The sequence below is a fragment of the Petaurus breviceps genome, unplaced genomic scaffold (genome assembly GCF_028583685.1).
Source record: "Petaurus breviceps papuanus isolate PSGF00001 unplaced genomic scaffold, PetGlider_PUasm1.0 90895, whole genome shotgun sequence".
In the NCBI taxonomy this organism is placed as follows: Eukaryota; Metazoa; Chordata; class Mammalia; order Diprotodontia; family Petauridae; genus Petaurus; species Petaurus breviceps.
This window is the reverse complement of record NW_027187372.1, coordinates 20,173,452-20,245,540: the sequence shown is the minus strand read 5'-3', so window position 1 is coordinate 20,245,540 and position 72,089 is coordinate 20,173,452. Positions and strand designations below refer to the sequence as shown.

At 35.9% G+C, this 72,089-nt stretch overlaps 1 protein-coding gene across 1 annotated transcript; it reads right to left on the bottom strand.

The window, feature by feature from the left end:
* Positions 1 to 26,580: 26,580 nt before the first annotated feature.
* On the bottom strand, positions 26,581 to 55,567 carry LOC138151033 (beta-1,3-galactosyltransferase 1-like). Its single transcript, XM_069074468.1, has 2 exons — positions 55,460 to 55,567; positions 26,581 to 30,568 (listed from the first exon to the last, which is right to left on the bottom strand). The coding sequence occupies exon 2, from the start codon at positions 30,443 to 30,445 to the stop codon at positions 29,240 to 29,242; it is 1,206 nt and encodes a 401-aa protein (XP_068930569.1). The 5' UTR covers positions 30,446 to 30,568; positions 55,460 to 55,567; the 3' UTR covers positions 26,581 to 29,239.
* Positions 55,568 to 72,089: the final 16,522 nt, after the last annotated feature.

Below are 72,089 nucleotides of genomic sequence, written 5' to 3'. Positions count from 1 at the left end.
TCGTTATGTGATGAGCTTGGAAACCAAAATTAAGAGCTAAGAAGAGAATAGGAAGAAAAGAAATAAAGGCATTATTATAATTAGCCTCTTCAAAGAGTTTAGTCACAAACAAGTGTAGAGAGATATAAGACAAGACCAACTGAGGATTTTTTTTAAGGATGAGGGAAACATGAGCCTGTTTGTAGGCACCAGGTAAACAACCAGTATGTAGGGAGAAATTGAAGATTCAGAATGTGGATGATAAATCAGACTAAAGAAAGACATTTAGAGATAAACAATGACAAAGAAGAAACAAAACATCCCCATTTATGGAAGGAATTATGGTTACTTAGAAAATGCCAGAGAATCAGGAAAGAAATTAATTGACACAACTTAGTGTGGCATTATACAAAATAAAGCCACATTTGGGGTATGGGTGAGGCAGTTGAGGTTGTGACTTGCCCAGGGTCACATAGTTAGTTAAGTATCAAGTGTCCGGTCTAAGACTGGATTTGATCTCAGGTCTTCCTGACTCTAGGCCTGGTGCTCTGTCCACAGCATCACCTAGCTGCCCCCACAGAAATTTTTGAAAAGTATTTATACATAATAACAATGAAATCCAGGAGAAAATAATACAAGTAACAATCTACTTTCAAATAACTACCAAAATCACAAAATATCTACAAATTAACCTACCAAGAGATGCTTAAGATTTGTAGAGATAGAATTAAAAATGCTCCCCAAAGAAACAAAAAATGACTTACATAACTGTAGTATAATAAAGACAGAACTACAACCTCAATTTATTTGCACATTTAGGGATATACCAATACATTTTTGAAGAGGGTATTTTATAGAGCTATACAAAATTATCACAGAATTCATTGTAAAGAACAAAATGTCTAGAAATTCAAAGCTGAATAGAGTAAGAATAAAGGAAGAATAACATTTCCAGACCTCTCATTGTAATAAAAAGGAGTAATTACCAAAATATTTTCTACTGATTTAAATAATACAAAAATTTAAATAATACAAAAATCTACAAAAGTAGATTTGTGGAATAGATTAGAAAAGGGAAATTGTACTCAATGTTCCAGGGATTAAAGAAAGGGACATAATATTGCTTGAGAAAAACTCTTAGAAACAAAAATTTCTAAGAAAACTGAAAAAGCAGATTGGCAGTAATTGAGTTTACAACATTACATACTATATATCAAAACAATATTAAAAGAGACACACAAACAGAATACTAAAGATCACAGTATAAGAAAAAAATGAAAAGAGATAAACTACTTTTCAAGCAATAGCTGGGGCAAATTATCAAGCAAGAAATAGAGATAATCAAAAAAACTAAAATAAATAATTTCAATTTATGAAAGTTAAAACCTTTTGAACAAAGTCCTTGCAAATGGTATAAAAGGGAAGCTATTTACAGTGAAAAATTGCATCAATTATATCTAAGAAGTATCTGATACCCAAGATATAGGTAACTAACAATAATGTATGAGTTCGATAGTCATCCCCTAATGGATAGTTGAAAAAAAGCATATGAAGACACAGTTCTGAAAAATATTGCAAACTATTTTCAACCATAAATTAATCAAAATTGCTTCTAGTAAGAAAAATAAGCATTACAAGTCTGAAATTTTACCTTTTATCCAATAGATTGACAAAGGTCACAAAAAATAGTAAGTGAATATTTTAAAGTGTTTATAAATACAAACAGAGTAACACTGTGGATAGAGCTGTGTAGCAGACCTACCATTCTGAAAACCAAATTGTAATTATGCGTCAAAAAGTTATTTTAAGTCCATACTTTTGACCTAAAGTTCTAACTGCTAAAGAAAATTTTTCTCACTACAAGGAAGTCAAGGAGGTTCCATATGCAATATCTTTTTTTTTAGTAGATAAGAACTGGAATACACAGTAAATGTCCATTTATGAAAGAATGACTAAAGAAATTGTGGTTTATAGATGTAATGAAATATTATAGCTCTCCTAGGGCAAAGTTTCTCCTGAGACCTGATTGGATTCAACTTCCTAGAAACAGCATCCTTCCTTATCCTGTCAGCCAACATATAGGGTAGGCCCAATACAAAGCAGCCCCTTGAACATGAATGATCCTAGCTTCCTTAATATTATCTCACTAGAGGTCTTCAAGACAAGGCTAGATTAAAACAGGCCACCACAAAGACAGCTTCAACCATGTTATAGGAGACAATTTTAATTGTCACTCATGAAAAAAAACAGAGGAGAGATAAAGCATAATACCAGGGGGGGAATGGCAGGGTCAACTGAAGGAGTTTTATTTGTTTGTTTTTCATAAAGGATAGAAAAAAATCGGAAACGTTTATAGTCAATATGCACAAAATCAATATTTAGGGAGAAATTAGAATTTAAAAAAGAGGAATTGAGGATGAGTGATTGTTTGAGGAACTATATGAGGGCATGATATAGGTTGGGATTGTGGGACAAAAGTACAGGCTTTGGCCTTGGCAAAGAAAAGAGCTGTCACTTTCCCTGAAACTAACAAGAAGAGAATAAGTATAGATGAAGGAGGCTGTTCAGAAGTGGTGTACAAAAGATGTGCTATCTCATTATTGATTAAAGTAAAAATACATCATTGAGGAAGGGGAGGGGAGGGAAAGGTCTTGTAGTAGATTTGAGAAAAAGAAAAGATTTGAAATTTCTGAGAGAAGTTTTATCAAGTACCAAGCAAGGAAAAAATAAATGGTGAATTTATAGCACTGAAGTTGCAGCTAAGATGTATTACAGAGTAGTTCCTTAGTATCTGTATTTTAAATGCAAATTCAGTATGTTTTTAGTCTATATTGGAGAAAAGATGAGTATGAAAGAAGATATGAGGGCTACTTAAGGTTTGTAGATGATGAGACTGGACCATGAAAAGAAGATAAAGAGAATTGAAGAATCACCTCAGATGCCACTTAATCCAAAGTTTATCTGAATAAGAATCCTAGTACAATATCCCAACACATGTTTATATGACCTTTTTCTTGATGATCTCTAGTGAGGGAGAATCCAGTACTTACAGAGACAGCCTATTCCACTTATAGACTGCTCTAATGAGGGAGTTTTTCCTTATATTGAGCTAACACTTTTCTCTAACACGAATGTGTAGGGAATATAGAATGGTTGTTCAATAGTGTTCTGTAATATATGAAACAAAGCAGAGGAATGATGTGAAAGATGATTCAGGATTGGCAAGCGCATAAGGGTTTCAAAAATGGAAGGCAGTATATGGTATTGCTTTTCCATTTTACTTTTTTGTGAACTTAAAGAACAAATAAAATTAGCATTTCCATATAATCATAGAGCATGAAATAATATACAAAAACATATTATATATATTTATATATGTATATAATATATATATTATATACAAAAAATATATTTTCTATTTCACAGAGCTTGATTTTTCTTTTAAAAAAAGAATTTAAAAATCTTTAAGAAAAGACTGGGGTACTCTAGTAGGAATCATTTAAGTATATAATAAATTCAACATGTAACTTTGAAATTTTTCTACTTTCTTGGTTTTCATCTGCTCCCTTCCTTTCATTCTCTTCTATGCATTTCTTTTTGACAACCTTATTGATATTCTCTCCTCTTTTTCACACTTCTTCCCCTTAAAATTTTTAAATGAAGGAAAACAAAACTCTTGTAACAAATATACCTACATAAGTAAAACAAATGCACACGTTGGCCACATCCCAGAATGCGTTTTATTCTCTACCATGAATCCATCACTTTTCATGTAGTAGATAATATGTTTTATCATCAATTCATTGGAATTGCCATAAATCATTGCATTGATCAGAGTAGGTTTTTCAAAATTTATTCTCTTTATGATGTTATTGTATAATTTTTTCTCCTGGTACTATTCACTGTAGAAACATCAATTCACATAAGCTTTCCTAGCTTCATTAAAATGACCTTTTTTCATATCTTATTATATAATAACATTCCATTGTATTCATAGAGCACAATTTTGTTCATTCATTCCACAACTTATCAGCACCCCCCCCTTAATTGTCAGTACTTTGTCACTACAAAAAGAATTATTATAAAGATTTGTCCATATTGATCCCTCTCCTCTTTCTTTCATTTTTAAGGGGGTGTAGGTCAAATAATGTGCAAAATTTAGCAAGTTTTGTGGTATAATTCCAAATTGCTTTCCAGAGCAATTCATAGCTCAATCAACAATTAATGTGCTTGTTTTCCTGTAGTCCCTCCAACAATTTTCATTTTACTCATTTGTTGTCTTTGCTTCTCTGATGATTTTGAGATAGAATGTTATAATTGTATCAATTTGCCTTTAATCATTAGTTATTTCAAACATTTATTTTATATATTTGTTGATAGCTTATGTCTCCTTTGACAACTGCTGGCTCATGTCCTTTCACCATTTAATTATTAAGAAATTTTAGTCCTTTCCCATTTCATATTTATAGTGTTGGATTGAAAGAAAGGGGAGCAAAATATTAAGGGTCATATACTTCTTAAATTATTCGTAAAAGTAAGATTTATTACTTTTATCAATGGCTCAAAAAACACTGAATTGCCATGCTGCTAGAAAAACTGCCATATCTGTTTTATTCACTGGAAGTTCATGAGTTCATAATTTCAGTGAAATTACTGGTATCTGGTTTAATAAATTTAGTTTAAAAACAACATTTATTACAAAAACTTAGAATATTTTTAAACCTAATGTGTAATTCCATTGATATTGTGAGGTCTCGGTGAAGAAACTTCCTCTACTAATGCAAGTTGGCACCTGGTCTTCAACTTTAGCCTTAGAGAGTTCTCTGGGTCACTAAGCAATTAGCGAATTGTTGCAGAATCCTAAACTAGTATGTATAAAAAAAAGGGGGGGGCTTAAACACAGTCATCCTGATCTATGGCTGTCTCTCCACACCAGTAATCTAATTTTCTCCAAATGAATGTAACCTTACTATAAGAGATAATATAATTTTAAAACAAAATTGGAGAGGAGAGGAAAATGAATGAAGTTATTTTTTTGCAACTATGGCTAAGGGGATAATTTTTAACCAATCTAGAGTAGAATTGATCACAAAAGATAAAATTTCTTTAATAACAAATTGAAAAGCTTTTATGTGAACAAAATCAATAAAATGAATTCAGGTAGGGAACCTGTCACCTGAGGGGGTAATGTATGTTTTTAAATCCTTCTGATATTTATCTGATATCTAAGATATGTAAAGAAATAACAAAACATAAAATGAACACCATTCCTCAATGGATATGTTCTCAAAAGGTATAAGCAAACAGTTTAAAAAAAATAAAACAAAGTATTAACAACTACAAGATTGTTCCAAACCACTAACACTATAAGACAAATGCAAATCATGTCTCTAAAATTTTTCCTCATACTCATCAAATGTGCAAAAATGAGAAAAGTTCAAAATTTTCAGTGCTGGAAAATAGACATGTGGGTACACCTTTGTTAAACTTCTGAATTATCCTAAAGCATGAAAAAAATGACTAAACTGTTCTTCTGTACAGATGCTAGTATTAGTCACAATTTGCATGTAGGCAAAGCTAGGAGAAGGAAAAAAAGATTCTGATATATTTGTACTTACACTTTTGGTGGTAACAAAGAATTGGAAACAAAAGTGTGTGACCATCTATCAGGGAATAACTCAATAAAGTGCTGTACATTTAATGTAATGGAATTTTATTCTATCATAAGAAACAACAAATGTTGAATTCGAGGAAACATGAAACATGGAACATATATGAACTGATTCAGAATAAACTAAGTAGAACTAAGACAACAACAAACACAAATGATGCAAGAGTAGAAATATAAAGAACAATAAAATGAGAAAGAATGTTGTATAATTATGACCAAGTTTGAGGCAGAATAGTAGGCAAAAAAAAAATGTAGTTCCTTATAGTAGAGAAAGATGTGGTACTCATTGAATGTACTATACAAAGTACTTGCTGACAAAAAAAAAAAGGCTGACAAAGTCACAATGTGGTATAGGTTTACTGAATCAAATGATCAAATGAGGTCACATATAAAATGCTTTGAAAACATTGACATGCTATAATGTTGGTATTATTATTATTTTATTAAAGTATTTTTTAATTATACCAACTGAATAGATTTGAGGGAATGGAGTAAAGAGTACGTATGAAATTGTTATTGTTGTTGTTTATTCATTTCAATCATGTGCAAATTTTTGTCACCCTATTTGGGGTATTCTGGGCAAAAATACTGGAGCGGTTTGTCATTTCCTTCTCCAGATCATTTTAAAGGTAAGGAAACTGAGGCAAATGGTTGAGTGACTCTCCCAGTGTCGCACAGCTAGCAAATGTCTGAGTCTAGGTTTGAACTCAGGAAGACTCATCTTCCTGACTCCACAGCCAGTGGAGTCCACTGTGAAATCCACTGTGATACACCTAGGTGCCCCATATATGGAATATATGTGATGTAAAAACAAAAGGCATAAGTGAAACATTAAAAATGTGTGCATGTATTCATGTATGTGTGTGCATATGTAATATACACACATATGTGTGTGTGACAGTTCTTCCAGCATTGGGGCAAATCTTTGAACCATTAAGAGTAAAGAATAATACTTACTTTTTGTGGATTGTTTAAATATTGTGTGATTTGTAGCACTCTTTCTTCCAATCCAACAAAGAATTTTTCAGGAGAATGGTATGAAGAATACCATCAAAGAAATGCAGGGATAGAAAAAGATAAAAAATAACATTCAAAGAAAAGTTAATAAATAATAGATGGCCTACATGCTATACCCATCAAAACCATATATGTATTTCTTATGTAAAATGTCAATAGAATACCAGGAAGGTCCCTGGCATGTCACAATTATGCCATCCCTGGCAAAATTATGAGAGGACACAAGCAGATGTCATGTAGGCTTGGTTGATAAGAATGAAGTTTCACCTACATATTAAAAGGAAATGCCAATATTAAGGAGATCACAGATCCATTGTTATATTAAACATGGAACTAATTCCTATAATTACTAGTATTACATGAAACTTAACTAGTATATTCAACCAATAAACTTTTATCCCTTTATTTAAAAATTCATTAGAAATTGAACCCTGGGTGCTCATTTTTAAAATGCTGTTTCCCTCCTTCCTTTAAAAGGAGATAATGATAGATACTTCCCACAACAAAATAAATCTGACTAACAACTAAATTTGTCATAAAATGGCCCATTTATTCTTTATCAGGTGATGAAAATATTCTATTATAGTTTTTTATATTTTTTTAAATTTTTATATTTTTTTGTATTTATGACAATATAAAGTACTTAGGAATGTGTCTGCCTAATCAAACCCAGCAACTATATGAACACATTAAAAAAAAACACTTTTCATAAAAATGAAGACAGATCTAGACAATTTGAGAAATATTAATTGTTCATGGGTAGGCCAAGACAATATAATTTTTAAAATGACAATTCTACCTAAGTTGATTTTACCAGTGTCATACCAAATAAACTACCAACAAGTAATTTTATAGAGCTTGACAAAAATAACAAAATTAATTTGGAAGAACAAAATGTCAAGAATATCAAGGGAATCACTGAAAAAAAATGTGAAGGAAGGTGACATAGCAGTACCAGATTTCAAATGTTAATATGGGGTTGTAGTCATGAAAACAATCTGGTACTAGTGATGAAATAGAGTGATGGTTCTGTGGAATAGATTAGATACACAATATGCTGTAGTAAATGGCCATAGTGATCTAGTGTTTGATAAATCCAAAGATCTAAGCTTTTGGCACAAGAAATCACTATTTGACAAAAATTACTGGGAAAACTAGAAAGCAGTTTGGTAAAAAAAAAAATAGGCATATACCAAAATATCACACTGTAAACCAAGATAAGGTCAAAATGGGTACCTGATTCAGACATATAGAGTCATCTCATAAGCAAATTAAGGGAGCATGGAAATTTTTACCTGTCAGATCTATGAATATAGGAAGAATTTATGGCCAAAGAAGGGAAGGAATAATGGGAAGTAAAATAGATATTTTTTTCTTAATTAAAGTTTTTACATAAATAAAAGCAATACAGCTAAGGTTAGACAGTAAGAAACTAGAAAAAAACATCACAGCAAATTTATCTTATAAGGCCTCATTTCTCAAATATATAGAGAACTGAGTCAAATTATATAAAAAAAAAGTCATTCCTTAAGTGATTAATGATCAAAGGATATGAATAGGCAGTTTTTAGAAGAATAAGTCAAAGTTATCTGTAGTCACATGAAAAAATACTTAAAATTACTATGGATTAGAGAAATGAAAATTAAAACAACTCTATGGTGCCACCTTTCACCTATCAGAGTTGGCAATATGACAGAAAAGGTAAATGAAAAATACTGGAGAAGATGTGGAAAAATCAGGACACTAATGTATTGTCGGTAGAGTTGTGAACTGGTCCAACTATTCTAGAGAAATATTTGGAATTATGCCCAAAGTGCTAGAAAACTACACAAATTTTGACCCAACAATACCTCTGTCAAGTCTATATCCTAAAGAGATGAAAGAAAAAGTAAAAGGACCTATATGTACCAAAATATTTATGCTAACTTGTTGTGGTGACAAAGATTTGTAAATTGAGGGAATACCAAACAATTGTAGAATTACTGAATTAGTTGTGGTATATGGTTCTGATGGAACACTATTGTGCTATAAGAAATCATAAGCAGGTTGCTTTCAGAAAAATTTGGGAAGACAAATTGATGCAAAGTGAAGTGAGCAGAACCAGGTGAACATTGTACACAATTATAGGAATATTGTGCAATGACAAACTGCAAATGACTTAGCTATTCTCAGTTAAGATAACTGATGAACTTACTATGAAAAATGCTATATATTTCAAGAGAAAGAACTGATGGAGTCTGAGTGCATATTTAAGCATAGTTTTTCACTTTTTATATTTTCTTATTTTTTTTCAACATGGCTAATATGCAAATATTTTGCATAATTTAATATCCATAGTTGATGTCATATTTCTTACCTTCTTAATGGATAGGGGAGGTTTGGCAGGGAGGAAAATTCAATATCTAAACGATGAATGATAAAAATAAATAAAAACTAATTTTTAAAATGCATATATGGACTGAGCTCTGTTAATGTGTTACCACAGATATCAATGTTTTCTTGCAGCCTTGTATATTTTTCATTTGTACAACATCAAATGTTGTGCTGGCTAATCCAGTTTGCAGACCTTCACTTACCACCTGTATGATAACAAAATGATATGTCCCTGCACATCCTGACATGACTTAAATTTTTCAGAGTTATCCAGAAGCAAAAGCATGAAAATTCTCCAAATGTTTTTTTTTAATAATTATAGAACTATCGACCTTTTCTCTTACACAAATTTTTCTGATTTACAATTCTGACCTCTTCTGTGTATTTAGTGACATCTTTATAGGAGAGAAAAAATGTTTAATATTGAAAGTGTCAACTAAAATACTGACTAATTACTATGGACAATTTAAATTGCTCTGCAAATGTTTACAAAATGATCTTTTAGAAGATGAATGAATATTAATATAACTTCCAAGGAAAGATCATATTTTGGCAATTAGATACCATTGGTAAATTTTACACTTTTTATAAATGAATCCATTAAGGCCATAAACTTTTCAGGATCCACTGTTAGTTGTTTTTGTTGTTAAAGTGGTAATAGTTTATATAGTAAAAGTGATACAATAATTTATTGAGAGCATTAAGATCAAATGGTGGATTTGTGACCTCCATGGAGTGATAAGTAAAGGGCAGAGGCAAGTTTCAAATGCTTCACTGGAAACAGAAAAATTGAACAACTTTCTAATGTAGTTATATACCCTTTGTCTGCCATTGAAACTATGATTTTATGTAGCTCTCTCAAACCGGATTTTCTCCAGGAGACTGAGTTACTTGGCCTAAGGCACTTAGAATTCTAGGATTTAATAAGTGAAAGATGCTAAAAAATCTAGTCTTCCTTTCTCATTTTTAGGGGTGAAAATAGAACCTAGAGAAACAAAGTATCTTATGAAACATCATTCTCTTTTGTGGTAGAACCAGGACTAGAACCTAGATCTTTTGGCTTACTATCCAGTATACCTTCCCATCTTCCATACTTCCTCTTGGTCCTTTTATCATTGTATTTTCCTTACTGGTATTTTATAGCCTTGAGAGTGTGGTAAAAATGCTACTAAAATGGTAAATTCAAGGAAATGGCATGTAAATATATATGCACAAATACAATTTCACAATGCATAAAGTCACCCAAAGTGTTATTAATAAAAATGCTTGAGAGATGTTGAATATCTTTTAGTAACATTTAATAACTTTTGCCAAAATCACAATGTATGATAGCATGTTCAGGTGCCAACAAGAAATTTTAAAGTAATTTACATTTTAGATGCTTTTGTTCCAACTATTAATCCATAAATGACTTGTTTTGGAAGAAAGGAAATCTTTTGATCACTTTTTAATGAAGACTAATTGATTTTTAATGTTTTTTAATGAAAATTGTATTCTGAAATGACTCTGACATTTCCACTGGCAAAGAAGCTGTTGAAAATGATTTGTAGCTAGGCTTGACTTATTATTTCCAGCTGACAGATATTTATAAGGAAGGATCCAAAGTTTTCCATGCTAGCATTATCATCATTATCATCAACTACCATTTTAGGGAATAATTGAGATTTACCTGGGTCTGGGAAACAAATTGCTATAGAAAAAAAAAGCCTTAAATTAACTGATGAGAAGATGCTCCCTCCCTGATTACATTCCTGTGATATAAATTCTTCAGGGCAAAAAGGAAAGGAAAAAAAAAGAAAATCAGATGGTAACCCTGAAGAAAATCATGTTCTGATGCTATTTTTTTCATATTAAAAGGAGAAAAATCACATAATAAAATGTTATTTCATTTTTCCAACTTTTTCCCATGACCATGTATTTCCATGCCTCTTATTCAATACTGTACACAAATTGGTAAGAAATACTGTATACAAATTGGTACACAAAGGGAATTTATTCATTAATCTATTCTTCTTTTTTTCATGTACACTAGGTACTACAACATTGTACTACCTAGATCTTTGATAGATGTTATGTGTCAGGCAGTTTTGCTTCCCTGACTCTTGTGATGGAATTTGTTATAAGACTGAATGGTGGGTGGTTTGTGGGAGGTGGTGGTAGAAAGTGGGGTGTGTGATGTCAATCTAGAAAATGCTTCTAGTATGTGTCTGAGCAATTTATGTTAAACAATTAGTACTAGAATTATAATGACATGAATTGCCTGCCTTACCTCATAATTATTTTATCATTTTAAATAGTATTGACTTCCCTAAGGCATTTCCATCAACATCTTTCCAACTCTTTTTGTTTACTTTTTGATATGAAATTGCCACCAAAGCAATTATTGAAATCATATAACCTTGAAGTAGCTCAGTGAGACTAATATGGATTCTTTTTGTAGTATTAAGATAGAAGACAATTTTCATCTAAGGCTGAAATCAATTGTGTCTCTCTAACTCTTCCAATATCATCACAGTACAAACTACCAGGAAAAGATGGGGATCAAGGAAGGCAACTTAATCTAGTATAAAAGAAAGAACTCTTCTGCTGTTTTGTCTGAGTTGCAAATCTCACAGTTCATATCCTGATGCTGTATACCCCACTTGTCATCAGCAATGTAGTATTTTGGATAAAAGGCCTTACAAAATGAGAGATTCTATAATCTACTGAGTGGTTCTCTAAGTGTAACAAAGCAAAAAACTGGAAAGAAATGAATGAATTTATATTAACTACACAGAGTATATATATGGAATGAGATGTTGTTGCATTTAAAGGTATGAAGAATATGAAGAATTCAAAGGCCACATGGGAATAATTAAATAAACTGATATAGAAAAAAGTCAGTAAAATTGGTAAAACAAAATGTACAAAAACTACAACAGCATAAAAAAGAATTATAAAGAAAACTTGATGATCTATCATCATAATTAACTAAGGTTGATCTTCCCAACAAGGAAATACACCCCCTGCCCTTTTTGAAAGAGTCTGAAATTGTGGATGTGAAATGTGAAATAAGGAATGAAATCAACAGGTATTAAATATCTACTGTCCCAGGCAGTGTGCAAAGTGTTTTACAAATATCATTTCATTTTATCCTGACAACAACCCTTGGGAAGTGCTATTATTTCCCTTAGTTTACAGTTGAAGAAATAGAGCAGGGTAGTGCTTAAGTTTTGTCCAGGGTCACACAGCAAGTTAATATCAGGCCAGATTTGAATTCAGGACTTCTTGACTTTGAGTCCAGCGCTCTATCCTCTGTACTACTTAACTGGTTGACAGATGTTGCTATGTCAAGGTAGCTTTGCTTAACTGGTTCTTGTGATGGTAGCCAGTGTCCTTGAGACTTAGCATATGACAAAAACAATGGAAGTCCTGTCCTGATGATCAGATGAGTTTTGATAAGATTCCTACATTAAGACTAAGAAGATTTTCTGCTGTTAACTATTCAATGACCTGTGGATGCCTATATCAACCCAACATCACATCCAAAACAAGGTGCTGGAATAAGGCACATTTCTATAGGGAATATATCTAGAAATGTCTGTGATGTAAAAATGAAAAGGCATTGGTAAAGCCTAAAGGGGAACAAAGAAAGCAAAAAAACCCTCTTTTTTCTAAACTATGGTATTCTAAGGTTCATATGTAGGGCTCTTAACTATACATTTCACAGCCAGACTGGATGGAAAATTCAGCAACAGGACAAATTTAGACACTTGAAGTTCTAGTAGTAGTGGGAAGGTTTGTAAAACTATTTCAGGGATGGTCATATATTATTAGATTAATGAACACTCAGGGATAGTTGACAATGCCTTAACTGTTTAAAAATGTGCAAAAGGAATTCTCTGTAGGTTTTCATGCTTTAGAATCATAGAATAATAGAGATGGAGGAGCCCTTTGAGGTCATTGAGTCATATTCTTGAGTTTTTACACAGTCATCTATCCACCATACATGTACTTAAGAGAACTCAGAGGAACATGATTTAATGGAACAGATTCTTCACTGTAAATTAGGACAACTGGGTTCTATACCCCAATCCACCATTAATTGATATGCTATGTGACTTTGGTCCAATCCCTTCATATTTCTAACCTTCAGCTCATCAGTTTATAGATGAGTTCTATCATATCTTCTACCTCTCATTTTCTATGAAAAAGTGAAGAGTATACTCTTGTTTTCCTACTTTTGGGCTGTTTTTCATGTACTTCTGTGGTTCAGTAGATTTTTAATGCTATTTACTTGAATTAGGGTAGAAGTGGGGGGCATGGCAGAGGGAATGATAAGATGCAGATATCCTAATTATTTATTCTTCCAAAAGAGTGTTGGGTGAAAGAACTGAGTGTTTGAATTCTAAATCTGGTTGTACTGCTTACTATTTGTATTATGGGAAAATAATTTCACTTCTCTGGGCTGTTTCCTACCCTGTAAAATGTACAGGTTGGGATTGTTGTTGTTGAGTCATCTCAGTCAAGCCTGACTCTTTGTGACCCTCTTTGGAGTTTCCTTGGCAGAGATCCTGGAGTGGTTTACCATTTCCTTTTCCAGCTCATTTTACATATGAGGAAATTGAGGCTAACATGGTTAAGTGACTTGCCCAGGGTCATACAGCTAACAAGTATCTGAAGGTAGATTTGAACTTAGGTCTTCCTGATTCCAATCCTGGTGCTCTATCCACTGTGCTACCTAGCTGATGACCTTTAAGGCCTTTCCTGCATGAAATCTATAATCCATTAGTACATTGTTTAATTTTCTCACCTTAGATTCAACTAACAAGCATTTATGAAGTTAGGATTCAATATATATATATATAATTTTTTTTCTCCCCTGTCCTCTCACTGAAGCAATCTTTTTTTTTAAAGGGTATGGTAGAAACCTAGTGTGACAGCTTCAATCAAAACAACTAAAAAAAGCTTGTTCTTTGCTAGATACATTGACAGCTATGAGGTTTTTTGTCTAGAACACCTTTTGCAAGAGCAAGGAAAAAGCTACCTATTCATTTATTTCTTATTTTAAATTATATTATTATCATTATCTGTGTTTCTTTATTTTTCTCTATTTTTATTTTTTAGTTTACATCATTCATTTCCACAAGATTTTGAGTTACAAATTTTCTCCCCATTTCCCCCCTATCCACCACCCCAAAACAGCAATCCCACTGAATATCCCCTCCCCCAATATGCTCTCTCCCATATCTTCCCCCAACCCCCTCCGACTTTCCACTAGGGCACGGTGGATCTCTATGCCCCAGTGCTGTACATCTTATTTCCCAGTTACATGTAAAATAATAATAATAATAATAATAACATATTTTTAAACATTTGATTTTAAAACTTAAATTATATTATCAATTTGAAAAAAATCAACCTCTCACCTTCCTCTCTAATTCATTACTGAAGTTGAGAATAAAAAAAGACTTGTCACAAACATGTCAAATTAAAAAAAAACAAATTTCCACATTAATTGTGTCCAATATTAATACACACACATGTGTGTGTATTTATATGTCTCACTGTGCACTCTGAGTGCTTGATCTCTTCATCAGGATGTGGATAGTTTGTTTCATAATTAGTCCTTTGTAATCATGTTTGGTCATTCATTACACTGATCAGAATTCCTGATATTTTCAAAGTTGTTTGTCTTTATGGTATTGTTGTCATTGCATTGTTCTCCTGGTTCTATTCACTTCATTCTGCATCAGATCATAAAAGTCTTCCGAGTTTCTCTGAAACCATCCTTTCATCATTTCTTTTTTTTAATGTTTAGAAAATACTAAAACTTAAATACATAAGAAAAGAAAAAGATAAAGTAAAATACAAAATAGAAAGTCATGAGCACAGAACATAGGAGAGGATTCAGAATATATAGCAAAAGTTTATTACTTCAAAAAAGTTCATATATTAAATACTGTGCATTATTTTGAAAGCTGTCCTCCTTTTCTTTGCTTCCTTGTAGGTTTTCTTTTGTTCTCTGCTGTCCTCTTTTTACTTTGTTCTTTTTCCTCCCTTCCTTTCCCCTACCTGCCACCCCAAGGCTACAACTGAGCATAGATATATTTATATATAGTTATTGGTATTTACATACATGTATACATATATACAGAAACATATATAAATATATATATACATACATATATAAACATATACTCTCCCTAAGAGATTCTACTCCTAATTTTGTTTTTGTTTGTGTTTATTTCTTTTTTCCTATCTCTCCTAACTCCTTGACTTTACTTCTACCTGCTTCTACCTTGACCTCTTATTACTTAACCTGCCCCCACTCCAGCAATCCCTCCCTTATCCTCCCATTCCCCTAAATCTAAACACAATTGTATATACACCTTTGACCTATTCTGTCTCCTCCCTTCTAAAGATCCTTCCCTTATTCTCCCATTCCCCTAAATCTAAAGACCCTTCTCTATCTCCCTTGTAGCCTATTCTCTCACCCTCGCCTCTAAAGATTCCTCCCTATCCCCCTCACAATCCCCTTAGAATTTTATTTCTTTCTAAATTTAGAAGACTTTCATACTCTTATATATGTATATGTGTTTTCCTCTCTTAAAACGATTCCTGATGAAAGTAGGTTTCCAGAACTAAGAGCCTCCCTCCCCTATCTAATTCCTCTGTATTGGTTCTTCCTCTTGCACCTTATTTGTATAAGATAAATACACTTTTAGCTGTTTTTGAATGTTTTTGCTTTTTGAAGTCATGTCATATTCATGTCTACCACAATCTTTCTTATAAGCTACCTAATTACTAGTAATAATCTTAGACATAGGTTTTACATTTTTCATATATAGAAGATAAACATTCTATCCTTATTTAGTCCCTTGTAATAGGTCATTGGTGTGTACCTTATATTTATCTTGGTTCTTGTATCTCAAGTCCTCTATGGAGTTCAGGGTTTCTTTTTAAATAGAGTCCTGAATGTCTTTTTTTTTTCCTTTGAAGCGGGGAGGCAAGGCAATCAGGGTTAAAAGAGTTGCCCAAGGTCACATAGGTAGTGTCAAATGGCTGAGGCTGGATTTGAACTGAGGTCCTCCTAACTCCAGGGCCACTGCTTTATTTACTGTGCTACATAGCTGGCCCACCTTCATCATTTCTTACAGTACAATAGTATTTCATCACCTTTGTATACCTTGTTATATGACTTGTTCAAAAATTCTCCGTTGATGGTTACCCTCCCAGATTCCCATTGCACAGGAAATGGCTAACAGAAAATCTGCCTAGAAAAAAAGCATGTGAAAATTGCATATTTTTTTTTAAAGTTTAGAAATATAGATAGCCACCATATTGTAGAAATCTTTCATTCCAGTTTGAAGATTATACATATTATCCTAGATATGAAGAGTCATCAAAGGTTTTTGAACAGGGGAGTAATACAATAGCATCTTTGTTTTAGAAAAGATACTTTGGTCACTCTTTGGAGGAATGGGGGGGGGGAAACACTGGTAACAAGGGGAAAAAATAGGAAAAGAATTTTTTCAGGCAAGGCCATTGAGGGCCTAAAATATAATAAAGGCTGTGAGAATTAAGAGAATGAGACAAATGTGAGAAATATTACGGAAGAAAACTTGTTGCCTTCACAACTGATTATACATGGGGGTGAGGGAGAAGAAAGAATTAAGGATAATTTCGGGGTTGCAAACATGAGTTACTGGAAAGATAATAGTGCCCTCAACTGAAGTAGAGAATATTAGCAAACTGATAGGTGTTGGGGAAAACATTCTGAGTTTTGGAGGGAACTTTTTGCTGAGTTTGAAATATCGACTTCTAGGTAGAAATATACTCAGTAGTCAGCCGGTAATACAGGATTAGAATTTAGTAGAGGAATTAGGATTGGATGCATAGATTTAGGAGTTATTTATATTACAATGATAATGAAGGCTATGATAGCTCATATGATCTCCAAGGGAGAGCATAGAAAGAAAATGAAAGTTGGTTGTTTGTATCATGAAAAGAGGGGAGAGGTAGAATGGGGAAAATTTTCTCACATAAAAGAGGTATGCAAAGAAGAGCTTTTATAGTGAAGGGGGAAATGGCATGGGGAAGGCAATGCTTGAACTTCAATCTCATCAGAATTGGATCAAAGAGGGAAGAATGTGTGGTTTGTGTGTGTGTGTATGTGTACACATATACACTCATTTTTATATAGACATAGAAATCTGTCTAGAAATGAAAGTGGAAGGAAATAAGAAAAATGGAGGGATAAAAGGGAAAAAATGAAAGGAGCCAGTGGTGTCAAATTTTCTATTCAGCTCTTGCATTTTCATCAGGAATGCTTGAAAATTCTCTATTTCTTTAAATATCCATTTTTTTCCCCTTCAGTTTTTCTGGGTTGGTTATCCTTAGTTGTAATCCTAGTGTTGTGGTTTAAATACAGGGACACCAAAAATATTTTGTGGTTTAAATACAGGTATGCCAAAAAGCTGTTGAGGTCAGGGCTCTGCCCACCCCAAAACTGTTGTGGTTTCATGATATGTTGTGGTGAAACCATCTCAAAGAATTCAGTCAGACAACCTCTAATACAAGTATAGGCATTTATTGAGATTGATGCCTGTCATGAAGCAGGATAAGTTCCAAGAGGAGCCAGAAACTTGAGAGAAAGCAAGGCGGATTTTTATAGGGTAAAGATGCAATTACATAACAGAAATTTACATAGAATAGAGGAATATCATTAATATTAAAAAGGCAGGAGGAGGGGGCAGCTAGGTGGCATAGTGAATGGAGCACCGGCCCTGGAGTCAGGAGGACCTGAGTTCAAATTCGACCTCAGACACTTGACACACTTACTAGCCATGTGACTTTAGGTAAGTCACTTGACCCCCAATTGCTCTCCAAAAAGCAAAAAAAAAAAAAAATTAAAATAAATAAAAAGGCAGGAGGGGGTTGGTAATGAGAGATTAGGTAATGGAGGAGGGATCCTATCTATGGTTCAGGGTTAAACATTCTGGTCATTCTACCCTCCAACTGGCTAGCCATTATGGTCCTGTCTGGTTAAGACAGATAGTTAGGCATTGTGGTTCTGTCTTGGGTTAGATAGATGGTGTGATTGTGATTGAATACAAGAACACACCTATTTCTGTGGGAATGAGTCTGGGGTCAGTGACCAGGTAGAGGCAGTAGCTAGGTTCCCATCACATGGACACACCTATTATTTCTGTGGGAACTAAGAGTTTAGGGACATACCTGTTGTTCCAGTCAGGGGTGAGGCGTATATGAAGAAGTTAGGATATTGGGGGGGGGGGGGAAGGGTGAGGTAGGTACAGTGGGCTTGCTGTTCAGTAGGGCCAGACCTATAATGAAGCTAGTGAATTGGGGCTGGGGGCAGCTTTATTAGACTTCCATTATCCCCCCCTCAAAGAACTGGGGCCCAAATTCATTTGGGAGAAGGGACAAAGAAAGGTCTCAGCTTCTGTAGCTTCTTCAGGCTAAAAAAGGGAATAGAGCTGTCCTGGTCTCAGTGGGTCCCGAGGAAGAAATTGACTGGAACCAAGCATAGATCACATCCAGGGGATGGTAGGTGAGTATGGACTGGTATCCACTGCTTGCTGCCAACTGTAGGTCAATTGACCTGTAATCTGAGAAACCCAGATGTGACAGACAAGTTCAATATGCAGGGTCCAAGATATAAGGAGAAAGACAGATATATCTAGTAATAGGCAGTTGACTAGGCCAAGTACCTTTTTACCAAACTATTTAGGCTGTAGAAAGAAATATAATGTTGGGCTTAATAGCTCAGATCTAACACACATTCTAGTAGCTCAGATGTATCCCAGCTTTAGTATATTGGATAATGATTAACATTTTTTTGTACCTTTGTTTCACAAACTTCTTTTCACTTGTCTAATTGTTCACATGTCATTAAGAAAAAATGTTCTATTCCATGGATTTAACCTTTCACTTGACTATGCAGGAAGGCAGATGACAGGCCTGTGTACTAATTTACCCAGTTGTTTGGAATATGTAATGACTACACACTGAGATTGAAAACAGCAAAATTTCACATACCTGCATTGTATTCATATATTTACTGACCACTTGCTCTAATTAGAGAAATTTTCCATAAAAGGAAAAAGCAGGGACATGGCAGATATGACAGGATAAAACATCCTTAGCTCTGTTTGAATTCAGATAAGAGTCATTTTAAATACATCTCATAGACAGACTCAGGAATAGCCAGGTGAAAAACATTCCTTTTCAAAGAAAGGCAATGGGGAAACTGAGCGAGGAGGATACCATTTAAGATTGAAGCTAAAATCAAGTTTACAAACAAGGAGAAATCAGTAGGGACTCCAAAGAAGGGGCTGATCTGCCTGTCTGCCCTATGATATTCTTCTTCTGGACTGATGAAAGCCACATACTTTCTGCATGACAAGTCCTTTATTTTCAACACTGATTTTTTTTCCTTGCCAGGATGTCTTTAAAGGTTCCCATTTTTTATTTTTAGGACCCCAGTATATTGTAGCTGGCACATTTGGCCTCCAATTACCCCCTATAACTCTACATTGGAGGTGACCTTGACTTTCTTGCTAAGTGAGGTGAGCTGGGAGTGTCTTCCCTGTCTACCTTTAGAGCTGCTGTGGGATTAGTTTTAGGTTTTAACATTGTAACAATAATCCCAAATAACTTAGTTAACAATTTTAGAATTTTCATCAGTGAGAGCCAACTTGTTTTAGCTTTAAGACAGGGTTAGCAGGACTTAATAAAATAACATAACTGGTTTTAAACATTTTCACTCTCTCAATTTCAAAAATTCAGATTAAAAGTTGCTTTAACACCAATGATCACTCAAGTCTTAAAATATAAGAGAATTTTACTACAATGTAGAAATACAATAATAACACAGTCAGATGACATTAATTGCATTTCCAAATCACATATAAAAATTATTGATAGATGATTGGTCTTACCAAGTGTAGAGGCTGATTGACTTCTGACCTTGCTTTCCCCTTCTCCTTTTCTCATCTCCCCACAGTTGCAGAACCTGGTTGTGGGGGTGGTCGATTTAGGAAGGAAGGAGAAAAAGGGCACCACTCCTTGTGTGGGAAAGATTAAGGACCAGCTAGTGCTGGGAGAGTGTAGAGTCAAGCAGCTGAATTAAAGGTCCAGGGGGCATTGAGGAGGGAGTTTTGGTGAATAAGGAGAAGCATCCCTGAGGAACCCACAAGCTTGCTGAGAGGGGTTGCTTGGCTTTGGGGAACATGGAGCAGAAAATCCAGGTTCCAGTGGTATGGGAGTAAGGACTTGGGGTTTTGAGAGGAGAGGTTCATCTACATACGTAGAGGAGTGGGTTTCAGGAAGCCCAGGGATGTAGGGTCTTTTGCCAGTGGGGCCCTGATATGGGTGTTATGCCTCCTTCCTTGTTCCTTTCACCAGGAAGGGGAAGTTAACTCAAATTCCCTACTATTCTTCTAACTTTTCACTGCAGCCTTAGTTCTGTCAGAGCCAGGATGACAGGGTGAAGGATCTTGAGGGTTCTAACTTTTCACCATATCCTTTGCTCAATCAGAATGAGGATGACAGGGAGAAGGCATTGTAGCCCTAGCCTGGGAAATGCTGGGACCACAAGGAAGAGAATCTTGATGGTTGTAACTTTTCACTGTGGGCCTGGTCTGGTCAGAACTGGACCACAGTGAGAAGGCATGGCAGCCCTAGCCTCATCATAGGTGGAACTACAGGGAGGAGAATCTTAGTGTTTTGGGTTTTTTTTGAAATTTTGCTCAAGTAAACTTCACTTCCATATCCACTCCTTTAAAGTTTCTTTGAAAGAGCTTTGAACCTCCTAGTTAAGGTGAGTGGGACTCTGGAAAAGATCCAATGGTGCCTCGTCCCTTCTTCCCCATACTGGAGAATTCAAAGTTTCATCTCTGAGGCATCTCTTTTTCAGATCTATGCATTTCTCAATTCATCTTAGTGCCAAATAGTAACCAGAATGAATTAAATTACCTGGTCCTATATTCCCAATGATTTTATAGTTTTATATATTTATAGAGTTGCTTTCTGTGACCCAGGAAAGGGTTAAGTGCTAGTCCTATTACAAAGTGTAGCTTTAAAACCTGCCTCTCTTTGATCAGTGAAGTGACCCTTTTTCTCCTAGATGGACTTTAGGGGAGAAATTTCCCCTTTCCCCATTTTTGATCTGTCTCTCTATCTCCAGAACTTGGCCAGAGTCCAAGGAAGTAGTGAGAGAGGTATTTTTGTTTGTTTTTGCCAAAAACCTTTCTTTAAGAGACCATCAATCTTTCTAGCCCAGATATATTTTTTTTTCTGACTGCATTTTAAGTCTTACAAGGTGGAAGACTCAGAGCAGACAGGTACAAACAGAAAGTACAGATAGTGATAACTTTTATTGTTTTTCCAGATTATATAAAGACCAAGTGTTATTACTTAGTAGTCCCATGGGATGGGAGTTGGGACTGAATGCCAGTAAGCCTAAGGAAATCCTGCCTGTAGCCACATTCATCTCTTCAGTGGCATCCCACTGAAGGGTGAAGAATTGAGTTAATAAAGAACTTCCCACAAAATTCTCAAGCAGAGCATCCTCTGTCTAGAGGTAATTTGCTAGCCACAAGGGCCCAAGCAATTCAGTCAAGACTTCCTAGGTGCTTGAAGGACCTCTCAGCTAAAAGAAGGGAAAAAGATTGGCTTACCTTTGGATTAGAGGGGGTTTGAATCACAGACTCCACTCCACATGGAGGGGGAGATCAGAGTAAGAGACTCAGGCCCACACAGGGATGCCAAAAAGCTGTTGTAGTTTAAATCCAGGGACACCAAAAATTTGTTGTGGTTTAAATCCAGGGAGCCAAAAACTGTTGGGGTTGGGGCTCTGCCCACCCCAAAACTGTTGTGGTTTCATGAAATGTTGTGGTGGAACCATCTCAAAGAATTCAGAGTCAGACCACCTCTAATACAAGTATAAGCATTTATTGAGATTGACTTCTCTCATGAAGCAGGCTAAATTCCAAGAGGAACCAGCAACTTCAGAGAAAAGAAAGATGGATTTTTATAGGGTAAAGATGCAATTACATAACAAAAATTTACATATAGTAGAGGAATATCATTAATATTAAAAAGGCAGGAAGAGTTTGATAGGGGATTAGGCAATGGAGGAGGGGTCCCATCTATGACTCCATGGTTAAACATTCTGGTCATTCTGCCCTCCAACTGGCTAACTATTGTGGTCCTGTCTTGGGCTAGATGGGTGGTGTAATTGTTATTGAATACAAGAACACACCTGTTTCTGTGGGAATGGGTCTGGGGGCAGTGGCAAGGTAGAGGCAGTAGCTAGTTTCCCATCACATGGACACACCTATTGTTTCTGTGGAATCTAAGTGTTCAGGGACACACCTGTTGTTCTAGTAAGGAGTGAGGCATATATGAAGAAGTTAGGGTAGTGGGGCGGGGGGGAGTAGGGGTAGGTGTTAGGCAGGTACAGTGGCCCTGCTGTTCAGTAGGGCTGAGCCTATAATGAAGCTACCATATTGAGGCTTGGGGAAGCTTCATTAGGGTTCCATCATTAGCTCCTTTGCCTTCCACAATATCATATCCTGAGCCCTTCTTTAACATTGAAAGTGGCTCCCTGAAACCACAACCACTAGCACTCTCTTTCCCTTGGAACTGTGACTAGAACACATGATCTCTTGTGACCAACCCCTAGTGCTCCTCTGCACCCTGGAACTGTGACCCAGAATGGCCTATGGCTGACAGAGTTGCCAATCAGTGTCAATTGTATCCAGAGCCAACAATCTCTTGCTCTCCAGTTATCTGACCCCATTCCTCTCTCTGGGCTGAGAGTTCCCAAAACTGCTGCTGCTGTCCCAGTCACCTTCAAGGCCCACTACTGGTAAGGCCCCCAATTGTACTCCAGGTAGACTCCCACCAAGTATTATAGACCTATCCTCCTGGCCTCCTAAATTTTCTTAGGCTAGAAAAAATGTTTCACCCTGATCTTTTGTTGACTCTGAAACTTCTCCAGAAATTGATTTGAGGTGTTCTTTTAAAGTTGTTTGGAAAGGAATGTTGGGGGAATTCAGATGGGTTGCTATCTGTATGCCACCATCTTGGCTCTGCTTCTCCAAAATGATGCTTTAAAATAAAATAAGAAGTCAATCATTTTGAAATAGATGTATCAAGATATTATAAAAAGTTCTCTGACCTCAAGTAAAGAATTCCTTCTCTATAGGGAAATTCTTTTGAAAGTCTTAAAAAAAAGTTTGGTGTTTTGTAAATTCAAAAGTTTGTTGTTCTGCAAGTTAAATATTTATGTGTGGGAATGTATGTAATAAGGAAATTTCAGGTTGGCTGAAACAGAAAACGAATGCTGTGTGTATATAAGAAAAAGCCCCAGAGAGGCAGTCAGAATTTTCTTGAGACCAGGATCTGGTGGCAGAGCAGCTACAGAAGAGAAAATGGATAACTGAGCCAGAATTTCCTGAGAACTTGTGGTGGTGGAGCTTCTTCTGAACAGGATCCCAAGAGCTAGGAGCCTGGAGCCAGGAGCCCAGGAGCCAGGAGTCCAGGTGACTGAGGAGGCATGACTGGGATGCTGAGACTTTGTTTCTTTGTGGCTTGGTTGAGCCTTGAATTCCCTGGAGCAGAAATGGTGAAGGATCCTGACATGGACCAGACACTGTGAACTTCAGTGTGGAGCAGGACCTGCCCAGAGAGCTAGTCAAGAAACTGTGAGCTGTCAGTCATTGAACCCAGGTGACAGTCTGGTGAATCCAGGTAGAATCTGGGACCATGGAAGGGGATCCAGGGAATCTGAGAACAGGCCCCAAGTCAAGATGAAAAGAGCTATCCTTTGGTACTGAGTAATTATGGAATTATAGTTTACTAGTGACCTAAGGGGTGGAGGGTTTTGTGTATGATACTTAGTAATTGATTGCTGAATAAGTGACTGATTGAGTTAATCAAGACTTTGCCCCAAGAGTGGAAAACTTTGACTATTGTACTTTGAGGTATTGTTACTGATAAGTGACTGATTGAGTAAACTAAGTTGCCCCATTAGTGGAAGACTTTTACTATTGTACTTTGAGACTATGTTGTGAATATTATATTGTGATTTTCTGTGATATGTTGTATTTATGTAAATGCTGTACCTTGATTTTCTGTGAAAGTTTTGCTTTGATTTGTTATGGAATAAATATAGTGATTACTATACTGTGTAATCAGAACCTTAAAAGCTGTTCACAGTAGCATTCTTCTGGAAAGCTGCTTGTTCATGGCATTACAACTCTATGCTCCATGAAATTCCATTCTTTAGGAAAAAAACATATATACACATGAAATAAATTTTAAAATATGCATTGTAAATACAGTAATGAAATTTGTATTCATTTATTTCTGGAGAAGTGAAGGAAATTTTCATATGATGAGGGTGTGTCAATTTGATTTCACATACTAAGGAAGAGAATGTTACCTTTACCTAAAATATTTCTCAACAAATGATGCAGTTATAAATTACTGGTTTCTCAGACTTCCAATTAGGTCAGTTGGGATCTGTGTAGTACGATAGTCAGAATGTAATAGCAAAAGGGGATCATAAAAGAATGAAGAAATAAAAGAACATAACAAGTACTGATGATGTTACAGTCATAGTACTAAGCACTTGAAATACATATTTAAAAAGTGAGAGTGATTGACCTTAAGGAGCTTCTTTCTTTTTTTTTTTAGTGAACATTCTATGTATTCCATAACAAATAAAAGCAAAACATCCACAGAAAATCAAGGTACAGCATTAACAATATTACAACTTATTACAGAAAATCACAATATAGTATTCACAAGAGCTTATCATTAACATGGCCACATAGTTTTCACCAAAGTGGTCATAATACTTAGAACAAAGAACAATCATCTCAAAGTACAATAGTCAAAGTCTTCCACTCTTGGGGCACACTAGGTTAACTCATTAAGTCACTTATTCAAAGTCTTTCACTCATGGGGCAACGAAGTTAACTCAGTCACTTAATAATAATCATCTCAAAGTGCAATAGTCAGTCTTCCACTCTTGGGGCAAAGTCTTGATTAACTCAATCAGTCACTTATTCAGCAATCAGTTACTAAGTATCATACACAAAACCCTCCACCCTTTAGGTCACTAGTAAACTACAATTTCATCATTACTCAGTGCCCATGGAGAGGTCTTTTCATCTTGAGTTGGGGCAAGTCCTCAGATTCCCTGGATCCCTTTCCATGGTCCCAGATTTTACCTGGATTCACCAGACTGTCACCTGGGTTCAGTGGCAGACAGCTCCCAGTTCCTTGTCCAGCTCTCTGGGCAGGTCCTGCTCCACACTGAGGTTCACAGGGTCCAGTCCATCTCAAATGCTTCACAATTTCTACTCTTGGGAATTCAAGGCTTAGCCAAGCCACAAACAGACAAAGTCTCAGCATCCCGGTTGTGCTTCCTCATTTTTCTGCTTCCTCAGTCTTCTCTTGGGCTCCTGTTCAGAAGAAGCTCCACCACCACAAAGTCTCAGGAAATTCTGGCTCAGTTCTTGTTTCTCTCTTCTGTAGCTGCTGTGCCACCAGATGCTGGTCCCAAGAAATTCTCAAGAGGTTATTTCTAGTAGGAAAGATTGCAGGTATGAAGAACTAGTTGCCAGAGAAGGAATTTTGGGAATGGAGAATCACAGGGATGCTAAGTTGATACCTGTCCTTATACATACATTCCTTTTTCAGAAGGAATGGACATATTGATTTGATCACTGTAGTTTAAGAAGTGGAAAGCAGGAAGGGGCAGCCAGGTGGCTCAGCAAGTAAGAGCACTGGCTCCAGCATGGGGATGACCTGGGGATCAAATCTGGGCTCAGATACTTAGCACCACACCCAGAAATAACTGGCCATGCAACCTTGAGCAAGTTACTTAACCCCGATTGCTTAAAAAAAAAAAATAAAAAAAAAAGAAGTGGAAAGCAGGGGCTGTGGGATAGACTTTATGCATAGTATGCATGCTCTAACAACAGCATAGCAGATGGCAAGATGGCCAAGGTGGATGGCTAGTTGAATGGTGAAGAGGATGGTCTTATCTGGGGCAGGCTTGATATAGTAGAGTATTTGAGTTTGCACTTACTATCCAATCAATACCAACTTAGTTTAGTTACATTTAAGTTTGATCCAATTGCTAGAGAAATCTCTTATGGTTGGCACAGTATTGGGAGAATTTAATGGATCATACCTATATGGAGGATTTGGAAGGAGAGGTGTTCTGAGATTCTTTAGGCTGAGTTATCTTGGGATCTTTTCTGAGAAAGCTCAGATAAATCTTTTTATCTTGCCTTTTGGAGGGCAATTGGGGTTAAGTAACTTGCCCAAGGTTACAGGACTAGTATTTTTGTGTGGGTGTTAAGTGTCTGAGGCCAGAACCTCCCATCCGGCACCTTACTCACTGCGGCACCTTACTCACTGCGCCACCTAGCCGCCCCTCAGATAAATCTTAAAGATATTCATATGAATAAAGATTATTTCTAAACCTGAATAATTTTATTACAAATGGAAACAGGAGACATAAAATGTTCATTTATTAAAATTGACAGCTTATCAAAAGAAAATTGTTCTAAGTACATTTCTAAAGGGTGATATACTTTGTTCAATCAATGTGAGTGTGTATATGTATGTATACATATCCACTCTCAGTAGTGACTAACAGGGTCATTATGGGTTCTTTAACCTACTTATGCAAAAATTTACACAAGGGTCCTTAACCTTTAGTGTCTAGATCCCCATAGGCAATCTTGTGAAGCCTAAGAAACTTTCTTAGAATGATGTTAAGAACATAGAATAAAATACATAGGATTACAAAAGAAACAAATCATAGTAAAATACAATGTTTAAAAAAAAAGTTCATGGACTCTTACTGAAGAACCCCTGAACCAGAGCTTTATTAGGAGATGAATTGTTACCTTTCCCTTAGCTTAAATATCTACTTTAGAGGCATCTGTAAAATTGCTAATAATAATAGCTAGTATTTATATCATACATTGTGGTTTGCAAGATGCCTTGCAAATATTATCTCATTTTATCCTCACAACACTTGTGAAGTGGGTGCTGAAGAGGTTACCCATAAAGAGGGTTAGGGTTGCTCTGGAGATCCCAAAATACCAACACACCAGGTCCTGCCAAATGAATTCAACTCGTCTTCTCTCAGCCAAAGAAAAGTAAGGTTTTTTAAAACTTTGCTTGTATTAGACACAGAGTAAGTCTGTGCTAGGTCATACTATGATGTTCTCACTGACATGGAGACAAGATGGGGTCTTATATACAGAAGGTTGTGGGAGGAATGCAGGGGTGGTCTAGAGGAGGAGTTTGGGGAGGGTCTTCAGGAGGAGTTAATGAGGTCAATGAGTGATTAAGGGTGGGAAGTTGCTGGAGGCTACCTGGAGACTACAGACAATGGTGGACTAGGCCAATTCAAGGGTGGATTGATATTTTAATAGGCTCAAAGGTGGGAAGTCTAGTAACAGAGGTTTGGGCCCAGCCACAATGTAAGGCTTATGGCCTCATGCAAATGACTCATCAAATGGGATGATTTAATCAGAGTTCAAGGGTGGTGCCCAGAGCCTGTACCTCAAAGATTCAAGGAGAGCTCAAGGGGGCTCCCAGAGCCCATACCTCATAAGATACTATTGCTCTCTTTATTTTGCAGGATAAGAAAAGGGAGGCAGGCAAGGTTAAGTTACTTTCTCAGAGTTAGACAATAAATAAGTGTCTGAGGCTGGGTTTGAACTCATGTCTTCCAAACTCTAGTACCATGTCCACTGTACTACTTGGATGCCTCTAAGAATTTAGTAATGCCAAGAAAAGCTAAGAATTTAGTAACTCTAAGTATACTGACCTTTGTCTGGGGGATCATTATAGGGAATTCATCTGTAAAGAAAAGGCTAATTACATAATACTAGTTCATATAGAATTCTTTCTCTATCCTTCCTACTCTAGCCAGTGTAACAAAATAGTAGCAATGTTTATTGAAAATTTTTGAAAACTAAAGCTAGTTTACAAAAAAAAATCTCAGAGTAAAGCAGCGCAGGGGAGAAGATATAAATTATAATAATGGTCAAATTACAATACTGTTATCTTATTACATATAGAGAATAATAACTTTCACTAAGACTTTTTGAGCATCACTTTTTTCCCTTTACAAATAAAACTAGAAATATGTTGCAAACTATAAGCTGCTAGAGGGTTGGGGTTTTTTTTAGCTTTGAATTTCATGGAAATACCACCCTGAGAAATTTAATGCCGGGCACTGAAATGAATGAAAAACCCCAAGAGACAGAGTTTCTGGTTAATTAATAATCAATTTATTAGTTAGGCTATCTAATCAGTAAATTGATGATCAATGATTTCTCTTGGTAACCAAAGACATCCATTGGAAGTTCTGAAAGTGTTAAATAACTCTTCTGAAAGGAAATTCTCTTGACATGTGAAAATCAACCCTAATTGGTAGATATTTAGTGATAAGATGGGCTAAAAGTATTCAGCTCCTCCTTCTATGAATATGACTTGATCATGAGATTCAGCCACCTTCACCAATCTGGACAGGGAAATATTTGTCAGAACTTTTTTTGTGTGACTAATTTGCAAATGAAGTTTTCTTTAATCAGTAATTCTTAAATAGTCTTCTCAACAATTTTTTTTTTCCAAATGGTTTCCTGGGGTCCCAAATTAACTTAGAAAAAGTTGTTCTTATTTGAAAACATGTTTTAAGATAAACATGGAAATTAATACATCTCTAGAGTCAAAAAGCAAAATGCTTGCTCCTAGTTAATCCAGATTTGTTCGTTTACTTGTCATTGGCATATGCATATAGAAAGTTAATTGTGTATCTTTTTTGATATCCAAAAATACAAGGATACAAAATAAGGGGGACAAACCCCTCTGAAATTTTATCCATACCCAGCGTTCAGGGCTGATAATGGAGATGGGATTTTTGTTGGATTTAAAGCAAAAGGGAGGAGAGAGAGGAATAGGTATTGTTATAGCACTTCTTAGGTGCTGGACATTGTATTAAGATATTTACAGATATCTCATCCTCTATGTGAGTTAGTCAGGTACCCACCATTAAATTCCTCACCATTGACTCTTTCACAGATGTAGTAAAGCTATGTATGAGAGTTGTATACCAGGAAATTGAAAACAAAAAAGAAACCCCACAAATACTCACTAGGACCCCTTTGCTAACGACTGACTCTTCTGTTTGTCTAGGAGGAAAGATAGAATGGGTAGGGGGAGGAGATGGCTAGTTGTGTTTTTAAAGCATTCATCTTTTGCCTCTTGTATTTTATCCCAAAATATAAGCATTTCATTAGAAGAAATATAATGGGCTGTGATAATTTTGTTGTAGACACAGGGATTAAATTTAACTTTAAATGGATTAAATAATGAAATTCTTGGTGGGGATGACACTCTGACTCCCATTTTCTGAAGGCAGAGACCCACATACACATCTTCTAAGTGTAATACTTTTATACTAAAAGAAACCTGGTATATCATGGTAGCCAAACTTCCAGAGAACACATATCCAGTTCCGGAGCAAAAATCTGGGTAGAACTCTCCAGGGTACATGTCAAGAGGCATGTACCATTTGCTCATGCTGTTCCTTATAGGGTGACATTTCCTCATAGGAAAACCAGTGAAATAAAGCTCTGAGGTTGATATTTTAACTAGTAGCTTTTGGATCAGGTATTCAGTGTTAACAAATACATCAGAATCTGTTTTCATGACAAAGCGTGCATTAGGACAATAAGAAGCAACCCATTTCATGCCCATTAAGACCTTGAGTGTCAGGTTATGATAGGTGTCCTGAAAGTCCTGTTGAATGATATCCCGATGCATCCTGCTTTCTCTCCTGATTGCTTCAGTAGAACCTTGCTTCTGGACACCTAGCATAAATAAGCGAACCACAGAAAATCCTGGCACCAGACTTTCATTCCCCCAAGTTTTCCTGATGTTATCCCTTTTTAATTTTTCATTCTCTGTGGTACATATTAAAAACACCAAGAATGGAGCAGTCTTTTTACACTTGTCTTCCTCTTGGATTAGAAATGTGTATGGCACAGGGTCTTTGTGCATTTCCTCATTTTTGGGTGTTGTTTCCTTGACTTTTAAATGAGACAATGTAGTGAGTTGTAGCCTCGGGGTTGTAATGTTGAGAAGGTGTTTTCCTCCTGTAGCTTCTTGGGGTGGGGACGTTCCTTGGTATAGAATCTTCTGTGAATTAAAAATTAGTTGCTTTGTTGCCATGATTGATGTTTTAGCTACTTGAAGTGTGAAAAGGAAATAACTAATTCCTGACCAAATGACACCAATCAAGAAACATAGTTTCATAGAGGGCCAAGAACATGTTAGGCCTGTTTTCTCACCAGCCATGTTTCATAATTTCCAAATGTTCTTTGCCTCACTATGTTTTATCAAAGGAACAGCAACTAGTTCTCACTTTGTCTTCCTGGCATTTTATAAACTTTCATTAATGTTTTGTAGAGAATTTTTCACCTGAGGAATAAAGCAAAACTGTGATAAGTGGCATAATAGATATATTAAGAAATATAATATATGAGTATATTGTTGAATTATCCTACTGATTTAAATTTAGACAGAATATTTATTTCCTAAAACAGTCTATTATATATTATATATTCATATATATGTACACACCTATTTATATGCATATGTTTGTATATTTGTTCATTTGCATATGCTTAATATAATACCTTTAAAAATTATTAATGATAGTTCTGTTCTACCTACTCCCCAAATAACTTGAAGAAGGCTGCAAATTGAAACACACTTTAAAATGTTGGGATAATAAGAAAACGTATTTATATAGAGCACATTAAGGTAGGTACTCCATAAATTATTTATGTGAGAAAGATGCTATTATACAGATGAAGAAATTAAAAGTAATAAGTAAGGGCTAAGGATCTAGCTGGGAACTCAGAAAATGGGTGGGTGAATCTACCAGGAGCAAGTAATAAAACCAGGTATCCAAAGAAGTTGTTAGGAGAAAATTCATATCTCTAAACACTATTACTTATGGGAAAGAGAAAGAACAATTTAAAAATGACAATACTACTTGAATGAATTGGAAACAACTAAAACCATTAAATATCCAATAATCTTAATTAAATACCAAAATAGAAATCCATAAAATTAAATACTAAATTAAAAACTTTGAAATAAAAGTTGAATTAATGAATAAAATATGAGCTGTTTTTAGATAAAAATGACAATAAAATTTAGAGTAACCATTATATAATTTGATTAAAAAGAAGGAAAAAAGCAAATATAAAAAACAAAAACACAACATGTATTTGCAACAAATGAAAAAGTATAAAAATGTTATCAGAAGCTCTTTTCCCGATCTATGTGGCAAAAAACAATAACAAATCAAATAAATGAGTATTTAAAATGTTAAAAAATCAAAATAATAGATCACAGAATAGAGAATTTAAACAATTTAATTTCTGAGAACTAAATAGAACAAGTTATAAATGAACTTAAATAGAAAAAATTTATATAGGAACAGAAGGATTTACACTGAATTCTATCAAATATTCAAAGAACAATTGATTCAATATTAAATAAATTCTTTGCAAAAATGCTAAAGAAATAATCCTAAATTCTACTGGTAACACAGCTTTGATCTTGAAAAGTAAACAAAGAACACTCAAAATAGAAAAAGCAAACTACAAACTCACATAGCTAATGAATATAAATGGAAAATAATCTAATAAAATATTGGCAGAGAGATTAAAACATTTAAAAAGATTATATGTTAATACTATGCTTATAACAGGAATGCAGGATTAGTTTATTATTAGAATAACCATATACTGAATTAACCAATAGCAAAATCAACAAAAAAATTATGATTTTATCTGCCTCTTTATCAATAAGAGGCAGGAAAAAAAAACTTTTGACAAAATGATTCAATTTCTCTATGGACTTTTCCTTAAAATGATTGTATAAATCTAAAACCAAGATCTGCTATTATTTGTAATGGAAATAAAGTAAAATACTGTCCAAGAAATTCAAGGATGAAATATGTAGGTCCATTTTCGGCACTTCTATTTGACATTGGGTAGAAATATTGTCATAGTAACAGAAGGGCAGAAAACAGTCTGCAGTAATGCACAGTGATAGCATTCAGGAGCAGAAGGCAGAATGAAGAATGTATCAGGACAAACCAAAGAATCAGTCTAGCTTTAATTTATCAATTTAGCTTTAATGCTAAGAGAATTATGCTAAATAGTCAAGAAGCAGGCTAAGGATTATATAACCCAAGATAGACCAGACCAGTAGCTGAACATAACATTGATTCATTTATTGAATATCCCAGTGGCACATCATTTTATGGTAGGGCATGTCATCCATATTTATTAGCTCTTCCTTAAAAAAGAAACAGTATCAAATGTGGTGACATGTATATATATATTTGTTTTAGCAAATCACTGAACTAAGCATTTGAAGGGACTCCATTGGCAGTCTAGTCAATCAATCGATCAATCATCTCATCAATATTTTTATTAATATTAAGCACTTTTTTTTTATTCCAGGCACTGTGCTAAGTACTGGGAATACAAAGAAAATGCAGAAACAGTCTCTGCCCTCAAGCAACTTACATGCTAAAGGGATAGAAGACTTGAATAAAAATAGGGTCATACAAGATACATATAGTGTACATGCTTAAAGGAGATGATAGGAGGGGCTGGGGACCTAAGAGAGGCTTCCTACAAAAGATGTTCCTTCTGCCATATACTTCTCCATTAGAAGATAAAAGTAGAATTTTCCATTATGTCTATGCATTGATCATTGGACAAGAATGCAACATTGATTCAGTCATTCAGTAATGTTTATAAATGGTTTAAAATTGTGATTACACATGATTATTTTGTTGTTGTTCAGTTGTCCAGTTACATTTGATTCTTTGTGACCCCCTGGATCATAGTATGCCAGATCCTTCTATTCACTATCTTTTGAAGTCTGCCCAAATTCATTCTCATTGTTTCCATGATGCGTCTCATCCTCTGCCATCCTCTTCTTCTGCCTTCAATCTTTTCCAACACCAGGGTCTTTTTTCAGTGAGTCAGTCTACTCATTATGTGGCCAAAGAATTGTAGTTTAAATTAATTTCTTTAAGTGTTGGCTGATTTGATCTCCTTACTATCTGAGGAACTCTCAAAAGTCTTCTCCAGCGTCACAATTCAAAAACATTAATTCCACAGTGCACATTTTTCCTCATAGTACAATGCCTACAGCCATAAATTGCTACTGAAAAACAACAGCAAAAAAATAGCTTTAACTCTAGAGACTTTTGTTGGCAAGGTGATATCTCTGTTTTTTAGGATGCTGTCCAGATTTTTTGTAACTTTCCTTCCAAGGAGTAATCATCTTTTAATTTCATGGCTGCAGTCCCCATCTGCAGCGGTGTTTAAGCTAAAGAACATAAAATCTGATACCACTTCCATTTTTTCTCCCTTAACTATCCAGGAAGTGATGGGACCACTTGCCATGATCTTAGCTTCAAGCCAGTTTTTACATTCCCATTTTTTACCCTCATCAGGTTTCTTAATTCCTCTTCACTTTTTGCCATCAGAATGGTGTCATCTGTATATCTGAGACTGCTGATATTTCTCCTGGCAACCTGAATTCCAGCTTTTGATTCATTCAACCTGGAATTTTACATGAAGTACTTTGCATATAAATTAAATAAGGTGACAATGTATACGTAGCTGTCATACTCCGTTTCCAATCTTAAACTAATCGATTGTTCCCTGTTCATGTCTAACTGCTACTTCTTGGCCGACATACAAATTGTTTAGGAGATAAGTAAGATGATCTGGTACTCCCATCTCTTTGAGAACTCGTCACATTTTTCTGTGATCCACACAGTCAAAGACTTTAGTGTAGTCAATGAAGCAGAAGTAGATATTTTTCTGGAACTCCCTTGCTTTTTCCATAACCCAGTGTTAGTTCCTCTGCCTCTTTGAAAACCAATCTGTTTTGCTAATTCTTGGTTCACATAGTGCTGAAGCCCAGCTTGCAGAATCTTAATTATGAACTTGCTGGTGTGTAAAATAAGCACAATTATTATGCAATCTGAACATTCCTTGGCATTTTTCTTCTTTAGTATTAGAACATAAACTGATTTTTCATCCATCCAATGGCTGCTTTTATGTTTTCCAAATTTGTTGGCATATTGAATGCAACAGTTTAACAGACTCATCTTTTGGGATTTTAAATAGCTCACCTGGAATTCTATCACCTCCACTAGCTTTATTGTTAGCAATGCTTCCTAAGGCCAACTTGACTTCATTCTCCAGGATGTCTGGCTCTAGATTAGTAACCACAACATTGTGCTGATTGGTGATACTAAACTCTTTATTCTTGCAACCTCTTCTTAATCTCTTCTGCTTCTGTTAAATTCTTACCTTTTTTATCTTTGTCATGCTCATTTTTTTGCATGAAATTTTCCCTTGATATCTCTCATTTTCTTGAAGAGAGCACTTGTCTTTCCCATTCTATTTTTTTTTCTTCTATTTCTTTGCATTGCCCACTTAAGAAAACCTTCTTATCTTTCCTTGCATTTCTCTGGAATTCTGCATTCAGTTAGGTATATCTTTCCATTTCTTCTTTCCCTTTTGTTTTCCTTCTTTTCCCAGCTATTTTTAAAACCTCATCAGACAGCCTTTTTGCTTTTATTTTTCTTTAGAATGTTTTTTTTTTTTTGTGGATGCTTCCTGTACAATATCGCAAACATGATTCCTAGAAATTTTTATTTATTTTGTGAGTTTGCATATGTCCATCATCAAGTAATTGGCCTACTGTTTCTCTGTACTTAGTGAGGCTGGTCAACAAAGGATAGACATAATCTCTTGATAGGAGCAGACTTAAAGCTTCCTTGCAAAATAGAATCTGCAAGTGCTTGTGCCCCATTTGACACAGGCATCTAGATAAAAAAAATGCCTCTATGCCATCATAAGACATATGAAATAAAACTTTTTTTTTAATAGGGCATTCCATCTCCCAACTCTGGAATTTCCTTTGCTTTTAACAAATATTGCAATTCTCTCAATCCTCATCTTCACCTTCTAGCTAAAGTCTTATTTCTACAAAAAGTTTTCCCCAATGTCCCTTAATGTTAGTACCCTTTGCATTATTGATTAGCTACAGTTTATCCTGTGGCTATCATTATTTTATATACTTATTTGCATGTTGTCTTACCCATTAGATTGTGAGCTCCTTGAAAGTAAAGGCCATTTTTTACCTTTCTTTGTATTCTGAACATCTATCAATTAATCAATCAATAAATATTTATCAGTAAACATTTTAAATGTTTGCTATGTGCCAAGCACTGTGCTAAACCCAGGGGACATAAAAAGAGGTAAAGGAGAATCCATGCCCATAAGAACTTGCAATCAAATGGGTGAGAAAATAAGCAAACAAATATATAGATATAATCTATCTACACAAACATACACATACACATGTGTATATACATATATGTGTATATATATACATATATAATGATTAAGAGGTATAATAAAATTAAGAGAGATTGGGAAATACTTTCTGTAGAAAATGGTATTTTAAAATGATTCAAAGGAATTCTAGAAGCCAGTAGGTGAGATGAGGAAGGAGAAATCTCCAAGCATAAACCATACTTAGAACCTGAGAATCTGATTCATGGAAGAGTGAAGAGGCCAGTGTCACTCAGTCTAAGAGTGTGTGATGAGGATTAAGGAGCAAGGTATAAAAAGATTGGAAACATAGGAGGGATTAAGTTATGAAGGGTTTTGAATGCCAAACAAAGCATTTTGTATTTGATCCTGGTGGTGAAAAGCAGGGACTGTAGTGTTATTAAGTAGGGGGGTTGACTTGGTTAGACCTATGCTTTAGGGGAATCGTTTGGAGAATGGATTGGAGTAGGGAGAGACTTGAGGCAGGCAGGCCAATCAGCAGGCTATTGTTACAGTATTGGCATGAGGTTATAAGGGCTTACTTTATAATGGTGGCAATGTCAGAAATGAGAAGGGGGCATATTCAAGAGATGTTGCAGAGTTGAATTTGAAAGGCCTTGGCAATAGATTAGATGTGTGGGGTAAGAAGTAGTGAGCATTAGGCTGACTCCTAGGTTGTGAACTTGAGGATGTGGGAGGATGATGTTGCCCTCTGCACTAATCAGGAAGTTAAGAAGATAGGAAAGGTTGGGGGAAAGATAATGAGTTCAGTTTGGGACAGGGTCACACAGCTAGTAGGTGTCTTAGGCCAGATTTGAGCTCAAGAAGATGAACCTTCTTGACTCCAAACCCAGCACTCTATTCATTGTGTCACCTAGCTGTCCCTTCAAAAAAAAAAACTTGAAAGAAAAAATATCAAGGGGAAAGAGTAGTTAACAGTGTCAAGGGATTGCAGAGAGGTTAAGGAGAATGGGGATTGAGAAAAATGTAACTTTGCAAAAAGCAATTTTGGTGGAATAATATCAGAAGACAGATTATAAGGTGTTAAAAAGAGAATGATAAGATAGAAAGTGAAGGCACATATTGTAGACAACCTTTACAATCTGTTTAACTACAAAAGGTGGAAGAAATATAGGATAATTAGCAGGGCTGGAAGAATGAAAAATTTTATTTCAGGATGGAGGGAGACATGGACAGATTTTTTTTTTAATATAGTAATGAATAAGCCAATTGATGGGGAGAGAATGAAAGTAAGTGATAGACTAGGGTTGACAGAGGGGGCAATCTGTTGGAGAAGATGAGATGGAATGGCATAATTTGAATAAGTAGAGAAGTGAACAATGGTAAAGAGTAAAGCTACTTCCAAATGTGAAATAGGGGTGAAGCAGGAGATAGTGGCAGAAGGCACGTGACTGATGAGAGATTAAGAGATAAGAGGAAGCTCATAACACATAGCATCATTTTTTAATGTAACAGATATCAAGGATTTCAGCTTTGATGGTGGGGGAAGGAAAAGCAATGATAGGTTTGAGGTGGAATGACAAGGTTTAACAGTGTGGTGATGGCGAGTTGATAAGGCAGATACAGCAAGATTGCCTTGCAACAGTTAGTGTCCAGTTGAAATCGCATAAAAAATAGAGAGAATCTAGTCATAACACTTGCACAATTTTCTCTACCTTTGTTAAACAAACATGTTTTAGTTGGAAATGCTGACGAGAATTCTTAGCAATTTATATTACAGTCAGACCTAAAGAGATCAGGAAGCTTTAGTTTGCTATTCATATTGTTTATTTTTTTTCCTTTTTAATTTATAAGAGTACTCACATTAAGAATCTACACAGAGTAAGGGGTGGCCAGGTGGCTCAGTGAGTAAGAGCACTGGCTCCAGTGTCCGGATGACCTGGATCAAATCCGGGCTCAGATACTCAGCACCACACCCAGAAATAACTGGCCGTGTAACCTTGAGCAAGTTACTTAACCCTGATTGCTTAAAAAAAAAAAGAATCTACACAGAGATAATTTCGATTGCCATAGCTACTTACAAGGACCCTACTACATTACAATTTCCTTCTAAGTACACCTAAGTTATCATCTTCTACAAGACTTTTTTGGATCCTCTTCCCCCCAACTTACCTTGTTCATGCGTTCCCTCCTACAAATAATTCCTTTATATGCATTTTACTTTGGATGTAGTTATCTCAGTACATACTTTTGACCCTGATGCCAAATAGTAGAATATAATTTAAGTACAAGAACTGCTTGATATTTGTCTTTGTAGTCCTCAAGTCTCTCATAGTGTCTGGGACATAGTAGGTTTGGAATACATTCTTTTTTTGTTTGCTTGCTTGTTTGCTTTTTGGAGGGGGGAAGGCAGGGCAATTGGGGTTAAGTGACTTGTCCAAAATCATACAACTAGTAAGTGTTAAGTGTCTGAGGCTGGATTTGAACTCAGGTCTTCCTGACTCTAGGGCCGGTGCTCTATTCACTGCACCACCTAGCCATCCCCCTGGAATATAGTCTTATTGAATTGAATTGAATCCCTCATGGAAGAAGACCATTTACCAACTGTATAAGAAATATGCGTAGAGTTCAATGTTAGCTATTGTGATGGCATCTGCTTCTTTCCTGGTGCTATTCTTACTACTTACTCAAATGTTTATCTTCAAAATTGGCATTCCCATAAATCCAGTAAGTAAGTAATTGTTGCATATAGAACAACATAATCTTGATAAGCCTCTATGGAAGACTTCTGGAATCACATTTGGTCAGGTTTTTACTGAATTAAGTTGGAATTTTTAACATCCTATATTGTAAAGGAACCTTTTTCAGATACTTATTTTCAGATACATTATGTGGTAGAAAAAAATTTGGATGGATGACTTCTTGTTTTACTTTCAGTTACTCATTCATTTTATATTAATCATGATGAATCAACGCAGTGTAATTTTTATAGGAATAACAAGTATTTTGAATATAAGAAAGAGTAACACAGATCATACAGAAGATGGCCAAGACATGCTTGGTGAACTGAATGATTGCACTAACATGGAGAGATACCAATCTCTTCTAGGGAGAACTAAATATTTTATTTGACTGTATCTGAAAGCATTTATTTTAGCTACACATATTCAATAGTAGTGAAGAAGTGTTTATGAAAACACAATTAAGTTATAGGATTGTATAACTGAAAAAGCTTAGAGTCAGGAGACCTGATCTGAATATCACTTCTAATACCACTTTAAAGCAACCTTAATAATGTCATTTCATATCTCTGTTGAATATCCTTGAGGGAAGGAATTGCTTTCTTTGTATCTTCGTAGCCTAGTTCCTAGTGCAGGGTCTTGATTATTAATAAATACAAATTAGGCACTTAATATTTGTTGAAGTGAATTATTCTAACTCTTCACTTTTCAGATAAGGCGGTCATTAAGGCTAAGCAACTTTTCGAAGGTCATATATGTAATGATTCAAACCCAACCCTCTGACTCTGAATCCATTACTCTTTCCATCTTTTATCATTATTTCTGTCACAGGTAGCTAGATAGTGTAGTGGATGGAATGCTACACTTAGGGGCAGGAAGACTTAAATCCTTTTTCCGATGCTAAGTAGGTGTGTGACCCTAGACATATCATATAACCTCTCTCCATTTCAGTTTCCTTCTCTGTAAAATGGTGATAATAAAAGGACATATCTACCAGAGATGTTGTATCAAATGAGGTAATACTTTTAAAGAGTTTGAAAAGCTGAAATCACAATATAAATGTAACTAGGGTGCTGTTACATATATAGAGTGTTCACCTTACTCAGCTGAAGCAACTTCTCAACATGGAGATGCTGAGAAGCTTGCTTTCAGGAGAGGCATGACAATGTGTAAGGAAAGTGCCTTGGACATATTGTAAATGCTTTTGTTCTGCTAATTCTATGGATTTAAAGAGTCTTTTTTATTGTCTCTACAGCCAGAATTGGTGTGTGGGGGTGTGGGTGTATGTGGGTGTGGTGTCTTCAAAATCTTCTGAGCCAGTTTCAACTTCAGTTGATTACTTCTTCACTCAGGGTATCTGGTGAGAAACAATACTATAAAGTGAGAGTATTCCTCCATCAGTCTGTGTGGCCTCTAGAAACAGGGCTTTGTCCTTGGGCTCTACATTTATTCTCTTCTGCTTTAGGTGAAGGGAGTGGAGTCTCCAACCTCCAGAGTTCAAAAGGAGTAGAAGGTACCTAGGCATCCTGTCGTTCCAGTGCTCAGGTTTAAACAGAGTAATAGCACTGATGCCTGAAGGAAGCACCATTGGAAGATGGAACTAGTATAATTGAAAGTAAAATAAGGAGTCATCCAGCAGTCATGCTGTATGTAGACATGAATACGGTGGAACTAATTATCTGTAGGAAGAGCATCTGTTGTTGTACAGACATTTTAGTTCTATCTGCATCTTTGTGACCTCATTTTGGTGATTCTTGGCAAAGTTATTAGAGTAATTTTGCCATTTCCTTTTTCCAGTTCTTTTTTTTTTTTTTTACAGATGAGGAACTAAGGCAAACAGGATTAAACAATTTGCCCAGCATAACACAGCTGGTAATTTTTTGGAGGCTAGATTTTAACTCATGGAAATGAGTCTTCCTGATTTCAAGCCTAATATTCTATCTACTGAGCTACCTAGCTGCTTGGAGGAAGTAAATTGAAGTTTGGAGTCATTGTTTATATCTTTATTCTTGCTACATCTCTGGAGAAATTATCTCTTTTCAAAAATAATTGATATTAAGTAGTTAAATGGCATTGGGGCTTATTACTCTCCCTAACATTGGGGAGGGATACCTGAGGAGGCTTGAGCTATCAGAGGTAGAGAAGGGATACCTCATAACATCAGGGTGGCTAGAAGTCTGAGGTAGCCTGCCAGACTTTGGAAGAGTGAGCCACAGGACACTATTCTCACTCCATAAATGTTTCTATTCTTATACCCTTTGCCCTCATCCTCCTTTCACCCTCCACTATCTCCACCCTCAGACTTGGGTGAAAGCCTTGGCTATTTTTTTTTCTTCAGAAAACGACCCAGCTCTGCCTTGTCATGTATGCTTAAGTAATGTCTGTAGGCTTTCCTATCTCTACCCACACCCCATCCCCTTAGGATATAAAACATTGCACCCCCAAAAGAACCTTCCAAGGTCACACAGATAAGAAATCATGAAGCTGAAATTCAAAATCAGTTCCTGTAACTCCAAGTTCTTTGCTACTTCCAGAGAACCATTTTTCCTCTTGTACAGGACAACTATCATGTCCCCTAAAAGATTCCAGGGTAAATACAGAGAGTAATGGGATCCTTGTGTCAACGAGATGAACAATTTCATTTTTATTGAAACAAAGAACAGAACAATGTTGTGTTAATAATATTTTAATGTTCTTCTCTTTCCATAATTCCTCAATTATAAGATCATATACTAATTTGGGGGCATAAATGCCAAGTGAAAACTGCTAAGTATTGAAGTTTTCCAGAGATAACACGTGAGAATTTTGCCTTGTTGGTAGGAATTCTGTCTTTTCATCATCTGTAATTAGCTAAACTTGTTCCATATATGGCACATAATTTCATTTTTTTGAGGTTTGGGGATTGAAGAGGTTTATAGAACATTCTACCATGCTGCTGGTCTAAATGACTGAAATATTTTTGTCAGTCACTATCATTAACTTGGTTTCTTGTATCTGAAGTCCTGAGGTTATATGTGGTACTTCATAATCTGATATTCAACTAGCTATCAAATCTTGTTAATCATTCCTCTCCAAAACTCAACATTTCCTTAACCTGTTTTCCTTCCTACCAATATTCTAATGTCACTGCTCTTATCAAAGCCCTCATTACCAACCTCACTTAGCTTACTAAAAAGTATTGCTATACTTTCTAAAAAGTTTCCAGCTCTTTATCTATGATCCCATGACATTTCAACAATAATATAATAATCTTTCTTATCCCTATTCTGTTTTCTTAGTAATTCATTCTTCATAATACTGTCATATTAATCATAATATAAATCACAAAGAGAAGGCATAGTGTATAGAATGGTGGACCTGGAGTCAGGAAGACTTGAATTCAAATTCTGCCCTAGATGTCTGGACAACTTCTGGACAATATATGGACAACTTGTTTGTTTCCTCATCTTTTTTTTTCTTTTTGGAGGACATTTGGGGTTGTGACTTGTCCAAGGTCACACAGCTAGTAAGTGTATCGATTGTCTGAGGCCGAATGTGAACTCAGGTACTCCTGACTATAGGGCCAGTGCTCTATTCACTGCAGTTTCCTCATCTTTAAAATAAATATGCCAACTACCTCCCAATGTTATTATGAAGATCATATGGAATATTTGTAAAGTATTTTTCAAACCTTGAAGCACTATATAAATACAAATATTATTATTATGTATGCACACACACGAATGTGCATCTACTATATATATGTGTACATATATATATAGATGCATTTATATTATAATAATAGCTAATATTTATTAAATGCTATATGCCAGGAATTATGCTAAGTGTTTTACAATTATCATATTATTTGCTCCTCACAACAACCCTGGAAGTTAGGTGCTATTATTATCCCCAATTACAGATGAAGAAACTGAGGCAAACAGAGATTAAATTACTTGCCCAGGGTCACAGAGGTCCTTATAACTCCAGACTTGGTGCTCTATAGGCCACCTAGCTAATACACACACACGTATATATGTGTGTATATATAGTGTTTGTGTATGCGTGCATGTGTTTATATGTGTACACCTACATGTACAACATGCATGTATATATGTACATATATGCACAGGTGTATGCACGCACATACATAAATAAGTGAATATACACATATTTTGTTGTGTGGATGTGATATATCTATACACATATATACATATAAAATACATATACACACATTCTTGTCTGTGAGTATGCATGTATGTATAATTATGGCACTTATCTACCTTCCACGTCTTCAGAGGCTCACTTTTCCCTTCTCAGGGAAGTATTTTTGATATAAGATCTTTCACAAATTTTTTACTCTCTCTATTTCTAGCCTTATCTTATATTACACATCCCCTTTCTTTAAGATACACTACTTCTTCCTCTCTGCTTTTACATATACTATTATCTATTCCTCAAGACCCACTTTCCCTCTCTTCATTTTTTTTTGGAGGGGGAAGAGGCAGGACAATTGGGATTAAGTGATTTTTCCAAGTCTAGTAAGTGTGTCAAGCGTCTAAGGCCAGATTTGAACTCAGGTCCTCCTGACACCAGGGTCAGTGCTCTATTCTCTGAGCCACCTAACTGCCCCCTTCTCTTCATTTTTTAAGCTTAAAGTCACCTTTACAAGTACAATTTAAGGGGGTGGAGTCAAGATGGCAGAGTAGAAATGGGACTTTTGCAGGGCTCTGGCTCTCACCTCCTCCAATTGAAGTAAAAGGTGACTCTGAAAAACTTTGTAGCTACAGAACTCACAAAATGACACAAATGAAACCTCCCACTGAGGACAGCCTGGCAGGTTGGCAGCAAGAGGACAGCACAGTGCTCTGGGAAGTGACCTGGCCCGGGCAAGTCTGAGGTTTAGCCCCAGGGTAGGCCTGACCAGCCACCAGCGGGAGGGATTTCAGATCACCAGCAGCTATGGAGGTTTCCAGAATCATCAACACATAGATGCTAAGGACACAGTGAGAGGTCAGTGCAGTATGGACTTTGGGATCCAGTAGGGAGTGCGCTCAGCCTCTGCCCCCAGGGCAAGAAGCTGCTGAGGCACCATGGCAGCTTCAGCTCCTGGCCTGCAGATTGTAGGGGAACCAAGCAACCAGTCTGAGGGGTATCACTCTTGCTTTAACCTGCTTGGATCTTGATTGTGGTCTAGGGTGGAGGCCCTGGGGTGTGTGACCAGCTTCCCAGAGTATGTGGAGGCTTCAGAGAAGGCACCCAACTAATACCCTTGGCATCTGAGAAAACCCCAGTGTTTGGGATAAAGCTCCCTGTCTGGTAGCAGAGTCCTACTATGGCAAAAAGTCCAAAAGTCAAGTAATTGAGTGGCAACATGAGCAAAGAAGGGAAGCAAAGTAAACAGAGCAATACAACTTCACAGTCCTATTTTGGGGACAAAAAGGATCAAAGCATGGAACAGGAGGAAGACAGTGAAGTTAGAACTCCTGCACCAAAAGTTTCCAAAAAAACATGAGCTGGTTACAGGCCATAGAGGACCTTAAGAAAGATTTGGAAAATCAAATAAGAGAAGTGCAGGAAAAATTGGGAAGAGAAATGAGAAGAACAATGCAAGAAAATTATGAAATGAGAGTCAAAAAAGCCCGAATTTGCCAGAAGGAAAAAGAATCTCAAAAGCTCACTGAAGAGAATCATTGCTTCAGAATTATATTGGAGCAAATGGAAGCTAGTGACTTTATGAGAAATCAAGATACTATTAAACATATCTAAACAAATGAAAAAATAGAAGGCAATGTGGGAAAACCACTGGTCTGGAAAATAGATCCAGGAGAGATAATTTAAAAATTATTGGAGCCATGATCAAAAAAAGAACCTGGAAATCATCCTTCAAGAAATTCTCATGGAAAATTGCCCTGATGTTTTAGAACCAGAGGGCAAAATAGAGGTTGAAAGAATCCATAGATCACCTCCTGAAAAAGATCCCCAAAAGAAAACTCCTAGGAATATTATAGCCAGGTTCTAGAATTCCCAGATCAAGGAGAAAATATTACAAGCAGCCAGGAAGAAACAATTTGAATATTGTGGAAACACAATGAGGATAACACAGGATCTGGCAGCTTCTACACTGAGGGATCAAATGGCTTGGAATATGATATTCCAGAGATCAAAGGAGCTGGGATTAAACCCAAGAATTACCTAGCCAGCAAAACTGAGTATCATGCTTCAGGGGAAAATATGGTCATTCATAGTGGAATAGAGGACTTTCAAGCATTCTTGCTGAAAAAAACAGAGTTGAAAAGAACATTTGACATTTAGATACAAGAATCAAGAGAAGCATGAGAAGGTAAACATAAAAGAAATCACAAGGAACTTATCAAAGTTGAACTATTTACATTCCTACATGGAAAAACAATAACTGTAACTTATAAAACTTTTCTCAGTATGAGAATAGTTGAAGGGAATAGAAATGTATATACATATGTATACACACACACACACATATATATGTCCATATAGGAGGGTATATGGGCATATGAATACATATGTGAATGTGTGTATATATGTGTACAGGTATACATAGATAGAGGGCACAGGACCAATTTAACAGGAAGAGATGATACTTAAAAGGTGAAAAAGGAATATAATGAGAGGAGTTTAGGAGACACAGAATGGGGTAAACTATCTCATATAGAAGAGGCAAGGGAAAATGGTTACAATGGAGGGGAAGAATAAGAAGGCAAAAGGGAATGGGTCAACCTTATTGTCATTGAATTTGGCTTAGGGAGGGAATGACATACATACTAAATAGGGTATCTCACCCTACAGGAGAGTAGGGAAGACGGGGATCAGAGGGGGGATGATGGAAGGGATGGCAGGCTGGGGGGGGGGCGGGAAGTTGGAAGCACCCGCTTTTGAAAAAGGACAGGATCAAAGCAGAGAATAGAACAAGTGGGATGTGGTATAGGAGGGAGGGAAATATAGTTAGTCTTTTGCAATATATCCACTATGGAAATGTTTTGCATAGCTACACATGTATAAACTTTACTCAATTGCTTATCTTCCCAGTAATGGTGGGTGACATGAGAGGAAGGGAAGGAATCTGGAATTCAAAGTTTTAAAATCCAATGTCTAATATATATAATTATTATCATTATTAATATTATTTTACACGTAACTGGGAAATAAGATATGCAGGCACTGGGGCATAGAGATCCACCGTGCCCTACTGGAAAGTCAAAGGGGGTATTGGAGAGAGTAGATTGGAGGAGGGGATATTTTGGGGTGGTGGGTGGGGGAAAACAGGGAGAAAATTTATAACTCAAAATCTTGCAGAAATGAATTATGTAAGCTAGAAGTTAATAAAGCATTTGAAAAAAAAAGTACAACTCAAATTTTATCTTTCCCATGAAGCCTTTCCTGAGTCACAATAACATACGCCACATTCTTTATGACTTATCATGTAATCTTGTATATTAAAGATATCAGTTTTGCACTCATCCAACACACACTAGAGTCTAAGTTTCTTGAGGACAAAGACCATGTCTTACCTAAACTCTCTCCCACAGTGCTTGACAAAGTATTTTTTACACAGTACATGCTTAGCACATTTTTATTTATAGATAAATGGGAGGGTTTCAAAGGAAACTGATTTTGAAAAGAAGGGAAGTTGTTAGTTTCAGATTAAAAATCTTTGGCTACAAGCTTCAGATTCATGACAAATATGCTAATTAAAATGATTGCCAAATTTGCTAAAGTGCTACATACTGCATTAACACATGTACAATTATTTTCCTGTCTCAGCTGTGTATGTGATTGAAAGTAATAAAACTATATTTATCCATACATGTTCAGTTACTAGCACAATTTATTGAAAACTTACTCTGTCTATACACTTTTAAATTTGTCATGTAAAAAAGTCAAGAGTTGAGCAGCAGAAGCAGAGTTGGAAATAATGGAGGAATAAAGGAAGATGAAGATGGTACAGGGTAAAGAAGACAAAATGTGAAAAGATATGGAAAAGGGATGGAGAGAGGAAGAAATAAGTGGAGTTGAAAAGGGAGGGACAGAGAGAAGGAAGTGGGAAAGCAGGAAACTATGCTTTAAGAATGAGAAGGTGCATAGATAGGGTTCCTGAATTTTCTGAACGCCAAATTGGAACATGTGATCTGACCAACTATATTCTTTTAAAACGTGTAACTTCTTTTCTTGGAACTGATATTATCTTCAAACATTTAAGATGTATGGTTTCATTGGGCATAAATAAGAAAGGAAAGGGGGAACAACGTTCTCTAGCATTTGCCTTTATTAACCAATGTTACGGGTTCATAGATATAGAGTGAAAAAGGATCTTAAAGGTTCAAACCCTTCAGAAATTCAGACCAAGAGAGATTACCTTGCCCGAGGACTTACAGAATAAAATTTGAAATCAAGTTCTCTGACTTCTAAGAAAGTCTCCCCCCTACCCCCGCACTGCACCATTACTGGGAAGATAAGCAATTGAGTAAAGTTTATACATGTGTAGCTATGCAAAACATTTCCATAGTGGATATATTGCAAAAGACTAACTATATTTCCCTCCCTCCTATACCACATCCCACTTGTTCTCCTTTAAAGTACTCAAAGTTTGCCTACTAAAAGATGGGTGAGACCATGGAAGTATTCCTCCTGTATACCTAGAGGTTTAAAAAAAAAACACAAAAAAAGAGCAGGTGGTGGGGAGGAGATCTGAGGAAGGTCAAGTTACATTCTAGAAGTGCAAATAAGTAAACACTGCGATGATTTAAGAATATAAGTAATCTCATGGCTAATGTTGGTCATTCAATAGTTGGCAAATAGCCTAGGAGTGGTAAAGAAACAAGGGTTTATTGAGAGCCTATATTTTGATGGATTAAACTTCATGTGTTTAAGTAACAGAGAGTGTGAATGTTGAAGTCTTTGGATTTTATAAACTGGGAGAAAGGTGGGGAGAGCGAGAGAGAGAGAGAGAGAGAGAGAGAGAGAGAGAGAGAGAGAGAAAGAGAGAGAGAGAGAGATGTGATAGAGGAATAATGAGTTGGTGTCAAAAATGCAGAGTGAATAAAATATTACTTAATAAAGGAGAAGATTTTTGATTATCAAGGGCTGGGCTATAGAGAAAAAGTGTTAGAGCAAGGGCACAGTTGGCCAGCCTAGCATTTGTTCTAGACAAATGTTTGGGCTGCAGGCAGATAGGTTATTTTATAGATTGAACACTGTACTTGGAATTAGGAAGAACTGAGTTCAAATCCTGTCTCAGACACTTAATAGCTATGGGACCCTGGGGAAAGTCTGTACTTCATTTTGTCTTTCTGGAAATTAAGGTTAATAAAAGCACCCACCTCTTAGGATTGTTGTGAGGATGAAATTAGATAAGATTTGTAAAGTACTTGGTAAACTTTAAGACTCTATATAAATGCTAACTATTAATATCCTCATCATCACTAATAGAAGTGTTAATAAAAGTCTATGTGGGTGAGTTGGAAGGGTGATATAGTATGCTTGATTCTCATCCCTTTTAGCTGAAGAAGGACAATGAGGAGAAGAGTGAAAAATGTGAGTGAGCTTCTCCCAGTTCCCTTCTTCCAAAATCCTGACAACATAGCAGAGGAAAAGAAGGGAGGGAGATAAGTATTATATGAGCTTCTCCCTCACTGGGTCTGGTGCAAGGAGGGAATAACAACCAGTTAAGCATAGGACTCTATGGAGAAGTGATGCAAAACATATCATAGTAGAGGGAAAGAGGGGAGGGAGAGGAGCTTGGCATGAGATTTGTTCCTGTCACACTTGGTACAAAGAAGAAATAACATGCTTCATTAAGTATAAAAATATCCTACAGGCAGTAGGAGGGGGAAAGAGCTACAAAAGAGGGGGGTGATTAGTGGGGAGGCAAGAAGTAACAGGGAAGCAGAGGAAAAGGGAGAAGGCTGATAAGCCAATACTGAGGGAGGTGGTGGTCAAAAGGAAAACTATTAAGGAGGGGAAGGGAGAAGGAGAGAAAAAATATAAGCATTAACAGGAGAGGGAATAGGATGGAGGGAAAGAAACAGATGATAATCATAACTGTGAATGGAATAAACTCTCCCATAAAACGGAGGTGGATAGCAGAATGGATTAGAAATCATAATCCTACAATATGCTGTTTACAAGAATACATCTGAAACAGAGGGATATACACAGGGTAAAGGTAAAAGGCTGGAGTAAAATATATCATGCCTCAGCTAAAGTAATAAAAGCAGGGATAGCAATCCTTACCTCAGATAAAGCAAAAGCAAAAATTGAACTAATGAAAAAAGATAAGGAAGGAAACAATATCCTGCTAAAAGGCACCATCGAGAATGAAGCAATATCATTACTTAACATATATGCACCAAGTGGTATAGCATCCAAATTCCTAGAGGAGAAGGTAAGGGAATTAGAGGAAGAAATAGATAGCAAAACTATACTAGTGGGAGACCTTAATCTCCCCCTGTCTGAGCTTGATAAAAACAACCTCAAAATAAACAAGAAAGAAGTTAAGGAGGTGAATAGAATTTTAGAAAGGGTAGGTATGACAGATCTCTGGAGAAAACTGAATGGGGAAAAAAAGAAATATACATTCTTCTCAGTGGCACATACACAAAAAATTGACCATGTACTAGGACACAAAAACCTCACAATTCAATACAGAAAGGCAGAAATAATAAAAGCATCATTCTCAGATCATGATGCAATAGAAATAATATGCAATAAAGGGCCATGGAAAATTCCAAAAATTAATTGGAAACTAAACAATTTAATCCTAAAAATTGAGTGGGTCAAACAAGAAACCATAGAAACAATCAGTAACTTCATTCAAGAGAATTACAACAATGAGACAACATACTAAAATTTGTGGGATGCAGCAAAGTCATCCCACAAGGGAAAGTTTTATATCCCTGAGTGCATACATGAATAAATTAGAGAAAAGAGAGGTAAATGAATTGGGCATGCAATAGAAAAAGCTAGAAAAATAAAACAAATTGAAAATCCCCAATTAAATACTAAATTAGAAATACTGAAAACCAAAGGAGAGATTAATAAAATTGAAATTAAGAAAACTATTGAATTAATAAATAAATCTAAGAGCCAGTTTTATGAAAAAAACAATAAAATTGATAGACCCTTCGTCATTATGATAAAAAAAAGAAAAAAGAAAAACAAATTATGACTATCAAAAATGAAAAGGGTGAACCTACCACCAATGAAGAGGAAATTAAAACAATAATTAGGAATTATTTGCCCAGTTGTATGCACATAAATTTGACAATCTTAGTGAAATGGATGAATATATTTACAAAAATATAGGTTGCCCAAATTAACTGAAGAGGAAGTAAATTACTTAAATAACCCCATCTCAGAAAAATAAATTGAACAAGTCATCAGTAAACTCCCTAGGAAAAAAGTCTCCTGGCCAGATAGCTTTACTAATGAATTCTATCAAACATGTAAAGAACAATTGATTCCAATACTCTACAAGCTATTCGGGAAAATTAGTGAAGAAGGAGTCCCACCAAATTATTTTTATGACACAAATATGGTACTGATACCTAAATCAGGAAGAGATAAAACAGAGAAAGAAAATTATAGACTAATCTCCCTCATGAATATAGGTGCAAAAATTTTAAATAAAATATTAGCAAAAAGACTACAGCAACTTATCACAAGAACAATACACTTTGATCGGTAGGATTTATTCCAGGAATGCAAGGATGGTTTAATATTAGGAAAACCATCAGTATAATTGATCATATCAACAATAAAACTAGCAGAAACCATGATTAACCCAATAGATGCAGAAAAGGCTTTTGACAAAATATTACATCCATTCCTATTAAAAACACTAGAAAGAATAGGAATTAATGGACTCTTCCTTAAAATAATATGTATCATCCATTTAAAGCCATCAGCAAGTATTATATGTGGCAAAGGGAAGCTAGAAGCATTTCCAATAATATCAGAGGTGAAACAAGGAGGTCCACTATCACCCCTCTTATTCAATCGGATACTAGAAATGTTAGCAATAGCAATTAGATAAGAAAAAGAAATCGAAGGAATCATATTATGCAGAGACCAAGTTATCACTCTTTGCAGATGATATGATGATATACTTAGAGAATACTAGAGAATCAAGTGAAAAATTACTTGAGACAATAAATAAATTTGGCAAAATGGCAGGACATAAAATAAACCCACATAAATCCTTGGCATTCCTGTATATTTCTAATGAAATTGAACAGCAAGAGATAGAAAGAGAAAACCCTTTTAAAGTTATTGTAGACATTATAAAATATTTGGGAATCTACTTGCCAAAACAAACCCAGGACCTCTATGAACACAACTACAAAACACTTTTCACACAAATAAAGTCAGATCTAACTAATTGGAAAGATATCAATTACAAAATGGCAATTTTACCTAAGTTAAATTATATATTTAGTGCCATACCAATCAGTTTACCAAAAAACTACCTTATAGAACTAGAAAAAATAGTAACAAAATTCCTTTCAAAGAACAAAAGGTCCAGAATATCAAGGGAATTAATGAAAAGAAATGCTAGGGATGGTGGACTAGCTATACTAGATTTTAATCTGTACTATAAAACAGCAGTCCTCAAAACTACTTGGTACTGGCCAAAGAATTGAGTAGTGGATCAATGGAATAGATTGGGTACATGAGACACAGCAGTCAATGATTATAGTAATCTATTGTTTGATAAACTCAAAGACCCCAGTTTTGGGGATAAGACCTCACTATTTGACAAAAAAATGCTGGGAAAACTGGAATATAGTATGGCAGAAACTGGGCATAGACAATTATCTAACACCATATACTGAAATCAAGTCTAAATGGGCGTATGATCAAGGTATAAAGGCTGATACTCTAAGCAATCTGGGAAAGAAAGGAACAGTTTACCTATCAGATTTGTGGAGTGGGGAAGACTTTATGACCAAACAAGAATTAGAGGGCATTCTAAAATACAATATGGATAATTTTGATTACACTAAATTGAAAATCTTCTGTACAAACAAAGCCAATGTAACCAGGATTAAGAGGTAAGTAGAAAATTGGGAAAGAATTTTTACAACTTATGCCACTGATAGAAGCCTCATTTCTAAAATATACAGAGAATTGAGTCAAATATATACAAACTTGGTAGTGAATATATATTCCATCCCTTTTGGGGAATGGAAGTTAGGTGGCACAGTGGCTAGAGTGCTGCACCTAGAGTCAGAAAAACTGAATGAATTAATGAAACATGAATACCAATTTGGCCTCAGGCACTTGCTAACTATGTGTCCCTGGGGAACTCATTTAACTTCTGTTTGCCTCAGTTTCCTCAACCATAATTAGCAGTCATAATAGTGCCTACCTCTCATTATTGTTATAAGGATCAAATGAAATAATATTTGTAAAGAACTTAGCACAGTGCTTGGATCTTAGTAGGCACTTAATGTTTATTTCCTTTCTGATGGAATATATCAAGTATTATTTCCCTTTATGGAACCATGTAAAAGCATGGATTAGCACTTACACTTCACTATTTCATGGATCTGTGATTTTTATCATTGTGAATACTTTCCATTATGCATATTACAACCCCTTTCTTTGTAATTACACTGTGGGAATTTCAGTGGTTGAAAATTTTATCACCCTAGAATTAGTCAAACTCGTAATTTAGACAGTAGACATCCAGTCTAGGACTGATCGAAAAGTGAAGCTTTAGGACTTGTTGGGAAATACTAGAATAAGCTTGATAGTTAAGGGTTAATTGCACAGTGATTAAGTATAGAATAGAACTTTCATAAAGTATTGTCATTGATTGGTAATGTTTATTTAAATAATTTCTGATCTTATTCTTTAATATAGATGTGACTTTTTTTTGCATTAGTATTTCATTTTAACTTTATTCCTACATACTTACACCCTTTTTAATTGTTCAAATAATTTGAGAAAGAATATTTTTTTCACCATTATTATTGTTTCTATTCACTTTTTGTTGTTGTTCAGTCAATTCAGTCTTGTCTAACTCTTTGTGACACTATTTGGAGTTTTCTTGTCAAGGATACTGGTGTGGTTTGCCATTTTTTTTCCTACTCATTTTATAGATGAGGAAACTGAGGCAAACAGGGTTAAATGATTTGTCCAGGGTCACCCAGCTATTAAGTATCTGAGGCCAGATATGAACTCAGGAAGACAAGTCTTCCTAACTCCAGATCTAGCACTGTATTCACTGCAACTAGCTGCCTTTCTATTTACTACTTTTTAAAAATTAATCTCTACCTTTTTAAAAATAATTTTTTAGAAAAGAATATTAACATATATACACACATATGTTTTGCTATTCACTTACATTTTTTCTTTATATGCTAGTCTTCTCTTCTAATTTATCCTTTCCAACAGTACCTATTGTCTGCTGAATGTTTAATCTTTAGTCCCTAGTTATTTCCAATTTATATTCCTCTATCATAGATCTTTTCTCATTTCCTTGTTTGCTTTATAAATTCCCATTAGGGGCTTTTTTCTCCTTCTCTCTTATTTTTATAATTTCTCATCTTTGATGTATGCATCATACATATGCTTTTCCTTTCCCAGTCTCCTGTGGCTATATGATAGATACAGTTTTATCTTGTAAACCCCGTAATCATCCCCTCTCCTTCTACTCAGAATATTAAGTAAATTTATAAGTAGCCAATATGAAGGAACAATAATAGGAAATAAGAATGGGTAGAGAAATCTAGAATTCATGTTCAAGGTATCCCAAAGATCAAAGAAGTATAATTTGTGAACTATCACATATTAACCAAAAATCACATTCTGGTTTTATGTGCTAAATCAGGGGATGCCATTTAGACTACTTTCAGGACATTTTGGTTCTATGACATGTAAATCTCCAATAAATTTTAAATATCCTTAGTAAGACCAGCAGGAAATCAAATGCTACTGATAATTTTGAGATGATATAGACATTTTACCTTTAAAGTTTTACTGACAACTTTGAGATGATCCAGATATGTTAATAAACTAACCTTAATGTGCAACCTAAAAGTTAGTCCCCAATAAAAATCCTATAAAAATAAGACCTCAGACTCCTGCTCCCACACTTTCAGCACTCTTCCATCATTAGCTGGGTCCATACTGCCAAATGCTCACAACTTTGATCTGTGGCTATGTGAATGACACTTTTTGCCTCTCCCTCTCCCAATGTTCTTTCCCACCATTACCTGCTTTCCTTTTTGATACCATCTTCTGACTTCATACCATTGACCTCTGCACCTTTTTTGCAACTTGTCTCTATTCTTTCTGTGACAATTTCCAGTATACACCCAGTGCCTTATTAGAATATGACGGCAGCTTCACTTCTCAGGGCATGCTTGCCACATTTCATAAAATCATAAATTAATTAGCAATTCACTGTTGAACATAAGCATCATTTGGAACAAAAGAAAAGTGATCATATAATCATACATTTAAAGCTAGCAGGGACCTTAATGGTCACCTAGTCTAACAATATCATTTAAATGTTATCAAACTGAAATCCACATAAAACTTTGTGAAAGTTGTATATGTTGTAAGAGGCCCGCCTGAATGCAAATTTATTTCCTTTGCTTCCAAATATAGTATTCTTTTTATTTACTTCAAAGAATTTTTGGAAAGTTACATGTTCTTCACTACTAATTTAATTTACATTTATTCATCTACTTATCCATTAATTCATGAAAAAATGTCTCAAAATCTCTGGGCCCATTTTTACTGTGTTAATTTTTTTCTAAATCTGATGATATTGTGTTTAAATGAGAAAGTAGTCTAGTTATCCCATTAATGAAAGTGAAATCATGGTCACTAATAGTCCATCACACAACCTTAGATTTGTAACTCATAGGTTATACACCAGGAGGGATCCACACAATAAAAACATTATCTAAAATTCAAGAAATTAACACCAGGAAATGTTTCTACTTTAATCATCATTCTCTTATCCCTTCCTGAAAGTCATATATTAAATAAACACAGGAAGCATTTCTTAAGGCAAATAATCTTTATCTTTTTAATTATATGTACATTTGTATGTGTATACATATGTAACATGTAAACTGTTCATATAGCAGGAATATCTGTATTCAGTTATAGTTAGAAAGGTATGATCTTAATTCAAATATAATTTTAAAAAGATAAAAGCAATTCCAGATTCCTTCATTTCATTTCTCTTTCTCTACAACAGGTAATCATTTGTGTTGACTTTAAGTGAATAAACAGCTGTTTCAATAGGTGAATGTACTTTTAACAACCATGTTTACTCACTTCAGGGAAAGCCAAAACTTTTGTGATTCAGATGAAAAACGCACAAAATGACATATTGGAATGTTATGCTTCCTAAGGCAGGTAAGAAACATTTTCAGAAATAGCAAGTTTCAAATTTATACCCTACGAGAATGACTTCTGTAAGAATAGAATTATTTTCCCCTACAGCCATTTGATGAACAATAGAAAGATTTTGCTTTTCTCACTGACAAAAAGTTTTATTTTGCAATATTTCACAGTTAAAATAGGCTGGTAGACAATTTTCTCACTAATGACTGTATCCCAAATTAATGATATTTGTGTGAATGTTTATTAATCCATATGTATATATAATATAGATAGCATATGCAATGTATACCTCCATTTTCTTTATTTTACTTCTTTGCTAAGCAATTGGGAAAGCACAGAGTCTGTTGTATTTCACTGCTTAGTTATAAACTTTCTGTACTCTACTTTTGCAGACTTCAGTGGAACTTATTAATTTAATCTATTATATAAATGTTTACATCATATTGTAAGCTTAACATTTTATACAGTCAAATAAAAATATCAAAGATTCTTAAAATGTATTTAGAAGTAGTAAATATCTTACTATTCTTTGTTTTCCCTTAACCAATGAGTGAAATTTGAAAACGCAAGAGAAAAATAAAGCAATACATCTAGAACAAAGAAAAAAGATTTATAACTTCCATGTACAATACTCTTTAAGCAGTTTAAGTATGCCAAAACTTCCGTCACCAGAATAAATAAGACAAACCCATGACATTAAAATAGTATTTACTTTTAACAATGACTATAGTTACTATCCTGCCAATTCTATATTCCCAATGGAATATCTACCCATGTATCTATTAAAATACTCCTCGAAAAACTACAGAAATGATTTTTGAAGAAGAGATTATCCTTACCTGTGTAGTTCTCTGTGATCATTTAAAAATGACTAATGTTAGAACAGGTCTTTTATTTTTGCCCAAGTAAATCTCTGGTTGTCACTTAACAATGATTGATGTCAGCATAGTTGTTTTTTTTTTTTTGGTAGCAGTAGAGGGTGTGTCTTCAGACACTTGTTATACAATTTAAGAGCATAATACACAAAGAATTGCCATAAAAGTCTTTATTTAATGACTCACTTCAGAAAGAATAGTTAAAATTTTAATGTAGTTATGATTTTAATTTTGGAATGGAACATACCTCCAGAATAATTTTCAAACTCAGATTAAATTTAATTTTTTAAAAGATCTCCACTCATTTAAAAAAATTGATTTTAGAAGAAATATAATTAAACTATAGATACTTTTGGGTAAGTGATATGTGTTTTTTATCTCAATTTCAGGTTCTAAGTTCAAAGGTTTGCAACATATTGAAACACAGGATTAAAACAGTAAAATTTAATAAGACCCTGACAACAACAATGGTGTTGTATTCTCAGTTTAAACAGAACAACCTAATGGAGGGCAAAATTGGAAAGGACATGAGATGAATATTAAAAAAAGGAGACTCCCCTAGAAGCTAGTGGGTTCCTGAGTACTAGAGTTCTTCTCTAAGCAAATTAAGGAAACAGCTATAGTTATTGCAATGAGGACTCTTAAAGTCTGAAGAACTTTAAAATGAGATTTTATTAGTTTTTCTTATCCATTTCAATTCCATTATGTGGTGGTAAGTGCCATTCCAAATGAATGATTATGTGATAGCCAAGGTTTCCACACTTGGGTGGGGAGTAGGATAGGAATCTCTGTTCTTTAAAGCTGGTCACTATAGCATAAATGAATATTGCCTGGTTATAGTACAGATGAAAGAATTGTAGATTTTGATTTATCAATATAAAATTGAAGTGAGCGATGTCACTGAAGAGACCTTACTCTGAACTAGTAAAGCAACTGAGTTTAGGCCTCACAGAGAACTCAACTTAGAAGAGCTGATCTCAGAAGAGACATCTTTTCAGGTCCAGGAAGAGACCTCAGAGGAAGTGCTGCTACCTGCTTCTTGGGGAGCAGACTAGGGGAAGTAAAAGCTTTAATTTTGCTAATTGGGAGAGCTGAATAGAAAAAGAAAGTTTTTGCCTTTACTTTTTTTTTTTTTTTGCATTTGAGGTGGAAACTTCTTACAAGCCTAACCAGGTAAACAGAAGTGGAAAATTTCTGCAAATTCCAGGTTTAGGTTTTCTCCTTTGGCTAATGATGACCAAGGTAGAAAAGGCCTGGAAAAAATCAGCATATCTCAGGTTTAGAGATCTTATTTTCATTAAAAGAGTGTATAACATTACCTTTCCAGCTCAGAAAAGGAGCAAATTGAGTAGAACATACAGGCAAGAAATAAATCACCCAGCAGGAGAGAGGTGAGGACCACTTTAGGAGAGGAGGAGGATCAGAAAAACCAGCAGAGGAGTGCCTGCTTTCATCAGTGTTATTGAACAAAGATAAAAGATCTCAAGGTTTACAATTCAGATTTCATTTACTCTCCTCTTCTTACCCCCGTTATGTAGATCTGAGTCCACTCTCCCCCACAGGACACCATGTACATTGATAGGCATTCATTACCTTTTAATTTATTTTTGAAGATCTTTTTCCTGATCATTGGCATAATTTTTCATCATAATTGTGAAGTTTTATCATTATATGCCTTGGAGTTTGAAGTGTAGTTTGCTGTTATTTTGTTTTGTTTTCTCAATGTGATCTGATGGATGAGAAGTCACAGGGTTGTTGTGGTTGCTGCTGCTGTTGCTGCTTTACCTTTTGTTGAGTACTTATTTCTAAGAGTTAATGGAAAGAGTTGTGTGTCCCATGACCAGCAGTATATAGGACTGAACATTTTTTACAATCCCTCCTAATCTCTCTCTCTCAATTTATGTAGAAGAATCAGGGCAATCACAAAAGTCTCCATAGAACAGAAAATCAAGAATTCCAATAATATATCAGGGTTTTAAATTAAAAGTGAAGAGAGCAACTTTTTTTTTTTTTAACATATGAGTCAGCAACCTTCTCCAATCGGTCTCCACATTCCAAATGGGCACAAAATTGATTCAGGAATCTTCCTACTACTGCAGTCCCTTCCATTACATCAGCATCCTGTTGCAATAAACAGCTATGTCTGTCACCTGTGGAGGGGAGAGAGGTATAGGAGGGGAAGGTCTTGCTCCACTTGGGATGATCTATACAGGTTAGGGAAGCTTAAGGAAGCAGAGTATCTGCCTACCAAATGTAGCCTATCCTAGGCTAAGCCAAAAAAAAAACCCCAAAACAAATCCCAGCAAACACTGACTCAGCCTAGTAGAGAACTAAAAATGAAAGGACCTGGAGAATAGGATTAGAGTACTTGGGCAGCACTAGACCTAAATGAAAGGAGATGGTGTTCAGCCCTATTTCCCCAGCAGTTATTTGGGGTACAGATCATGGCTCATGAAAAATGAAGTCCTCAATGTGGAAGTAAGTTGAGGCAAACCCACTAGAGTAAACTTGCTGGCAAATCTACCATCAAAGAGGAAAGTGTTGGAAAGCAAGTCACTCCCCTCCCCTCCTCTGAAATTTACTTGGGCAGAGATCAAAACTAGTGAAAAGTAAATTCCTTAATGTGGGAGAAAACTGAGGTATATGAGTAGAATGGAAGAGGAGGAGGAGGAGGATGGGGAGGAGGAGGAAGAAGAGGATTTAAATCCACTTAGGTAAACTTGGGAGTAACCTAGTATCTAAAAGAAGGATTAAGAAAGTAAATGACGGGGGATATAAGGGAAAGAACCTGAAATTACCTAAACTATCAGGCGGAAGAAAACTCAGTTAAGAACCCAGAACATATGCAAATAAATCAACAGGAAAGATATTTGTAAAGGAAAAGAAGATTAGAAGCAAGATTTCTAAAAGACTGCAAATATCTTGAGAAATATTGCATATTTGTTGTTTCCCCTTGTAAGGGTTATGGGATTTAAAGATCTTCCATGCCCTGTTGGACTTGCTGACGTAGCAGGAAGGGGCGGAGCAAGAGGAAGTGGAAGCCAAGGTAGCGTTCCTCCGGTGGCTGGCGGTGGTGGTGACGGCAGCGGCAGCAGCAGAGGCAGTGGCAGCGTGAAGCCCTTTTTGAGTTAGGACTGCTAAGGACTTTCTGCTAAGGACTCCTGCTGAGGCCTGCCAGGGGCCGGAGCTGCTGGGAGCTCGCTTCCAGGACGCTGGGTGGTTGCTGTGCGTGGGGAGAGGAGGACCTTTGCCTGAGGTAGCCTGTTCTGTTTTAAAGGCTTGAAAATGTGGGTGTTTTCTACTTTATCTACCTGTGCCAATATCATAACTACTCTGATGGCTTTCACTTTCTGGTTTTGGGACTCAGTCTTTTGGTATCTTAATAAATTTTCTAGTTTATTTCCTCATATGGCAAACATGACGTATTTTGTAATGGATAATTATATCAGCATATTTGCAATCTCTATAGGCATTGTGAATATGGCATTGCTGATACAGCCCTCCATGCTGAAAGAAGACCAAAAGCATATCATATGTCTTGTTGGTGATGCCTTTTGACTTGCATATAAGTTGGATTTAAGTGGGCAGTGTTGCAAGAGGTCTCCAGTCTCACTCTCTCCCAGAATCATTGGAACCTAGTGCCAAGAAAACAGCCAAGATGACTGGAGAGGACTCTGGATGCAGTGCATGATCTTGGTATCTTCCTTATTTGATCACCTGATTTAGTGACCTTTATCTTCAAATGCTTGGGGAGATAGATACCTTCCCACACTCCAATTTAGGGATGGGCTTGAGGCCCATCAATTACCCTCCATCTGGCCTGTCAGGTTTTTTTTTTTTACTGGGGTGTGGCTGCCGTAAATACTACAGCTTCTTGCAGTCAGGTGAGAACTAGGTGGCAGATGAATACCCAAGTTGTATAAGCAGCCCCAAAAAGAGCTCAGCAAGGCCTCACATCGGAGTTGCGGGACTTCCCTGAACATTCCATACACCTCATAAGGATATCTTATAATTGGGGTATGAATGTAATAAAATATTACTGTGCTTTAAGAAATATTGAATATAATAAATATAAACACATATAAACTGATGCAAACGAAGCAAGCAGAGTCAAGAGAATATTGTACATAAATGCAATGTAAACTGAAAGAACCCCAAAGCAATAGAAATTAATGTTGCAAAAATCACAAAACATGAATTTGTTAAAATTATATATTGTTACTCTCCCTCTCTTAGTAAGTATACTAAGGAAATTTCCAACTAGCCACCATAAACTGATGGGGGACGGGATCCCAATAGGTTCAGCAGGAATCATGATCTTATCTAAGACCAGAAAACCTGCAAAATCATCTGGAAAGAATTCAAGGTCTCAGGCTTAATTGGAGTGAGAGTTGTAGAAGTTTATTGTTATGCTTCGGAATCAGGCAAGAGTCCTTTAGGGGACCTGCAAGTGAGAGTGGTAAATGCTTTTACCTTTAAAGGGTAGGGCTGCCATTGTCAGGGCTGACCAGATGGGAGGGGCCTCAGTGCATTGACAGAGGTCCAAGCTGACCTAGAGGAACACGTGAATAGATAGTTTAGATAAGATTTGGGCCAGGTTGAAGGAGACAAAAGGCAAGGATAAAGGAGGGTGTGGGTCAGGCCCAGAAGAAATGAAGAGATTAAGTAAGAACAAAGGGGTCACGGGGTGTTGCCTAGGTGGAGTGTAGGATAGGGAGAAGGGGCTGAGCTCAAGGGTGGGAAAGGACAAATTGCAGTTACAACTGAACAGACTGGTTTTACAAGTTGGTTTCACAAATTGATCTAGACCCCAGGTACCCCATCATAAACAACAGCAGGAAGTAAGATTGCAAAAAGAAATACCATTCCCAAAGATCAAAGGAGCATAATTTGAAAACTGTATCATATATTAACCAAAAATCACATACTGGTAATATGTGCTAATCAGGGAAAGCCATTTAGATTTTTTTGTCAGGACCTTTTGGTCCTATGCTATGCAAATCTCAGATCAATTCCAGACATCTTTAGTGAGAGCAGAACACCAAATGCTATTAATAATTTTGAAATTATGTGGATGTGTTAACTTTTAAGTTTTGCTGACAACTTTGAGATGATCTGGATATGTTAATGAACTAACCCCAAGGTGCCATGGATAAGAGTTATGATTCCTATTCCCCAACCATCCTTCCATCTCCATCTGGGTCTATGCTGCTGAATGTTACCAATTCTAATCCATGGTTACATGAATAATTATGTGCCTCTCCTCCAACTCTCATTCTCTTCCCTAAGGTGGCCACCCTTTTCCTAAATCCCACACCATCTGCCTCTATACTTAGTTCTTTTTTGATGCTTGTCTCTGAACTTTCGGTGTTGTTTGCCCCTACATTTCTCTGTACCTTATTAAACTGTGATTGCAACCTCACTTCGCCCTGCCATTGTGGTCTGGTGATTACCAGAAGAGCCAGGTGTACCTGCCTTATTTCAAAATATCATTAATTAATTAGCAATTATCATTTAATAATTAATTAATTAGCAATTCAATGAGCTAGGCCCCAAAGAAGAGACTCCTGCCTGCCTCCAATTTCACTGTAGAGGTGGGGAGTTTGTAGATGTGGAACATTACTTACATTGTCAAATTTCTTTACGTTCTATTCTTGATGGCTTGATTTTTAATTCCAAGTATGGATATAACCACTAGCATCTACTAATAATTATTTTCCCTTTCTTTTTTCTTGTTGGTCCAGTTTATGGTATTCTTAAAAATCTTTCCATGACAATTTTGTACTTTTAAATTGAAAATGTAAAATCTCATCCATTGTTGAACTATGAAAATTTTATCTTTGATTTCCCTCAGTCCAAAAGTAATACATGTTTGTTTGTTTGTTTTGCCTCAAATTCACAGATTCCTCAGGGCTAAAAGGTTTAATTTCCAAAGTGGATAACAGTCAGGATTCAAAAAAGATCTTAACAAGATCCCACTGCATTGGATCTAATAAGATGGATTTTTTTTGGCAGGAGGGGCAGGAAAGTGGCTGTTGGATTCCACTGGAGTATGGAATATTTGGTGAAGAAATTCTCTGTTAAATCACCTTGCAGTTTAGAGTCTTAAAGAGCTGTCCAGAACACTGAGGCATTAAATGACTTAACCATGGCTAAGTATGTGCCATAAATGATACATGAAACCAAGGCTTCTCATCACAGAAGACAACTCCCCATCTTATCAACACCTCCTCTCAAGATAATATTTTAATAGGGATAAATTGAATTCTTGTTCTGGGGTTCAAAAAATCAACATCTTTTCAATAGGATGGGGGTAGGTGGGAGCTAATTCATATGTTTTTCAACACCACCTAACTTTAAAAAAAAGTCCTATTAAAGGGAAAAAAAGTTAAATTTCAAATAATAAGGAAGGGGAAAAACATGTCTACTGAATTACCTTTGACAAGGAATGAAAAAACAATTAGATTTGGATATAATCCTGTTAGGTTAAAGTCAGGACCTTTACATAACAAATGTTTACAAAAGTCACCATTTGGCTCAAATTCTTTTCTTTAACCCAGTATTCAAGAAGCAGTAATTGGGGGAAAGACACAAAATAATTCATTAATGCTTATCTCACATCCATTTACTTGATAGCAAAGCCTTCTTCCCTTTTCACTGAGAATGAACATAATTTTATCATGTAACTTTTGTTGAAACAGTTGATTTCTCTATTTTCTCAACTTATTCTATCTCTTTGCCAATGTTGTGCTTTTTCTCTATTTGCACACAGGATGCTAGAAATTCAAGGTACTTTAGAGACCCTCTAGATCAACACCCTAATTTTATAGATTTAGAAATTGAAGGAATCTTGGGAATTAGAGCTAAAGGGAAAATTAGAGATCTTCTAGCACACCCTTTCCCTCAAGGGATGTAGACTTCTTGAAATTAAAAGGCACATTGGTTAATTATAATGGGGTTTTGGGTTTCGGTAAAGATTACTGGACTCTAATTCCTCTCCTTCATTCTAAGAGAAAAATGTGGGAGAAAGGATAGTACAAGAGAAAAGACATGAACTGAATTATAAAATAAAAATCCTCTAAGTGACTTGGAGGGGTTTGGACTAATGAAGCTGAATTTAGGGAAAAGGAATTTAGCAGGATTTGTGAGAAATCAAGGAAAATTTGAAGGAGAACATTGAAGGAAGAATGTGTTGTTATTTTTCTTCTGGGTTAAAAGAGAAGCAGGATGGGGCAGCTAGGTGGTGCAGTGAATAGAGCACCAGCCCTGGAGTCAGGAGGACCTGAGTTCAAATTTGGCTTCAGACACAACACACAAAAACTAGCCATGTGACCTTGGGCAAGTCACTTAATCCCAATTGCCCTCCAAAAAGCAAAAAAAAAAAAAGGAAGTAAAGTCAAAATTCAAAGAATTTACTTTTACTAGGAGAAAACACTTGAGTATACATATAAGTCAATGAAATTCATTAAACAATAACATCTTAATCTAATAATTACTTCAAGGAATTTTGGGTGTACATTTGCATAAATTACCGAAGTTCCCAGTGGTAAATTTGTGGGTCAGTCAGTTGTGTAAATAGGGAGCTAATTGGATAATGATTAGGAAGAGCTGCTGCTACTTTCCTTTCCCCTTCCGTTCCCCTCCAATTCAGTCACACCTGGCCATTAGAACAGAAGAATTTTGTTCTCTGTTACAACTTTACTGCTCTTCCTATAACTACCGTGTTTCCCCAATAATAAGACCTATCCCGAAAATAAGCCCTCCCCTTACTGTGTAAGATTCCTCTAAAATAAGCCCTCTCCCGAAAATAAGCCCTATTGAGATTAGTGCGTCATCCTGTTCTTTATTGAATTCATCATTGAATAAAGGTACATTTTTTTGTTCACATTTACCTGTTTATTAAAATTGCTGTCAATGTTCATTAAAATAAGCCCTCCCCTGAAAATAAGCCCTCTGGTGTTTTTCTGTCCAAAAAAAATAATAAGACAGTGTCTTATTATCGGGGAAACATGGTAGGAGATCCAAACAGGTAGACTTACTGATGAGCCTAAGCTATTTCACCTTTTTTCCTCTTAATTTGTTTAACAGCCAGTTGTGCAAATAAGGAAGGGTAAAGGTAAGTAGGTGATGAATAGGAGCAGCCATTGTTGACTGTTGACTTTTGGCTTTTCTGTAATGACAATTGCCTTAAAAGGAACTATTTGTAGATATTTATAACACATAAAGCTGGCATGAAATACCATAGCCACTCTGCAGTTTCCCCTGACTGAGATTCAACTTCAATTTGTTTCTGAGACTGAACCTTGAATGGTGAATTTCCTAAGCAATCATGTAATCCTGAATGTTAAAAGGCAAACTTAAAATCCATTCATTTTACTGCCTTATTTCCATATGTCTAAAAGACCAGAATGTGAGATAGACAATCAGAAATGTTCTCATACCTTTTTACTCATATTTCATTCAGCATTAATAAACACATTCAAATTAGGGTATCAATAAATTCTGCGTGAAATTGGCACCAAGTAGGGTATTGATATTTTCTGCCTTTGTTGGCATAAACCTCAATGACATATGTATAGTATTTTCAAACCTTTGGATATGGGTATATGGTGGGGCTGTGTCTTGACTTGGGCAAAATTATGGAACCATTTCAGGGTAAAGACAAAAAAAAATGTTAAACGTAGGCAATAGGAGAGTATCTTTTAAAAGCTTATGGTACAAATAAATAATTGTGTTATAATAATGATAGTAGCTTATACAGCATTGCATATTTATTTATTTATTTATTTTTGCATATTTATTTTTTAATACAGAGTTTCTCTATTTTGCCCAAGTTGGAAGTGTAGGGCCTACTCACAGGTCTGATCCCACTACTGACTGACAAGATAGCTTTAACCTTCTCTTTTTCTTACCTGGGCCAATTCACTCCTTATGAAACCTTCACTTCCAGGGACTTACCATATTATTGTCAAATATAGTACAGGCCCCTCAATAACATAGTACACTGCAGCTCAGAAATGCTATGTTCAAGACAGCCATCAGTCTTGGCCTCCCCAGTAACAGGGACTACAGATATGAGCCACTATACCTTTCTCACTTTATAATTTTGACTTTTCTCTTTCTTTGCTAACAGCACCACAAGCATCATAGTCACTCAGACTCATGACACTGGACTCAGCTTGGATTCTTTTCTAACCCAAATTCCACACACCCAGTTTCTGTCTTTTGTTTATTCCTTCACAGTATGTCTTGCTCCACCCTATTTTCTGATGAAGTCAGTTTATTTCACCCTTAATCTCTTTTAGTTCACCAATTTTAATTTGATGAGCATTTATTAGGCATTTACTATGAACACTGCCCTATGAAAAACAGCACGTATCCCCATGGGGCTTAAGTTTCTGCATCTCTTTTAGACTAACAAAATTTTAAAATATTTTAAAAACCATTATTTTATTTGACTTACAGAATAAAACAAGAATTTCCATAACAGTGTAATTTTTAAAAGATGATTGCACTTGAGACCGCAAATCTATTATGTGCAAATTGCTATTCCTTTTAAGTATATAATAAAGTTAGCTTGTAAATTTTTTTCCTTCCCTCTGCCCACCTTATAGATGACTATCACATAGGTTAGAATATTTTAATAGATTCCCAGACCATTTTCTTGATTCCATGTAATTTCTTTCTAACCCAATTTCCATAGAAGTTTTGAATAATATTTCTAATGCCATATAATGATTATGATTATTTTATTAAAAATAAACTATAGGGTTACCTTATTACTAATAGAAAATACATAACGCAGGCAATTAAGGCCCTCTAAAATCTAGCATTAACCTACGTGACCAGTCTTAGCTCCTGTTACTGCCCTTCAACATAGTTTCTTTCCATTTGAGCAAAACAATTCTCTGATGCCCCTGTTCTTGTCCTACCCTCCCTAATCTCAACCTCCCTAATACTTAGGCTTCTCAACTGTAAAACTCGAAATAACCTGTAGTACCTAACTCACAGAACTGATGCAAACTTGAAATGAGTACACACACACACACACACACACACACACACACACGCTCATGAGCCCACACATTTGTGTGTGTATGCTCATTTCAACTGAGATTATGAGGAAATGACTTCTGTGACAGTAATTGTGACTGACAGCCAGAATCAAGGAACATCAACCTAATAAAATTTGCAAATTACTTGGCTTCTCCAAAGAATTTAACAGAAGCTAAAGGTAGTAGTTTCATCTGAAGCTAATCATAATATTATAACCAGAAACAGTGTAACACCACATGTCAGAGTCTAAAGAGGGGCCTTTGGACTAAACAGGAATGATGGGAGGGCATACCTATCTGTAAACTAATTTCTCATGAATGTTTTAAATATAAGAGCGCATAACTTTGCTATGTGAGCTCTAGAAGACAGAGCAGACCTGCTAATGTTGGCTTAAATGTAGATGGCACATTTACATGCATTAGAATTGTCATGTCACAATTCTCTGAGGTAGGGAATCTCATTTTGCTGATGAAGAAATGGAGCTTCACTATTTAATTGGCTTACTTAAAGATAAATGACAAAAATAGAGGTGGGGAATCTGTAGCTATTAGGCCACAGCATGGCCCTTTGACTGAATCCAAACTTCACAGAATAAATCCCCTTAATAAAAGGATTTGTTCTGTAAAACTTGAATTCAAGTTTTACAGTGGAGGACCTAGAAGGCCACATATGGCCTTGAAGCTATAGGTTCCCCACCCCAGGACTAGAAATTCTTAGACTTGGGGATCAAAACTCAGTTTGTCTTATTCTAAATTCAGGTCTCTGTTTACTATGTCCCATACTGATATCATGAACATGAGCAATTTAAGAGTCATAATCAAGGTAAAAGAAACTCTGGAGAATGGGGGTCAAGGTAGTCAATCTAGCATCATGACTATGTAGTAAGATAGATAGGAAACCCATTTTGGAAGAGGAGGGACAAAAATATTCATTAAGACATTAATTGTATGGTTTTCCCTATTACCAAGACCCCACTTTTTAGGTAAAACAAGTATACCTCAGGTTTCTCTGAGCATGTGTGGTTTTAACACGCAACTAACCTTGATGGGGTGTTGAGCATGTCCAGTTTGTCTAAAACTGAAACCACTCCTTTCCTCCCCCCCATCTCCTATGACCTGGCCTCTTTTGATTGGTTGCCTGAATCTTTAAAACTGCTTAGACTAAGTATTTTGATATTTTTGATGACCCCTATCTGTTAAATACATTATGGGCATCATAAACTGAACCTGTGAGAAGGGAAGAAAAATCCTTTTTAATTACCCACAATCCAAAAACAGTACTGGGGGTATTTCTTTCTGTTCTGTCTTGTTTGTCCCCTTCAGTTTCAGGATCAAAGGTGTAAGAAATTTAGAATACCTAGATTACTAATGTCTATAGAAATGCTTGTATTATTCTTTTTTCACTTAAGCTGACTTATGCTGCTTGTCTTTTGTGATAGCAAAATGCTCTACAATTTCTTAGGGTGATTATGCAAATGAAAATGCAAAAAGTACCTGGTATTCTGTGCTACTTCTTTAACTGAGAGTTTCTTTTCCTGAGGAGTGAATTTCTAATTTCATTTCGTTTGCCTTTACAATAACAAGGATCCAATGGTGAAATGCAGGTGCCCTTTGGGATAAGGGACTCAAGAGAAAATTGACAGGACCTCTATGGTTATCACTTGTAGTAAAATGATCTCTAGAGAATTTTAGTGTGTCCTGTCTATGTAGAAAGGGACATTTTATTTTTGTGTACCCTGTGTAGAAAAGGATTCTTTTTGTGCAGACTCCAGTTGGATGACCTTATGTACTGAGGCAATCATTGGAAGAGTTTCTACCCAGGACAATTTAATCATTTGACAAAGGGGCAATGCCAAGTTGACCTCACGTTACGATCTCTGTAAGAAGATAGATATCTTTGTACCTTGGAAAGGTCAGCGTAGACCAAGTTTCTATCTGAGATAGAAACCAGTTTTCTTTGTCTTTACTCTTACTTTTGCTTGTGGGTTGGGAAAACCTGTACAGTTGAGAAAGGCTCTGTGGTTTTGAAACTTTACTATGTGGTTCTAGAGAAGCAAGAGAAAGCACATAGCTTATGTCTTCTCAGAAGCCATAGATAGCTGTTCTGAATTTAGTGCAAAAGCTGTGTGGAAAACAAATGCACCCTTCTGGTAAATTTCAAATGAGAAATGTGTAGCCCAGCCTTCTCTGAGCATGCCCAATTCTAGCACAGAGAAGGCTTTGAGGGGCCTTTGAACATATTTTGTCCAATATATTGTGCACTTTGTCCTCTTTCACATAAAAAAGGGGTAGCCTTCTTTAATTGTCTGCCTACATCTATAAAACTGGTGAGACCAAGCCCTTAGCTCTTTTCCATCATCTGCTGCACTCTTCCCTGAGATTCCTATCTATTACCTGGCTGCCATGAACTGAACTTGTAAGAGTGGGAAGAAAATCCTTCTCTGCCTCTTTTGTTTTACTCCAGCTATGAGCAATTGGCCCAGGTGTCTTTGTTTCTGTTCTATATTGTTCATCCTCACTTTCAGGTGCTGGAGATGATCTTCACACACAGGGAGCTCCAACCATGGCAATTGTGGAGCCAGTATTTCAGATGAGATGGTGTAGTCAGTCAGTCCAACATGGAGAAGCCAGGAACTCACACTGGAGGAGGGTTTTAGATTTGGATAAACCTTCAGAGAGAAGGAGGAAGTGCAAAAGGGGTAAGAGGATTATGTTTTCCACATGCTCAGGGAAGTAAGTTTATGTACTTATGATTATACCTTTGGAAATGAACATTCTTTGTAAAAGATATGGTATTGTATAAATGAATAAGGGACAGGAGTTGTTTTCATCAGGGGTATTCCTAGGGAATATGTGGGGCAGGTAGAAAAAGATATTTTCTTGACCCTCTGTGTAAACAAGTTCATTAAAATGTTTTTAAATTAAATTTTATGTTAATTTTTAGTTTACAACATTCATTTCCACAAGATTTTGAGTTACAAATTTTCTCCCCATCTTTCCCCTACCAACCACCCCAAAACAGCAATCCCACTTTATACCCCCTCCCCGAATCTGCTCTCTCCTATATCCTCACCCATGCCCTCTTTGACTTTCCAGTATGGCAAACTGGATCTCCATACTCCAGTGCCTGTATATCTTATTTCCCAGTTATATGTAAAAAAAAAAATATATATATATATATATATATATATATAAATATATATGTATATATATACAGACATATTTATATTCCCTTGAACTATCCTCATAAGGGATTTATGAGGATGTTTCATAAGTTATAATTATCATTTTTCCATGTAGGCATATAAATAGTTCAACTTTGATATAAGTTCCTTATGATTTCTTTTCCCTGTTTACCTTCTCATGCTTCTCTTGCCTCTTGTATTTGAATATCAAATTTTCTATTCAACTCTGTTTTGTTTTTCATCAAGAATGCTTGAAAGTGGGGCAGCCAGGTAGCACAGTGAGTAAGAGCACCGGCTCCAGTGTCAGGATGACCTGGGGATCGAATCTGGGCTCACACACTTAGCACCCACCCAAGGAACACCTGGCCGTGTAACCTTGAGCAAGTTACTTAACCCCAATTGCTTAAGGGTGGCCAGGTGGCTCAGTGAGTAAGAGCACCGGCCCCAGGGTTGGGATGACCTGGGGATTGAATCCGGGCTCAGATACTTGGCATCACACCCAGAAATAACTGGCCATGTAACCTTGAGCAGGTTACTTAACCCCAATTGCTTTAAAAAAAAAAAAAGAATGCTTGAAAGTCCTCTATTTCATTGATTGACCATATTTTCCCCTGAAACATTATACTCAGTTTTGCTGGGTAGGTGATTTTGGTTTTAATCCCAGCTCCTTTGACCTCTGGAATATCATATTCCAAGCCCTTAGATCCCTTAACGTAGAAGCTGCTAGATCTTGTGTTATCCTGATTATGTTTCCACAATATTCAAATTGTTTCTTCTTGGATGCTTGTAATATTTCCTCCTTGATGTGGGAACTCCTGAACCTGGCTATAATATTCCTAGGAGTTTTCTTTTTGGGATCTTTTTAAAGAGGTGATTGGTGAATTTTTTCAGTTTCCATTTTTCCCTTTGGTTCTAAAATATCAGGGCAATTTTCCTTGAAGATTTCTTGAAGGATGATTTCTAGGTTCTTTTTTTGATCATGGCTTTCAGGTAATCCAATAATTTTTAAATTATCCCTCCTGAATATATTTTCCAGGTCAGGGTTTTTTCCAATGAGATATTTCACATTGCCTTCTGTTATTTCATTTGTTTGGATCTGTTTAATAGTATCTCAATTTCTCATAAAGTCATTAGCTTCCATTTGCTCCAATCTTATACTGAAGAAATTATTCCCTCCAGTGAGCTTTTGAAATTCTTTTTCCATCTGGCAAATTTGGCTTTTTAAGGAATTCTTCTCCTCATTGGCTTTTTGGGTTTCTTTTGCCATTTGAATTAATCTATTTTTTAAGGTGGTATTTTCTTCAGTCAGGTTGTTGACTGTCTTTTAATGATTTTCTTGCATCATTTTCATCTCTCTTCCCAATTTTTCCTTCATTTATCTTACTTTATTTTCAAAATCCTTCTTGAGCTCCTTCATGGCCTGTAATCAGTTCATATTTTTCTTGGAAGCTTTTGATGCAGGAGTTCTGACTTCATTGTCTTCCTCCCATTTCATGCTTTGATACTTTTTGTCCCCCCAAAAGGAATCTAAGGTTTGATTGCTCTGCTTGCTTTGCTTCCTTTGCTTACTCAAGTTGCCACTCAATTACTTGACTTTTGAGCTCTTTGCCACAGTAGAACTCTGCCTCCGGAGTGGGGAGCTTTGTCCCAAACGACTGGGGTTTTCACAGCTGCCAGAGCTATTATTTGCATGCCCTGTCTGTTGCTCCCACAAGCTCTGGTTCTCTGGTCACACCTCAGGACCACTCCCCAAGACCTTGATCCAGATCCAGGCAGGTTAAAGCAAGAGTGATTACCCTCTGAAGGTTTGCTATGTCTCCTATGATCTGCAGGCCAGGAGCTCTGAAGCAGCCATGTGAAGAGCTGAAACTCCACTGCTTCTCTTTCCGGACTCAGAGGCTGGACCTCACTCCCTCCTTACCCCCCAGTTCCAACAGTGTTCTACACTAACCTTTTATTTTGTCTTTGGAATTTATGGGTTGATATTTCAGGAAACTGCCACAGCTGCTGGTGATCCACTCTCCTGAAGTCTGCTCCAGCCACTCCTGGTTGGGGCCACCCTGGGGCTAAAACCACAGGCTCATGTGGGGCTGGGCTCTGCTCCTAGTGTGCTAAGATGGACCCTTTCTGTCTGCCTTCTGGGCTCCCTTCAGTGGGAGATTTGTTTCTCTCTGTCACTTTGTGGGTTCTGTAACTCTAAAATTTGTTTAGAGTCATATTTCATAGGTATTTTAGGTGACTATGGGGGCTCACAGAGTTTTCCTGCTTCTAAGCAGCTGTCTTGGCTCTGCCCACTCATCAAAATGTTTTACAGTAATAATGGACCCTTGTAAGATGTACTTATTTTTACCATTATATCTAATGTGAAATAACATAAACACAATTTATATATACATATATATTGAAATATTGTTTTTTTTCTAAAGTAGTCATAATTCTTACTCACATCTTTTAGTAATCTCACTAAAACAGGTTCAGAGTAGTTTTAAAGGATTGAAAAAAATTTGTTAATATCAATAATTAATTTTGACTATCTACAACAGTGAACTAAACAATTTTAGTCTACCTTTGAAGGTTTGTCTAAAGTTTATTTATACAAACTTGTATTTATAGTTGGTATTGTTATCATTTCAGATACTTGCATTAGCAGAGCAAATGATGTACTAAAAGGTTAGCAAGGAAAGTTTATAAGGCAGTTCTTTATTATAAACTCTAGGTTACATTACTATGCAACTATAGATTAGTATGTTTGATAGGGTTTCTGTATGAGGTTTCATAAAAAGTCTTTCTGAAAAATCATTGAATCCAAGATGGTTTTATTTTTTTTAACTTTTTCAAAAAAGCCTAGAGTTGTGGCTTTTGCCAATATTTTCAGTGACCTCTTCACAAGATGATGTAACAAAAAACACAAAATTATGTTTTAAATATTTGCAGATAAATTTTTCACAGACAGTGAATACAATCATGAATCTTATAAAATAGAGGGCATATACCCATTCTATTAACCTTTTGGTGGAGTATATAATTATTAATCCAATCTTCTTTATGTTGTTGCTATGAAGAAAAATTAAAAGATGTGGATGGAACTGCCCATGATATTTTTCTTGAAATTCTCCCTTACACAAATATCATTTAATCAGTGATAGTCAATGTCCGTTTCACTGCTGAGAAGTGCACAAAGCAAATTTGTACTATGATAAACCACATGACCAGAATGTTGACTTCTGTGCAGCATATAGCTAATGAAGGTTTGAGAACCAACCCCCCACCCATCTTCTGAAGTTTTTACAACACTACTATTCAGATATTCCAGGAAAATAGTTTATAGCAGGATGGTTCACCTCGCAATTATGT

Bases quoted from the DNA above. Each gene is read 5' to 3' on its own strand.
- LOC138151033 (XM_069074468.1), bottom strand. From the start codon at position 30,445: ATGGCTGGTGAGAAAACAGGCCTAACATGTTCTTGGCCCTCTATGAAA.